At 43.4% G+C, this 70,426-nt stretch overlaps 4 protein-coding genes across 4 annotated transcripts; 2 read left to right on the top strand and 2 right to left on the bottom strand.

The window, feature by feature from the left end:
• The first annotated feature begins 2,932 nt into the window (after positions 1-2,932).
• CCT2 (chaperonin containing TCP1 subunit 2) lies at positions 2,933-16,423 on the top strand. The gene is made up of 16 exons (XM_050896770.1): positions 2,933-2,985; positions 4,285-4,359; positions 4,830-4,895; positions 4,994-5,105; positions 6,008-6,084; positions 7,102-7,214; positions 7,767-7,969; positions 8,171-8,271; positions 8,358-8,485; positions 10,538-10,641; positions 12,447-12,566; positions 13,149-13,277; positions 13,365-13,468; positions 14,534-14,633; positions 15,301-15,442; positions 16,109-16,423. Exons 1-16 carry the CDS (start codon positions 2,983-2,985, stop codon positions 16,137-16,139), a joined length of 1,608 nt encoding a protein of 535 aa, XP_050752727.1. The 5' UTR covers positions 2,933-2,982; the 3' UTR covers positions 16,140-16,423.
• A 2,665-nt stretch (positions 16,424-19,088) lies between these two features.
• Positions 19,089-19,925, bottom strand: LRRC10 (leucine rich repeat containing 10). Its single transcript, XM_050915168.1, has one exon. The coding sequence runs from the start codon at positions 19,923-19,925 to the stop codon at positions 19,089-19,091; it is 837 nt and encodes a 278-aa protein (XP_050771125.1).
• A 4,719-nt stretch (positions 19,926-24,644) lies between these two features.
• Positions 24,645-33,224, top strand: LOC127026790 (cathepsin E-A-like). The gene is made up of 9 exons (XM_050912099.1): positions 24,645-24,700; positions 24,876-25,053; positions 27,247-27,364; positions 27,862-27,980; positions 28,428-28,627; positions 29,306-29,428; positions 30,106-30,250; positions 32,847-32,945; positions 33,045-33,224. Exons 1-9 carry the CDS (start codon positions 24,645-24,647, stop codon positions 33,222-33,224), a joined length of 1,218 nt encoding a protein of 405 aa, XP_050768056.1.
• Positions 33,225-39,067: 5,843 nt separating this feature from the next.
• On the bottom strand, positions 39,068-56,970 carry BEST3 (bestrophin 3). The gene is made up of 9 exons (XM_050910512.1): positions 56,819-56,970; positions 55,001-55,095; positions 54,215-54,448; positions 48,707-48,861; positions 47,935-48,012; positions 47,350-47,502; positions 43,864-43,944; positions 42,361-42,512; positions 39,068-39,974 (listed from the first exon to the last, which is right to left on the bottom strand). Exons 1-9 carry the CDS (start codon positions 56,968-56,970, stop codon positions 39,068-39,070), a joined length of 2,007 nt encoding a protein of 668 aa, XP_050766469.1.
• Positions 56,971-70,426: the final 13,456 nt, after the last annotated feature.

Raw genomic sequence — 70,426 nt, 5'->3', positions numbered from 1 at the left:
CTGGAGTCTGTAAATTTTTCTCCAAGCTTTTGTTTCATTTCTGCTAGTGTTCTGTCACATCTTTCTCATGTAGGTAAACTTAGAATTTTTTTTGTTGTGGTAGTACTGCTGCTATCAACTACTGGCTAGTTAATCACATGCCAGCAATTTGAATGTGCTCCTTTCCTAGTTATTAAATGACTAAGATTTCACAAAACCCAAATGGACTTCATTAGCATAGTACTGATAAATTCAGAAAGAAAGTAATAAGAAAATATAAGGTTGAAGTCCTGTCCAGATGGCCTTTTCGCTTTCTTTTGGAGACTATAAAATCTGGTGGTGGTTTGTCAAAATTCAGTATTTCCTCTTCTCTCCCTCCCAAGCCACCGTTTTAAGGAGATGCTTTGTTTTCAGAAACTCTTAAGAAACAACATTAAGTGGTCCTTGCATTATGTTGGTTAGATAATTTATATGTCTGAAAACTCAGTTCTCAAGAAGCTTTTCATATCCCTGGCCAACAGCTTTGCAGCTTTCCTAACAGGAATGGCTGCTTGGCAGTCCATCATGCTTCATGTTTCCATACTACCACGATACAGAGTTCCGTAGAAACTTTGGTTCTTTGTACCTTCATTTCAAATAGAAGGCTTTCCAGTAATGTTTGTCAAAATGCTTGAGTGCACCTGTTCTGATGTGACAGTAGTTAAAATATATGCAGTTAATTAATTGCTAGCAATATTATAACTAAAACATCATGCAACTGATACAAGTGATTCCAATTAAAATACGCATATGCCTTGCATTCTTGACATCATGATGCTTTGTTCTGAAATAAAATTTTGAAGCTGGATCCAAGTAGGTGGCATTAAACAACCAAGCATTAAAGAGCCGACCTTGAAGCCATATATACCTGGTACTAGCATTTCCAGTAATTATATAAACTGACCTTGGCAAAATCCCTGTATATAAATCACAATAATACATCCGTTAGTCTTCAGTTGGGAGCACCTGAAGGGTTGGATTTTGTGAAGAGTCTTCCTTCCTTCCTCAAATTCCTACCTGCTTAGAGGCTTAAGTGACTGGTTTGACTGAAGTTAAGCCTCAAACTAGATACTGTGATTGGTGCCTGAATTATTTGTCCTGGAGAAACCAGGGAACAGTTGCTGCTCTATTACTCCTACATCATTAATAGCTCAGCTGTAAACAGAAGGTCTCGATCTGAATTAAAGCACCGTCAGTAGGTACAGAGACATGTAGAGGTCTCATTGAGAATTCATCCCTGAGCAACCAAGCCTGTGCTTTGCTCTGAGCTGTCTGACTTGTCAGATGGTCTTTGGGACTGAAGCATGCTCAAGAGACGAGGTGAATTACAAAGCATATGCATTTATGAAAATATTTAAATGAGGCACTTTTTCTTTTTTCCTTCACTTACTCACAATGTGACCTTACAAACTGCCGTCGGCACAACAGAGGCGAGGACACCGCACAGCTGGAAGCGAGAGGCAGGAACCCAGAACTAGTGCTGGGCTCTTCCTATTCGGGTGTCACTACTTTTACACATTATAAATCATAGCTTAGCAGTAGTCAAAAGCCCCTTAAACCAAACTTACAAATTCTCTGTAGTAAGTTTTTCTATGAGCATTTGATCTTCCAAAGGCCATAACTCCCCTAATTGTCCGAGGCACTTCAAAATCTTTTTTTCCCCCAGCTCACACCACAGTAGCAGCAAATGTGAATTAATGCTTTAATTCTGAGATAAAAATAGTTAACATTGTTTTAGTTGGGTTATTAGCCCTAGCCAAAAATTAAGACACTTTTCTACATAACTATGAGGAAAACTGAAGATGTTAAAATTCAGTTAGTACTCCAGTTTTCAGAACATAGGGGGAAAAACATATCTAACGCTCTGAAGAAAACACAGCAAAAAGCCCAAAGAACTCAAGAAAAATACTAACCAGGTATCGACACACTTAAAACCAGAGATAGATGTGAAAGTTGGCAGAGTTTTAGTCATGTTCTTTTTTGCTGTCTCAATTGGGATAGATACCGGTCTTTGGCCAGTTTGAATCTAGAACAAACAGCTTTGCATATGTCCCAAGAGATTTGTATCTGGCAACAAGAAGAGGAATACCAGCTGGAATTAATCCTTGAAGAACAAGTCATACAAACCAATTCACTCTTTTTTAATATGACCAGGTAACTGACAGGCTTTTTGCGTGGAGGAGAAACAGCAACAGAACAAAGCTTGGATGTGGTCTCACACATCTGCAGAGCTGCCAAGAGAATAGTTACCAATTTTTTAATATTGAAATGAAGAGTGTATTGAGCGGGATTGTGCCAGAATATCTCCTGTTCACTGCTTTTAATTGGTGACGTGGATGATGTAATAGCAGATACCTGCGATGGTCTGGCAAGCGCACTGGAGGCCAGGAGTGGTAATATAGAATAGTTTTGACCGGTTTGAGAACTGACCTCCAGGCATATGATGAAATTAAACTAAGGCAACTGCAAGCTCCTTTGCTGAGGCAGAAGTAACTTTGTAAGTGCCTAGATGGCATCTCTTCGGAGAACAGTTGGTGTGTTGTGGTGTGCTGCGGGGCAAACCCAAGTCAGGTGCTGCCGTACAAGAGGCTGGCGTTACACAGAACGGGGGAAGAGGCATCAGGCCTCCAAATCACATACCTCATTAAAAAAAAAAAGTAAGTTCCTGCACCAGGGCTGTGCCTGCCGCGCACAGCCGGTAAGGGAACCGGGCCCGGGGCAGAGCCGCGCCAGGGCCGCCCGCGGCAAAAGCTGCGCCCCATCTTCTGTTCCGGAGCAGAGCGCCGCCTCCTCCTGAGGGACGGACTACGGCTCCCAGAATGCCGCGCGCCGCCGGAAGCGGTGGCTCCTCTGACGCCAGTTCCGCCAGGAGCTCGTGGGAGACTGCGGAGCCGCGCGCTGGTTCTCTGGGGGGAAGGCGGTTGGTGGGATCCCGGCGGCGGCGGCGGCAGCAGCACCGGCATCATGGTGAGCGGCGGGGCGGCGGCCTGCGGTGCCCGCAGCGTGGCGGCGTTTTGGCCCGGGGGGAGGGTGGGGTGCTGCAGGGCGGGGCGGCGGCCGCGCTCCCCGTAGACACGCGTGCGAGGGCCTGGCGGTCGCGCCCCTCCCCCCGCGCTTTGTCCGGCGGCGGTTGCAGCGCTCGCGTGGGGGCGGCCTCGCGCCCTGCCCCGCGCGCGGCTGGGGGGCGGGGGTGGGGAAGGAGGCGTGTTGGGCCTGGAAGGTTCTAGAGCGCGCGCGAGGAGGGTCTGTCAGGGCGCGGCCGGGCCGGGCCGAGCCGTTGTGTGGGACCGGCCGAGCCTGCAGCGGGGGGGCCCGGGCGGTTCCCGGTCCCGCGGTGGGCTCTCTTCCCGCTCCAACCCCCCGCCTCGCAGGGGAGGCTGTCTCGGCCCGCCCGTGCCGGGCTCCCGCGGTATGGCTGACGTGCTGGAGGCGGGCGGGAGGCCGGTTCTTCCCTCCCCTCGTCTCCAAGAAGATCTGGAGAGGCAGCGCCGAGTCCCCGAGCGTGAGAGGCCGCTCTCGATGACCTACTGAGAGCTGCCCTGGCGCTGTGTGGCGTCTCCTACTGCACCCTTTTGATTTTTCTTGTCAAAGCGATGATGGAATGGACACGAAACTGGTAGAAAAACTGTGTGGTGATCACGCGGCAAAGTAAAAAGTCACGGAACTCTCTTAAGAGGGTTGATGCATTTGTTCTTTTGGGATTTGATCCTAATTCATTTAAGGCCTTGAGTTCTTTGGAAGTATTAGTCTTTAACGGCATGTTTTCATTACTGATATAATTAATAATGCAAAAAAAAAAATTAGAGTTCAACACAAGTATCAAAATATTAAAGCCTCAGCGTGCTCAGTAACTGGATTTTTTAGGTTCTGCTGGTTGTACCTATCTTTGAGTTGTCTGAATCTGATGGTTAGCCACGCAGACCAGTAACACAGACCAGCAACACAGACGTTGCCATAAAGTAAGGTACTGGTAACGGCCTTTCAGGCTCATAGGTCTTATCAGAGGATATGGTGTGCAGTCTCCTGGAGTACATTGCAGTCTATCTTGTAATCTCTTCACGTGATGAAGAGATTGCAAGATAGATTTTTTAAGAAAGAATCAAGGTGAATTTATTTTGAAAGTACTTATCAAAACCAAATGGGGTATACGAAGAGATAATTTTAATAATAAAAACATTGTTTAGGTTGTTAGTGTCAGGGATTTGTTTTTAAAATGCATTGTTTTATTAAAGCTAAGGGAATATGCTTATGTTAACTCTGTTTTAGGCATCCATTTCCCTTGCTCCTGTGAACATTTTCAAGGCAGGTGCAGATGAAGAAAAGGCTGAAACAGCTCGGTTGGTAAGTTTAATTCTCTAAGAAACTGGTAATACTTGGGGTAATTAAACTTTGTCTTTTCTACTGTTAAATGTACTTCCAGTTTATGGTGATGTGGAACTTCATCTGTCTCATTGGTTTTTCTTGTTGCATGTCTGTGAACAGAAGGTAGGAGGAGTGTTGTTTATACTAACAGTTAGAGAAACTCCTCGTAAGTATTCAGAAACTTAAGTACCTTAGCTCAGAAGATTGATGTTCGTTGGAAGGCGTTTCTTCTGGCTGTGAGACAGGCTTTTATGGCTTCTGTGAGAATTAAGTATATTTGATCTGGTTATCAAAATGTAGCAGTTAAGAAATTTGGACCCAGACTCTGCTGAAAGGAGTGTGGCTGTGGAAGGGTTGGATTAAGATGTCGGAAGTTATGGACTAGAATCTACTTCTTGTGTTAAAGTAGAAATAAATCCATTTCTAAGGTATATTTGCTTTCATTTCAGTCATCCTTTGTTGGTGCCATTGCTATCGGTGACCTGGTCAAGAGTACTCTGGGGCCTAAAGGCATGGTAAGACAGCTGCAAGTTCTCAGTGGTCATACCTGTTAATTTAGTTTTAATAGTTACAGTATGTTTTCAAGCAGTATTCTAAATCTTGTATCTTGTAGGACAAGATTCTTTTAAGTACTGGAAGAGATAGCACGGTAACAGTTACCAATGATGGTGCAACCATCCTGAAAGCTATTGGAGTTGACAACCCAGCTGCCAAGGTCTTGGTTGGTGAGTTTTTAACAGCTTGTCATTGGAGTACTTGGCATTTCTTCATTTGTAACTTTATTATGTAGTTTTTATTTGTTCTTAGAAAAGTAGGCTTCAAATAATGTGAAAAATTGAAGGGAGGGGGAGCAGAATTCCTGAAGGAGGCCATGGTGTTGCAGGAGTTGTGGAGCTCTGCAAAAATAAAATTGAGGTATATGCTGCTCTTGCAAAACTGTTCTGGTGTCTCCTCATTTTCTCTCAACCCTGGTTTGTCCCAGGAATCAAAAAGGGCACATAGCTGTCTTTTGACCCTCTTTTTTTCACTGGGAATATTTGGAACAGAAGTCTACTGGGTTACAGAGGTTCTCTCTGATTCTCCCTGACTTAAACCTCTTTTTATCACTTAGGCAACATTGTACTCTGGACAGAGTTTACCTTTGTGATCAACTTTCTTAGTGTGCAAATGGTCCAGTTCTAGTGACAAGCAGGACCCTGAACAATTTGGTGTCAAGTTTCTTGATGATTGGTGTTTGCTGGGTCCTTGTTTATCAACAGTTCATGGGGCGTACTTGGTTATTATATTCTGTGATCCTGTGTATAGAGCTTAGAGCTTCTGTCCGGCCCCACTTCCTTTTGATGACCATCGTTAGGAATGAGGGGAGAGAGGAGTAGCTCTTGACTGTTGCCAGACTGGAACTGGTGTCTAGGTTGCAAATGAAGAGCAGGAATTTGAAGGATGTTGAATTTGATTTGCATCTCAGGTTTTTCTGTGACTTAAAGAGTGACCTCTTTAAACTATTGAGGAGTAGGATTCTTTTTTCTTCTCCAAACTAATGTGAGATAAAAATATTTGTATGTGAAGCTGGTATGGGTGAGCATGGTGTTTTGAATCAAAACATTAACGCAGCAGCTTCTTTCTTTAGATATGTCAAAGGTTCAAGATGATGAAGTTGGTGATGGAACTACGTCTGTCACAGTGTTGGCAGCTGAATTACTGAGGGTGACGTATTACAGTTTTTCAGATGTGTTTTTATTTGGCAATGTACTCCTGTGATATCAATAGGGGATGTGTTATTTGATGTTCATGAAGAGGGCTCCCAAAGTATAGGGATACCTTTCTCCGTTGCTGTTGAAATTGATAGGAAAAAAACCCCCTTAGATATTGTCATTGATTTTTTTTTTTTTTTTTTTTAAATTTTAAGCTTATTTTATTATTTATAAATTCACAAGTATTTTAATTTGGTACATTTTAGAAAATTATTTTCTCTTATTTCATTGTGCAAGTGAAACAGAGAAGTATCACTCTGTCACAGGTCACTTCCTGGATGTTGCACTGGGCAGCGTGCAGCACTGCTTAGTTGTGAGGTTTGGTCCTCTGAAATCCTTTTCATAACATTAATGAGAAAAAAAGCAAGGCATGTTAAATTCTGTTCTTATGTTCACAAGACCTGAATTCAAACTGTTCCTTTAAATTCTGCATACAGAGTTTACACTGCCAAACTCTAGATCTGAAATTACTATGAAAGAGACTTCAGAAGTGAGGAACCCTTGTTAGCAGAGCTGTATCAGTAAGTCTGATCATCTCAGATGCAGGAACTGTGATCAAGAGCATCTGAGAAATGATCCATCAGCTTGCCAAGTTCCTCGCAAAAAGGGAGTTTGGAGATTTTTTTTTTTTTCCAACTACACTTTAATTTGCAGCTCTAAGTGAACAGGAAACTGATCTCAAACATGAATTGAAGGATTGCTATTTTGAAGTATATGTCTGGTTGCTATTCATGTTAGAGTTAGGATTTTTTTTTGTTAATTAAACAAAATTTCTTGACGATATTCCAAGGGCAAATCATATTTGCCTAGATCGGAGAAAAAAGCTGCCAGTAGGGTGACTTTAATTTCATTGTTATGGCTCTCTGGCTTTTACTGCCATTCAGAATTTTCTGATTACTTGGAAGTGTCTTTCCTAGTTAGTGTAAATGTACCTTGGGGAAAAAACTAATAATTAATTTCATTTAAATAGGAGGCAGAATTACTGATTTCAAAGAAGATTCATCCTCAGACCATCATTGCAGGCTGGAGAGCAGCCACAAAAGCTTCAAGAGAGGCACTTTTGAAAGCAGCTGTGGATCATGGGTTAGTAATGTACATTTGCTGTAACTTTTTATAAACCTGTCAAGATTAAAACATCAGTGAGAATTATATACCATTGGGAAATTCTTCGCTGTCTTTTAAGTAGTGTAAAGGCTGAATTTATGAATTTTAACAGTTAAGAAAAAAAAGACTGCATTTTCTTTAGATGAACTACAGAAGCTTTATGAAATTATTTAAAATTACTTATGATGTGCAGAAACAAAATATGAGCAATAAATTGCTCCCTAGAACAAAAATCTGAGCTGTTATTTCAGATTTCATACTCTGTTTTTAAATGTGGCTATTTTCTTTACCCAACATCTTGAGAGCATAGGCTTTCTAAAGCTGAATGCAAAGGTTCTCCTAATTGAACTTGTATTTCAAATAGAAGGTTGTATTCTGGGATGCTGGAGGGATTCTGTGTAGCATTCCTCAAAATGGAACATGGTACACATAGATACAGGCTAGAAGAAGTGGGGAGAGACTCACAGTGGTAGGTTAATGATAGTTAAAGCTTTCAGACTTTCTGCTTTAACTGTACTGACTTTATTTTAGTGATGATGAAGTGAAGTTCCGTGAAGACTTGATGAACATTGCGGGAACGACTCTTTCATCAAAATTACTTACTCATCATAAAGATCACTTTGTCAAACTAGCTGTAGAAGCTGTTCTTAGGTTGAAAGGTTCTGGTAATTTGGAGGCTATCCATGTCATTAAGAAACTTGGTGGAAGTTTGGCTGATTCCTACTTAGATGAAGGTAAGTCTTTGTATGTCGGCTTTAAGTGCGCTTGAGAAATGAAGCTGTTAAAAGTTACACATCTCTATACAAATTTGTTCTAGGAAACTTTGCTATGTTATTATTAAATTGAATAATAAATATAGGGGGTTTTGTAATAATGTAAATGGGTTGTTCTCCTTTTTTAATACGAAGTCTTACAACACCTTTCTGTTACTACAGGCTTTTTACTTGACAAGAAGATTGGTGTAAATCAGCCAAAAAGAATTGAAAATGCAAAGATTCTTATTGCAAATACTGGTATGGATACAGACAAGATAAAGGTATGTGACAGAACTACTGTTGTGAAACGATGTTTTTGTAAATGGAATTCCTTTTTAGACTGAACTCTTTGTTTTCTTTGATTTAGATTTTTGGCTCTCGCGTTAGAGTGGACTCTACAGCAAAAGTAGCAGAAATAGAACAGGCAGAAAAAGAAAAAATGAAGGAGAAGGTAGAGCGTATTCTTAAGCATGGAATAAACTGCTTTATTAACAGGTATGTATTTTCTGGGAAAAGGGGTAGAGTTTATAATGCAGTTAGAAAGTAGCAAGATTTTAATGTTGTGAGTGTGAAGAACGTTATGCTTGTATCTGTAAAATTAGATGATCCTACCTAGTGTTTAATTTATTCGCTTCAGTGAGGCCAGTGTTTTTTTTCTGTGCTTCCCCTTGTGCACCATACCCCCCTCGCCCCCTCTTTTTTTTATTTTAAAGAGGAAGAAGTGATGTTACTTAATGAGGGATCCATATTTCAGTCCAATTGAAGCAATGTCACTGTGCTTTTATACTGACAGATTTATTTAGTTATGAATACCAGCAGCATTGTCCATATCCATATTCCCCCTTTTGGGGGAAATCGGTGCTGAAAGAGTCTGTGCTGCTGAGTGCATTTAGTTCGGATTGAACCAGCTATGCTTTTTCCTGCATTAAAATGCTGGTGCTGGAGTACTGCTCCAGATTCAAGAGTGTTTGAAAGGCCTCTGTGTCATGAGCCTTTTATACACGTCTTTGAAGGTATGAAAGAACCATTTTCATTTAAGAGATGTCACAATCTAGGTTACTTATTTTTGTTAGCAGTGCGCTTCTATCTTAAACTATCACAGTGCAGAAAAAGCATTCCGTTTTTTAATGATGAAAAATGCTTCTGCCTTTCAGTAATTCTCATTTGAGTGAAACTGCCGTATGTATGAGCAGCTTGACACCTGATGGTTCAGCGCATCACACAGTCTGCTAGGAAGCTGATTAGCTAGTACTACACCAAAGGATAGGAGTTGTAAGAGTGGCACTGTTTTCCACAGTAGCAAAGATTTACTCTTTCAGGACATAGTGCATCTTATAACTCACCTTCAAAGTTTGTGTTAAACATCTGTGAGAACCACTGACAGACTGATGAATCTCATAGTCCCTCCATCTATGTCGTGTTTCACATACGTTCTAGTGTAGGCAAAATGAGTACTCTGTCCAGTGGACGTGGTACAGAGTCCTAGAGTCAGGAGTCCCGTTGGCAAATTGATGGAAGAATCCTTTGAAGTACGCAAAAAAAAAAAATCCTTCTCCATTGCTGCTATCCAGTATGCTTGTAATGCAGGTTGTTGCCCTAAGGAAGTTCAGGTAGCAGTCAGTCACTGTAACCAGGCTAGTGGTGTTCCAGTTAGATTGACTCTTGACTTTCAGATTTATTCCCTGATAAAATTGACTTCTGCTTACAGGCATACTGTAGATCCACTTCACATCTGATACTGTGTTACCCAGTGAAATACCACTGAGGAGATGCTTGACAGGGGTCAAGGCTATACGGATCCAGAGTAGGAAGAATCTTCTCTGCACATACCCAGCAGCGCCAATTGTCTCTTTTCAAGATAGATTAGAAACGTCTTTTTTGACAGAGGTGGCATCTCCCAGCTCCTGCTGAATCTCTACAACACTCAATCTCTTAATTTGGAAGGGAAAAATAATTTGGCCTAGCACTCCTGAATAGTCATTGACCATTCAGCTTTAGATGACCACTTCATTCTAGAGAGAGTGGGATACGTATTAATAAGGGAGCACATATTCTTCTCTGTGGTCTGCTATTTGTATACATTACAAGACTGGCCATTTATTGTTCCTATAGAGTTGTCTATTGTTTGGATTTTGTATTGGTGAAGGAATTAAGGATGTTACTTCACACGTTGTTCTAGTGCACTCTGCTAGAATAGGCAGTTAAGTGCCCCGCAGGCACTTAGGATCAAAGGACTTGGAATTTAAAGCATATGGGTCCCTGTGCATTGATAGTGAGTCTTCAGGGGAAGGGTGTTTGAAAGAGCTATAATAGTTTGAATTTTTTACTTTTTTTTTTTAGCTTTGTGTGTTTTCTTGTCACTGCATTTGCTTCTGTGTTGTGTAACATTCTGTGTGGCAGGTGCCTCACATATTGACTGCTTTTGTTGCTTTCAGAAATCTTGTCACATGTCCGTGCTACTGAGAATCAGGTGTCCTTTGTTACTCTGGTATTTTAAAAGGTTTGTTCTGTGTGTAATGGGAAGATGTGCCTGTGTTTTAATTGTAGACAGTTGATCTACAACTACCCGGAACAGCTCTTTGGAGCTGCTGGTGTCATGGCTATTGAACATGCAGACTTTGCTGGTGTAGAACGTCTGGCTCTTGTTACAGGTACGTAGAGTACCTTGTCATATGAAACTCGAAGGGTCACGTTGTTTGATCTTCAGTAAATGTTAATGCTTGATCACCTAGTTTGTACTTCTTACTGTTAAGCAAATCTGTGAGTGTGAAAAGTACTCCAAATAAGCTTTATTTTACAGTACTTAAACACAAGCATATATGGAGGACCCTATGAAATTGGGGGTCCCATAAGAAACTTTGAAATTACTTTGTTGATTCATCAACTGCTATATAACTGTCAGTATTTTTTCAGAAGCAGGTAACTCAGTTTATATCTTCAGTATGTTATACTTCACATGTAAAATGTCTGTTTTGATTCTGAATCCTCCCTGCATAATGACTTAAACATACTTTTTTTTTTCTGTAGCAACTGTGAATAAAGGATCACAATGCTAACTGTGGAATATAATTTAGCCAGTTAGTGCCAGTTAGTAATTTTCTTTCATATTTCAAAAATATTTTCAGTTAAGTCCATGCTTGATAAACTTTTGAAATGTTTGTTTTCTAGGGAAAGGATGAAACTTAGCAATAGGAAGAATAAGGTGATGAATCAAGAAGTTAATACTATCTTGTTAGAAATGGCTGTTGTTTGATTGTAATAATAGGATGACTCTTTAGTCTTCTCTCTGTTAAAAATGTGGGCCTGAGTCATTGACTTGAGGTGGACCTCAAATAACGTGAACAACCTGGATATTTTTAGTAGTGGTCAGTGTAAATGTGACTCTAGTAACTAATGAAAACAAAACAACTGGAATGCTACAGATGGTTCTTGTTTCTGAAGTTAGAGATAGTTAACTGCAACATCATAAAAAGTTTGATTGTGAAAGTGATCAGGAGAGTGGAGAATGTGCTTTGCAGGGAGAAAGGAAAAGATACTGACTTGTTTAGCTTAGCAAAACTGAAGTAGCAATTCTGTATAACTGTCTGTAGGCAGATTGACACAGGCAAACGCTTGATTGAGGAGCATTGCTTATGTTCAAAGCAAATTTTGTAGGCAGAGCAAGCAGATCATATCAGACCACACTGGATCAAACAGTATAGCTGAAAAAAATAGACAAGCTTTTAGTAAGCACAAACTCTCTACTACAGATCTTGTCTTTCCTTGTACCACTACAACTACAGCAGTGCTGCAAGCTAATGTGGAATAATTGAGCATACATTGGGAGTGAATACATGTAAATGGTTTTCTAATGGGAAGAGCAAAGTACTAGAACAATATTCCGTTCAGAGATGTTTTGGTCTTTGTACTATCTGTTTTGTTTACAATATGGGAGTTTACACGTAGTGCACAATATTGCTGCTACAACATGGCATGAGACTCATGATTCAGGAGAGTGGTGGCCAGTGGTTTCTCAGCCATCATCAGGCAGGCAAAATGAATACTGGCACAAGCTCAAGTTTAAAAACATAACAGCCTTCATTTAATATTTTATAAATACTTCATCAGTAAATACTATTAAAACTTTAAACAGATTGGTATTTTAATACTGGCAAAGATCAACATTTAGTCTCCAGACAGCTGTAATGCTTTTGAGTTCTATTGTAGTTCTTGTGATGGGAAACAAAATATTGGTGTTTTAAGGACTTGTCAACATCAGTGGAAGGTTTCTGGTGCCATGTGCTGACATTGGAAAAATTTGGCTTATCAGTATTGTTAATTTAAATTTATTTTTGGGCAATTATGAAGATGATTTTTTTTTCATCTCCCCTTCCCCCCACCCCCCTTGGTTAGACCTTGCCTGAATGGATGCTTTCATTGTGAGCTCTTTGACTTTTGCATGGTCTGTTGTTTGTAGGTGGTGAAATTGCATCAACCTTTGATCACCCTGAGCTAGTAAAACTAGGAAGCTGCAAGCTTATTGAAGAAGTCATGATTGGAGAAGATAAACTCATTCATTTCTCTGGAGTGGCAATGGGTAAGTGTTTTACCACTGATGGCATGTTGTAACATTTGTGTTAACCCTCTGCTAACACTCTTCAGTTACCAGGATGGCATAGGAATTTTGTAATGATTCATGTTACCGTTTTTATTAAAGCCTTGCTCTTCAGTAAAAATCCTGCAAAGGTGTATGTTCATGGTTGAAATTGTGTATGTTTAATGTTATGTAAATGAACATAAACATTTGTAAGGATGGGAATCAGCATTTCTGCTTTGGGAGATTAAATTGACAAGAAAAGTAGCAACATGTCATAAGTCAAGAACTTGAGAGCTTGTTATTGTAAATGCCAACACTGTAAGTTTCCAAGGGGTTGTTTTGATATAACATTCATTTTCTATTAAATTAGGTGTTGTGGAACAGTTCATTGGTAAAAGCAAGAGCGTAGTGTACATCATTTCATTCTACCTGTGAAATGTCATCATGCTTTCTTTTTCCCTAAAATTAATCTATGTAAAACTTGACTGCAGTGATAGCAAAACCGTTACAAATGCTTTGCGATAGCCTCTTTTTGTGTCTTTGGTTTGGTTTTTTTAATGTTTTTGCATTTGCGCTTTTTAGGTGAAGCTTGCACCATAGTTTTGCGTGGAGCAACACAGCAGATTCTAGATGAAGCAGAGAGATCTTTGCATGATGCTCTCTGTGTTCTTGCCCAGACCGTGAAGGACACTAGAACCGTGTACGGTGGAGGTGAGTATTAGATTCTTTGTACATGATACACATTTTGTATTACTGTTCAAGTCAGATATAAAATGTCTGTGTGTCTTCAATGAATAGGTTGTTCAGAGATGCTCATGGCTAATGCTGTTGCAGAACTTGCCATCAGAACACCTGGCAAAGAGTCTGTTGCAATGGAGTCCTTTGCTAAGGCTTTACGAATGGTAAGTTTGTTTAATCAGATTGCTGGATTAATAGACATAAAGTTTCACTAAGTTTACTAGCTTCTGACATCAGACAGTTACTTCTCTTTCAAAGTTTTGGTTTGCTAAAAGTAAAAAAGTGAAATTTAGCAACACATCTTGGATGACCAAAGAGAGAAAAGTTCCTGGTTTGTCTCTTAGGAAAAAAGTATTGGCGTGTTAATAATTCTGCATGTTACAGAATTCTGAATGTTCATATGCTAGCCCTCTTCTAATTGGTTCTTGCTCCTCTTACCTGCAAGGTTAGAAGTGCAGCAGAAATAGCACATAAAAATCTTGGCTTACTCAGTTGGCAGCTGATTTAGAAAAGAGCAACCCTTCTGTTCCATTGATGCTCTAGTGCTATTTGATTGTATTCATGCTCTAGTACTATCTAGAAGTTTCTAGACTTGCATTGGAGATTGCATCTTAGTGGGAAATAAGAGTATCACAAGAAACGTTTATAGAATGTTATTGTGCTAACAGACTGTCAGTTTGAGAAAAATTCCCTTCCTGTAATTTAAATTAGGGAAAACTTTTCTTAGGAAACGAAAGACCATAGGAAAACATTTCTCCCAAGAAAATTAAAGAGCATGATAAGACTTGGCATTACCTCTTCAGTCAGCACGTGCAATTTGCACTGCTGTCACTTAAACAGTGAACAGAATGATCTAGTGGTTAATGGTTACCAGCAAGCTTATCTTCTTAAAATGAAACCATTTCTCCAGCTGTAGTCTGAAATGATAGAGACAGATTTCTTTGTGTCCCTGTGAAATGAACTGGCAAATCTGCTAACACACTTCTGTCCTCTCAGCTACTCTCTTATAAGGGTCTTAAACAAAATCCTTAGACAGGTAGTTTGATTTTTTGGGGTTTTTTAATTTCTTTTTCCCTGTCTTCTGATCACTGTAACAGGTAATCTGCCATGTTTTTGAAACTTCCTCTTCTTGAAACTGAATAGTAAACTAGTAATATCAAAGTATGTTTCATGTTTACTAGGGATCAATCCCTGCATTAATTAAAAACAACCTGTGTTTATCCCCTTAGATCCCAACAATAATAGCTGATAATGCTGGCTATGACAGTGCAGATTTGGTTGCTCAGCTCAGAGCTGCTCACAGTGAAGGGAAGACTACTTACGGACTTGGTAAGGGGCTTGATATTACTTCTGTTATTGGATTGCTGTTTGGGAGGGCGATTAGGTTTATTAAACTTGGTCACATCTGTTTATCACTGATATATTCAGCTGGAAGAACTGAGTACGTTGATTTCTGTTTGCTTTGCATAGAATGTAGACATACAATGTTACATTCCTTTATCATTCTACCAGGCTTTTCACAATAGAGTGAAAAGCTTTGTTTCTGAAGGGGATGGTTTCCACCTGTAAAAACCACTTTCCTTACTTATGTTGAGTCTAGTTCTATGAAGCTTAAAAAGAAAGGCATTGATTTAAAAACAAACAAAGAAAAACCCAACACAACCAAACACCTCCTGGCCCCCGAAAAAACCATAAAGTTGTGGGGAAGAACTCTGAAGTTGATATACCTAAGGAAATAGCGCTGAGAGTCCTGTTGGGATCTTGTCTCCTCTTCCCAGTGTATAAAGTTGTCATCATTAATTTTTTGTATGTAATTGCAACGTGTTAGGCTTAAATCAGGAGCCTTGAAGCGAAAGACTTTATTTGATACTTCCCTTACTATCGGTATGGTTCATTTGAGCTGCTAAGTTACCATACTGTCAGCTTCTTGTAATTCCCTTAAAAAAACCCCCCAAGTTAAAAAAAACAACCAACCTCTTGTTGTCTCTTCTTCCAGATATGAAAGAGGGTATCATTGGAGACATGGCAGTCTTGGGAGTAACAGAAAGTTTCCAAGTCAAGAGACAAGTTTTGCTGAGTGCAGCTGAAGCAGCAGAAATGATTCTTCGTGTAGATGACATTATTAAAGCAGCACCAAGGTATGATATGAGTATCTGTGTGGTCAGTTACAGTGGTATAGAGTAACCTCCTCCTGTGGAAGAGTAACTGCAGAAGAGTCTTGTTCTAAAAATATTTTATTTGAAATGAAGACTGACATCTGACATGCTGATGTTCATGTTACATGATTTTTTTGCATTAGCAGTATGAACAGGCCTTTAGAGCCATCAGTGCGCTTAAATTAGTGTGCCTGAGCAATGCCTAGTTAATCTTAGGTCACCAGCTACTCATGTGCCGTATATAGTACTAAAACATCTGCAAAAGTGGCTGACCAAAATGTAAGGGATCGTGCTGCTTTTTTTTCTTTTGGCAAGAATTGTAGTGGAACGCCCAGCTGCTTCTGAAGTAGAATCTGCAGCTAAAACAAAAACATGTTTGTTAAAAAGTTTGGGAAGAAATGCCACTTGTAGGCAGGTTATCCCACGCGTGCCCGCTACCAGGTAGTTTGCGCTGTTTTGCGAATCACAGTTGTTTTACTGTGGTCAAAGGTGGTGTATCAGCTTTGAGATGATACTGCCTTTTGTGCTGTGAGATGAAGCTAGCACTGAACACAAAATACCAACTAAAAACTAAAAATAAGGGTGGGTGGGGAGGCTGGTGGACATCAGCGTGGGGGGCAATTTTCTGATTTTTCTTTTTCTCCCCAGAAAACGCGTACCAGACCATCGCCCATGTTAAATTTTCTTCAGTACCTGAGGATGTGTGGACCAGATCTCACCTAGTAATTTTTTCTAATGATCTAGTTTTCGTGAGGCTGTGGAACAGAAGCTTGAGATGAGCAGATCTCCATCAATGGCATGAAATAACTGGCTTCAGTTGGTTTTAACTTATTTCAGTTTATATGTGTTGTGGGGAAGAATTCACTTTCAAGTAAAACGGGGGTTTTATACAACCCTATTCCTTCTGTTCCTCTCCAGGTTCCACTTAAAATACACAGAAATAAAAAAGAAAATAAACTCAGATTCATCAAAGTTGTATTTGTCTTTGTGTAGAACCAAGAAGGGCAGTGTCAGTGGAAAAGCTGCGGTGCACATCCTCAGTCCTCGGTTGCTTCAGGCGGTGACCAGGCAGGCAGCGCCAAGGATAACCTCTCAAGTGCGAAGGATAACCTCTCAAGCCTTTGTAGCTTGCTGGTTCGGGTTGACCTGATGCGTTTAGTGTGAGTGGTTTATTCCAGTCCTGGCTGTGTAGGTTTTGAGTTGGGATCCTAGAAATAGGCTCTGAAGTTAGATGTTACCCTTTTCTAGTGATACTGGACTATTACTCATTTTTTTGACGGCGAAAGGAAGAGAAAAAGCTGAAGAGGAACCTCAGTCAATGCCCAGAACTACAACTTAAGGGATTTTACAGCTTTTTACGCCACGAATTTTATGTAGATAGGAGTTCTGCTGAAGGGAGTCAAGAGGAAGATGCAGCTGGAGAGAGAGACCAACATCCTGGACCAAACAGTCTGTGTGTTTGACTATAAAGTCCTGGACTCGGGCCAACTTCACGAGCACTTACGATAGAGGGCAGTTAGTGGAAAATGTGCCGGGCTGCATCGCATTCCCTTTTTTTTTCTTTTTTCCTCCCCTTTCATGTCTTTCGTAGCCTATCTTTATATTCTCTTTCCTATTCCAGTAGCTGCTGCAAAGGCAACGTGTTTCTTAATTGGACTAGTTTGTTTATGCTCGGGTCGTAAAGAAGTCCGTGATGCCTGCAGCAGTCTTCACGCAGATTCTTGACGACTGTAAGCAGAGACAAGTGGAGGTGGTGTCCGCGTGGGAGCCCGAAGAGAGGCACCAGCTGGGCGTTGTGACCCTTCTGGCCCTTGCAAGTATAATGCAGCACCTTGGCAAACACCGGGGGAAGGCTGCCAAAGCAGGAAGATTAATCTGAAATCAAGAAAGTGTCGGTGCAAACGTTTTTCTCCCTTAGGTTTCCTGAAATGAAGAGAATCTGCTTACAGAAAGCTCCTCCAAACTCAGACTCTCTTCAGATCTCCACAAGTGACAATACTGTGTAGAGAGTGCTGTGTTAAATACAAGCCGTTGACAAGCAGGTGAAAGCACCTCCTTCCCCACCCCCTCAGTTAAATAAAGTACCAGGTCTGTTCCACAGGAAATAAAACGTTGAACTTGGATGTTAAAAAAGCCCCAAATTCTTGTCCTGCTGAATAATTTTGTAGGAAGAAACAGTTCGTTGGAACAAGGTTAGATAAAGAATGTGGAAAGAGAGGATTCAGTTAATTCCAAAGAAGGATGGTTTAACTCAGCAAGATGCTAGTACACTTTATTTAATTTAATGACCAGTAAGCACACTACATGGGTGCCAGCCAGATCCAAATTCAGACTTCATTTAACAAGACAGCAAGTGCTAGCAGAGTCTATATATTTCCAGATAATTTTTTCAAGCATGTAAATGACATTAAGCAGTCACGAACTGGCATTGAATCAAACCTTTTCTGGGAAGTCAACTGCCGCTTCTGCAGGCTGCGCTGGTGCGACGGTTCCACTTGACGAGTGAGGCAGAGGGAAGGGGCTGTTCTGTGCCACCAAGGGCTCCCCACCCTTTTTAAAAAAGCTGTCTTTTACCAAAGTCAATGATCTGTGCTATGGAATCAAAAGCTAAAAATGTCATTTTCAGCCAAGTTTCTTTTCCGTGTTAAAGCAGAACATACTTTTAAAAAAAAGCTCGGTGCGTTTTGAAGGGGATCTGAACTGGTCCAGGTTGCAAGCTGGAGAAATACCCAGCTGAAGTCAACTGAGTAAAGTTTGCCTCGGCTTCAAATTCTGTGCAAGCCTGTAGCAGCAGGCTCCCAGCCCTGGGTTTTATGCATGCGAGTTTACCTTTGCAGCTCTCGTGGCTTTTCCGTTTTAGTCGGGCTTTGATTTTCTTGTTTGCTACTGCATGAAAACCTGGCGTGTACAGCTGCCCTTACAGGCAGCAGTGTCGGTAACATGAAAACTAGCAGCAAAGCCTCTAGCTTTCCTCACCATCATTTAAAATGCTGCTTGGCAATAACAAAACAAGAGCGGTCGCAAATTTTCCAGGAAGGCGGCGGCAGCGGTAAGAGGAGAGCTCGCTGGTACGTACGCGCTGTTTCCTTGATAGCGCTGCCAGAGCTGCGCTACCGCTTCCCACGCGGCAGGCAGGGAAACCTTCAAGCTGTTGCTGCGTTTCGGATAAGTCATTTGAGACAAATGCTGTGGGTTACTTCAGAGCTGTGACTCTCAGCAGTGATCACCTTGAACAGTGGCTTCCAGCTGAGCTTGGACACCTCAGCAAGGTGGAAGGGAGAAGAGCGAGCCCATGGGTGAAGAGCAGTGAGTCTGTACGTGCTCTGTACAATCCACCCATGGAAAACATCTAAACCATGTCTTCATCTCTACTGCGAGCTCTGAGTGGTCCCCGCGTGGGAGGAGGGGGAAAGGGAGGAAGTCTTTGCTCTAGAGAGAGTGCTGGGTGCTGCACAAAAGGGGGTGTCTGTACAAGAGAGTTTTGCTGTCGCCTAGCTCTAAGCTGGTGCACCTACTCCTGAAGACTAGCCAGGCAGCATGGTGCTCCCTGGACGCCAGCAAGCAAGGGAGAAGTAGAGGTTGGGTGGTGGAGTGCGCTGCCACCTTAGCCAGAGTGGGCAGCTGAGCATCAGCAGGGCTCGGCTTCTGGCTCGGGCTTGGTGGCAGGAGGTGGCGAGGGTTTCTCATCAAGCGTGATTTCTATCACCGCCCCGGACCGCTTGCGGGGTTCAGGGGTCTCCTCTGACCATCTCCCCACCCTGCGCACCCCTTTGGCCACTTTGGGTGCGTTCCTGCAGGGGTTGTGGTCGTAGATCACCAGCTTCAGGCCAGGGAGGTGAGCCAGGCTGGGGAAGAACCGGATGGAGTTGCGATCCACATCGATGACCTCCAGAAAAGGCATGTCCAGGAGCACGGGGGGGAACTCGGACAGCAGGTTGCCCGACAGCCAGATGGTGCGCAGCTCCTGCAGGCACTGCAGCTGGGTGGGGAGCGTGCGCAGCGCGTTGGAGCCGGCGTGCAGGGTCTTGAGCAGGCTGAGCTCGCACACCACCTCGGGCAGGCACTGCAGGCAGTTGGACTCGATCCAGAGGGTCTTGAGGTTCTGCAGGAGCCGGAGCTCGAGGGGCAGGCTGCAGAGCTTGTTGTTGCCCAGGTAGAGGATGCACAGCTGCTTCAGCGTGCACACGACTAGGGGCAGCGCTTTGAAGTTGTTGAAGTCCAGCGCCAGGATCTGCAGGTTTTGCAGCTGCTCCAGCTCGGGGGGCAGATGGTTCAGGTTGTTGTCGCTCAGGTACAGCTTGACCAGTTCCCTAAAAGAGCAAATGTGCAGAGGCAGCCGCCTCAGTTGCCTGCTGCTCAGATCCACCATTTTATCCACTGGCATCTCTTCTAGGTCTTCCAGGAGGTACTTCTGGCACTCTTTGGAGGGCACAAAAGCAACTATGGCTTTCAGACTGTTGCCCATCCCGGGACTTTCTTTGTTTGGGGATCGCCGGGACTGCAAGGGACAAGGGCCTGCCTTGGTCTTCTCCTGCTGTGCACTGGCCTGCCGGTAACTCCGTCTTCCCAATATAAGGCTCTGTTTACATGGCACCAGGCATTAATCTCAAGGGCTCTGAAATGTTTCTGATAACCAAGTGAGTGTTTGGTGACGGGGATTACGGACAGGACGACTCAGAGCGCAGGTCTCTCTCTCTTGCCCACGCTCCCACTCGCCTCTCCCTGGAAACATTCCTTCTTGCCTCTTCCTGCACACTGTAAAGAGTCGCTGATTTTGCCCCAAACCGTCGCCCCGATGCCCCAGCCCCTCACCTCTCGCTCTGGCTGTGCTGTCTGTGCAGCCGGTGCTGGCTGCGGGGATTGGCTCGGGAAAGTAAACACCACAGAAGACCAAATTTTTAAACTCAGATGTTTAGCTTTCATGAAACTTTCAGCGGAAATGTCGGATGTAATCGAATTGTTGTTTAAAATACCTGTCAAGACTTGACTGACTTTCCAGATGAGTGGCACTTTTAGGGATTTACTTTGCAAGGTGCCAAATACATAATTTCAGAGTGTAACTTGCCACCCAGTACTTATCTTAAAGCTTTAACACAAATACTTGGCAAACTGCTATCTTGAGCTGTTCTACTATTTATGTTCCTAATTTAACGGTGTTTACTATAGCCTCTGGCACTCTTGACTGCGTAGGGCCTTTCTCATTACATTATGTTTTGCTTCTTGTCTGAATCCCCGTTTAATACGCTCACTATCACAACCTGCCAAGGCTGTTCTCCGGCTGCCTTCCGACCGTGCTACTGCAGTTCTTGTGTCTGTACCAAAACCTGCCAAGAAACTGCTATGGATTTAATTCCATCAAGATTCTCACTTGTTATGAGCGAGATAAATACAACGTTAAAAATTATGACTATTTAGATGTGACAGTGTAAACTGTTCCCCTCCTTCTCTCATCAAGACCCGTTGCTATTCAGGCCAGGAGCACCTCTGATTTCAAGGAGGAGCCTTCCTATGTGTCGGCACCTCTGCGTACTTTGACTTCTTGAGCTGCTGCTGTTTTAAGCTTTCTTGGGGATTGTCCTAGCTGTGTGTTGGCCATGGCTCTACCATGATCTTTGGGTGTGAAAGCTGGCAGAGTGTTTTAAGATGAAATAGCCTTTCTGGCAGCTGGCTCTCTACTTTGATATCTACAGCTCATTGCTCTCATTTTCCACACTTACCGTAATTTAGGGAGGATACTTCCTTCAGATAATCTGCAGTTGGCTTCTGGGCATTAGGTGCTACACAACCAAAATACGTGATTGCTGAGAGCCACGTATTCTTGGAAAAACAAAAGGCAGAGCAAACAGAAGATTGAGAAAAAGGCAGTATCAAACAGTTAAGGTGGCCTCTGGATCTCCAGTTAAATCTGGTAATAGAGAGCTCTCTACTACCACTTGCTTTTAAATGTAAAGCAGCTCTTAGTTCTCAATTGAGTATAGGCTATAGGATGTTTACTGGTCTTTTCCTGCAAGATGAGTGGCTGTGCCATGCAGCAGTGATGCTATGAAATGTATGGAGGGTTTCCTGGGGGAGGAGAACAACAGAGAGGGCATCTGGGAACCAGTATTGCAGCAGGACGGAGAACAGCGAGTGCTGCGACCTGAGTGCCATAAAATAGGTTTTGGATGGAGAAGCCGGGCAGAGTATCAAGCCTGGAGAACAAAGATACGTCGCAGTCATCTGTGGCCTGGCTGTGGAAGAGAGGCGCTGAAAATACTCTCTCTCATGACAGAAGGCGGGATGTGCTGGGCATGGCATCCCAGCAGCAAGAGCCAGTTCACACTGAATGAGCATCTCAGAGTAGCCGCTTCTTTACTTGCTTTAACACTACGCGCCCTGTCAGAGGACCACTGTGGGCAACGTGTCATTCCTGGATTTCGCAGGGCGTCCTTGTCCAAGCAGTTACCCTGGAATGTGACCTGACTTTTAAGAAAATATTCCCATGGCCCTCAGCAGGTTTTTGTATTTGTTTCCATTTCTAAGCAGCTGTGGCACCTTGTAAAGGCAAGGCTCCCCACCCCATTAAGGCACTGTAGGCTACAGATGTGGAAAAACAAATGCATTTGGCATAAATAATAATGAATTTACATCCATGGCAAAGACACGTCCCTTAGACAAATCTCTTCAGATATCTGGCTGATCAGAACAACATAAAAGCCTAGGTAAGAGTGTATTAATAATATAGTTTAGGCATATTTTTCTTAATAGTCCATATGTAGAGAAATAACTTTGCAATATACCTTACGTCTATAGACACAGATATGTATATATTTTTTCTGCTTGAATTATTTCTACTTAATGAAACTTTTAAGCTGCAGACAACTGTTTCTTAGGGATCCTCTGCATTGTAGTTTAATCATTATTCCAGCTTATCAAAAAAAGTCACGATGACCTTTTGTTGCTGCATTTTGTACCTCTGTTGGCTAAATGAATGTCTGCTTGGGACACACTGTGAGATCAGAGTATTTGGGAAAAAATAACCTTCGTGTGGTGGGATAATAAAGGGCTACATTTGCAATAAAATGAACCATCTTGATCTTTCTGAGAATCAGCGATGCAGTGGAGGCTCCAAGGCAAAGGCAGTCCTCTCAGTAGACCCAGGGCAGTGTTTTGAAAGCCACTTCATGTCTTCAAAGTTATCCCAGTGCCCTCCAACGTGAACATTAATGACTTCCCAAAAGCATTTGTGGCATTTGAGGAAAAGTTCAAGCGATAAAGGCGCTCAGCACAGACATCGTCTTGCTCTTGTCAAAGCGACAATGCCCTACCAGAGGGCATGACATCTGCTCTGCTGCATGTCAGGTGGCGCGTGTAGGCTCCTTGAGGAATGCCTTTGCTTTCTGAAAGTTCACAAATGACCACATCTATTGCTCACTGTTCTCATTTCCAGCACCCAGCTCCTGCAGCTCCACGGCTGGGATGGCTGCAGGACAGAAAACGTGGTTGCTTGCTGAGAACTTGTGTAAAACCTCTGAGTCCAGAAGAAACGGGGAACACTGCTCAGAGCTAGACAATTTTTAAAAAATCACAATTAAATGGACATCAATATAAAAGCTGCATTTTTGAGATTTTATTATTTTTTGAAACAAAATATTAGAATAGAGATGCTGGTGCTTTTTCAGATCCGAAGCTCTGCACACAGCCGTGTGATGACACTAGGCTCAGCCTTTGCTGAGTTTGTGTAGCCCTCACAATTTTGGAGGTAAGTTTGAAAAAGCAAAACATGTATTTCAAAATCCAGGGGACTAATGAATAGAGCTCTAAATTCATTGATTTTAAGGCTCTCATGCCCCTCCTCAATCAGCCTGACATAGCAAGGGAAGAGACTTAAAGGAACAATTTTTAAGAATTTCTTTAGTATATGCTGATAATGATTTGCTTTACATTTATTTAAAGTCTGTGACAGGCATTTATACCCCTTTTTTGCTCACAAATGCTGTGTGTTTGCTTTTTTCTGCTGTTTTTCTTGACTGGAACATTGTCGCTAGAGCGGATGATGACTCCTGCCTCCTCCATGTTCTGGACATTCACTCTTTGCTACGCAGTCACACATCTGCTCTCTTTTGAGGAGGTTACTTAGTTCCAGTTCACCTTCATGTGGTGAGCAGTTTATTTTAAATAAGTGGTGTATTGCAGGGGAAAAATTGTCATTGCTCTTTTCCCAGCATCCTTTGTCTTTTGAACAAAAATGGCTGATTATTCAAATTGAGCTTTAATGTATGCTAGGCTGCAGTATGTAATTGCTCACCACACTTTCTCATGCAGAGGAAAGATTCAAAAAGTCTCATAAGTAAATTGCAGGCTCAGTGCTGAGCTTCCTCCCAGGCAGCTAATGGGTTTGGGGTTGCGCTCTGTCAGATCAGAGTCTCTTTTTGACACCATTATTTTTCTGCCAGCTTGACTTGAACCTAAGTGTCAGGCAGGGGTGGGAACCGCTAACCTCGGAAAACTCGCAGGAAAATAAATCCAAGCGAGCGCTTCCAAATGTCTTGCTGAAATGTGTACAAAACCACTGGCTGTTTATTACTGTATGTTGCAGCCTGTCATGTTTTTTACTTTTAAGACCGATTTTTTTGGGGTGGCAATCACATTAATATTTAGACTGGAGCTCTCCCATAAATAGGGAATTAAACTTCGATTGTTAGGGGATGACTCGTCACAACCTTATCAAAGGTCCGTCTGCTCAGCCCTGCTGAAATGTCTCCATGTAAAAGGGAAATGGCTATATATTATGTCCTCTTTCTCTGCGTTGGACACTTCTGGGCCACTTGTCACTAAAGCGAGCTTGAAAAGCAGCTTACTCGGAGGGAACCGGGCAAGTCCTTGGACTGCCGCCTCTTTCCCGTGCTAACGGGAGCCAAGCTCACCCCATGTATTATATTTATGTAAAAGACATTAAGGATTGTTAGTAAAATGTCTGTTTGGTCTAGACTGTGCCCTGGTTATCTGTGCCTTAGTAGCTCCACTGGGCACCACTATTTGCACAATCCAGCGGTTATGCTGAGAGCAAATTAATGGGTTTTCTGCCAAAGTACTGACCTCCTGTGATTGATTGACCTGGCGAACAGCCCTCTGCTGACAACGGGGTATAAAAAAGGGACTTTTGAGTAAATGAGTGTCATTAGACTCTGAACCGCTTGGAGCCATGAGGGTGATACTGTTGGCTGTAGTTTACATCCCATTCACCGTGGCTGTGGAACGGTAAGAAAACATGTCTAGCATCGCTGGTGCATCTCAGCTGGCTTCCTGGGGTGACCCATGCTTGTTGCTACCTGAGGTCTCAAAAAAAAAGAAACAAATTAAAAAAAAAAAGAGTATATGAGAGTTCTAGAAAGGAGAACCCATTAATCTTTGTATGTTTATTTTATTTGCGTAGAATCCCCCTCGTTCGATTCAAATCTATCAAGAAACAGCTGAAGGAAAAGGGAGAATTAGAGGAATTTTGGAGGAATCACCACCCCGACATTTTTGCCCGGAGGTACCTGCATTGCTTCCCTGCAGATATTGCTTTATCGCTAGGAACCACTTCAGAAAGGCTGTATGATTACATGAATGTAAGTACAGTTTTGGTAATGCAATCATAAGGACTCGTTATTCTCTTGAAGGCAGATTTTTTTCCCAGCATATTTCAAATCTAGTCTCTCAGTGAAATTATAGGGCTTGAGATGGCTCGTTGCTTTATGCTATAAATATTAGATCATAAAAAATTAGTTTACCAGTCTGCAAAATAAAGCATGTATAGATCTAGGCTAGTGTGGGACCCGGGTAGAAAGCTGATGTAGTCTAGCAGTGGTAGACCTGTGACAAGTTTTATTTTTGTATAGATCTGTATTGGACTTGGTTGGGTCTCCAAAGAAATGTGGAAGGTTTGCCTGTATCAGTCTCGGCTCAGGATTGGGTTTTTACTAACAGAATCTGATTACTTCATTTAGATATTGTCCTGGTTTGGGCTGGGATAGAGTGAATTTTCTTCCTAGTAGCTGGTGTAGCTGGTATAACTGGTATAGTAGTGAGCAGCTGTGTGGTGCTTAGTTGCTGGCTGGTGTTAAACCATGACAGATGTATTCTATTTATCAGAAACTTGGATGTTTGCATGTTACAAAAAAAACCCCAAATCTCATTTATTTGATCACGTGGAGTCATAAATCAGTGATAACAAAGACCCAAGTAGAGTTCTTATTTTTCTGCTTCTATCTGCTGAGCTTAATGTGTATTAAATATTGGAGACTGACCTGGGTCTCACACTAACCTGGCTGAATTTACCATCTAAACTGAAAAAGAAAAAACATGACTTTCATTGGATCTCAGAAGGAAAGTCAGCAGGTCAACCATGTAAACTGTCCTTACTGGGTTTAGCATGTTGTCCATTTGGATGGTCTCTGTTTTCTGTTTTAATCGGTTCTTCTGTTATGCTTATCTAAAGGAAAGCTAAGTTGCAGAAATGTTGTGGAGGCTGCATCTGAACAGGGAAGGGAAGGGAAAGCCAAATTAATTCAGTAAGAACTTCCTGACACTTGAGGGCCATAAGGAAATATGTCAAGATGAGCTAGAGCTGTGTGTGAAAAAGAACAAAGGAGACTGAAACGTTTCAGCCTGCTTTAAAGCTTATCAAAGACGGATAAATCTCAAAAGGACAAAACAAACCCACTTCCCCACCATATCCAGCTAGCACCAGGAACAGTTTTGTGGAGGTTTCAGTGCAGTGTGTTTGTGTTTTTTCTGGGGTTTTGTTTTTTGGACAAACATGTCTTACAGCTGCCTCACCTTACAGATTAATCGATAAAGGTTTGTTTAATACAGGAAGGAATAAAATCCTGCTGTATAGCTGGATATTCTCTTAAATGGCGCACTTGCTTGCCTTTTCATGATTATCTCATTCAGACCGTAAACTCCGGGGTCAGAAACTATATTCAGTGTATTAATTAACAAGTATGCACTTGAAGATACATATTCAAATATTTGTATTGCTACAAAAGACTTGGCACTGGCTATTGCTTTTCTATCTGCGTTTGAATTCCAGAAATGCCTCTTCCTAAAAATAGGTCTCTTAATGCTGAAGTGCTCTTCCAGGGCCAGATAGGGGCACTTAGACACTTGCATTCGGGATGTGGATAAGCTCTTCACTCCAGCATTCACGTGTTCACAGATTATTTCTAGCCTCAGTTGGTATCCAGGGATGGTCAGTGGTTTCTTTATCCACTGAATGAACTTTGTTCAGTACATCAGATACAGTCTCTGCAACAGAATTCATTTTTTGACTTGCTAATAGCTGCTAATTACGAAAGAAAAAGCCCAGACACATGTGACAGCGTTTGTGCCACCGGTCGGAGCCCTCTGATGCCGGCGGAGGCGGGTCGTGCTGTCTTTGCATCACTGATTTCTTACTGACATAAGTAGGGAGCTGCCTGAAAGCCTGTGTGGTCGTGTGAGAGCTTTGTCTTGGGATTGACCTTGCCACCACTGAAGTCGGTGCAAGAGGGCTTGTTGACTTCATGGGCAACCCAAGTGAATGTTTGCTTAAAAGGCTTTAAAAATGCTGCACTGTTATGCCTGCAGCTGGAGTGAAATCTGCTGCCCGCAGCCGCTCATGGAGCCAGACACACTTCCCTGTGGCGTGCATTTACGTTTAAATGAAATTGCACCGAACCCCCTGAGAAGGCATTGCGTGATGCTACCAAGTCTGCCTTTTCTTCAGGAATAGCTCACCGGGAGGCAGCCCGAGGCTGACCGGGTTGTTCCTCCCCCAGGCGCAGTACTACGGTGTTGTGAGCGTCGGCACACCACCCCAGAGGTTCACCGTCGTGTTTGACACCGGCTCCTCCAATTTTTGGGTCCCTTCCGCTTATTGCATCAGCGAAGCATGCAGTAAGAAACATTACCCTCCCTTACACTCCTCGTGTCTCGGGTACCTTGGCCACTTCTCCTTTCCCAAGGAGCTTGCCTGCAGCAGGGATTTGGGAGGGGAGGATTTGGAGTACCCCCGAGGGCCGCTCTCCCCTCCCCGGCTTGCTCCTCCGTCTCTGCCCCTCCATGCCACCCTGCAGGCAGGGCGGGTGCTGCCTGCAGCTGCCAAGCATCCCTCCGCACCACGAGGTGCCTGATGTAAAAGGCATGAAAATAAGAGAGCTACAAATAGCTGTGGAAATGCCCATTTTTGTTTTCATTTGTCTTTAAAACCCAAAATAACCTCCAAGGTACAGAAAAACTGGGGTGCCTGCGGGGGAACGGGCACCTCCATCAACACCTTCCTTGTAAGACAAGCAAAAATCTGTCTCGCCTGCATCTCAGCCAGTTGTGCATCGAGGAGCGGGTGCATTGCTGAGACCTCCCCTGGGTGCACAGGTGTCATTTGTTTTGTGTAGGGGTGCACCAGAAATTTAAGTCCTTTCTGTCGGATTCATATGAGCACGGAGGGGAAGCCTTCTCCTTGCAGTACGGCACGGGACAGCTTCTGGGCGTTGCTGGCAAAGACACGCTGCAGGTGAGCATCCACCTAAAATGGGTGTCAGCCTCCAGGTCAGCCAGGTTTTCAGGGCAGTTCAGATACTGGCCTTGCCCTGGAAAACCTTGCCTGGTTTAGGCAAGGGCAGGGCGAGGTCTCACCAAGCTGGGTCCTGAGACGTGTGGGTGCTGCTCCGGCTTTGGGCTACCCAGACAAATCCCTAAGATTTTATTTGGCATTTCTGCTTCTCTCCTTGGGTCTTGTCCTGGGTTTATGAAGAAACACCCACAGAATTAAGGTATTAAAAGGAGCTGGTGCAGCTTACCCACCAAATGGGCACCTGCTATGTTGATGCAAGTCACACAAGGATATCCAGGCTTTATAAATGGAATGAATCCATTGATATGGATCTGAAATGTGGCTAATTTCTTGTAATTGATGGTGTCTTTGCTTTCAATTGGTTTTTTTTTTTTTTGTACCAAACAGATAAGTAACATCTCCATCAAGGCACAGGACTTTGGTGAGTCGGTGTTTGAGCCAGGAACAACCTTTGCCCTTGCCCACTTTGATGGCGTGCTGGGCTTGGGCTACCCCTCCTTAGCAGTGGGCAATGCTCTGCCCGTGTTTGACAGCATCATGAACCAGCAGCTGGTAGAGGAGCCGGTCTTCTCTTTCTATCTGAAAAGGTCAGTCTTTAAAGTGACACTGCCAAAAAAGAAGTAAATCTATTTTAATTGTTGATAGAGACAACCGTGCATCTGTATAAAGCTTTAACTCTAGAAAGTAATTTCCCCCATTTTTTGGTTTTTGGTGTGGGTTTTTTTTTTTCAATTTGACACTGAAAAATATGGAGTGAAAAGGAAAAATGTTATGGGGAGGACCATGAATTTTTGGACAGGAAGTTATTCTTGTTAGAGCTGGTCATAAACAAAAGAAAAGCTCCCAGCTCAGACTCACCATGTCTGAGTTGCCAGAGGTTTCCTTCTGGCCCATGGAGACAAGCAGACATGCCGTGCTACACCCAAGTAGCCATGTTTCAGAAAAGAAAACTTGTTCCCTAATCTAGACCTAGCTGTAACTCCACCAATTTATCTAGTGTTTATTCTGAGGTGAGAGTAGCAAACTGGCTCAGCCTGCTCCTGATGCTTATCTTAGCCCTTGGCAGCCTACAGTAAGTCTTCTCAGAGGTTGTTTGGAGGCTCTGAGTTGGGACATATGCAGTTATAATTTAGAAATAATCCCTTTCAGCCATGCATATCTGAATTTAGAAAGGGCTGTGGTTTGTCTTTTGCTTTTTGAGTGTAATCTCATCGGTGCATGCTGTCACACTCCCATGTCTGTGTTAACCTGCCTTCTGCTTTCAGAGGAGATGACACCGAGAATGGTGGTGAGTTGATTCTGGGGGGGATAGACCATTCTCTCTACAAAGGTTCAATCCACTGGGTCCCAGTCACTGAGAAAACCTACTGGCAAATCCACCTGAACAAGTATGTATGTATGAAATACCTGGTGGAATTCACCTCCCCAGGTAAAACCCACAGAGACAGAAACACCTAGTGATACAGATGCAGTAGGGCTCAGCTGCAGTGTTTTACCCTTGTGCCGCTCAAAGAGGGGGTTCGCCAGGATGAGACACGGGTTTATTAGCTCTCTAAATCTGCTGTGACATGGGTAGCTGGTTTCTGGGAGAGCATGTTAATATGTTTTAATATGATACACCAGTGGTCAAGTTGACTCTTGGTGGACTATTCAGTTAAGAGGTTAAAGCACCCAGGAGCTGAATCCAGCTCTGGGTCCTGCTCTCATCTTTCCTGTTAATCTTGGTCGAAGTAGTCAGTGTCCCTTCGTTCCTCCTCCTGCTGCGTTAATCGATGAGGACACATACCTGTGGGTGGGGACAAATTCATCAGCAGGCGGCAAATGATTAGGGCTGTAGGAGTCCCGAGAGAGAAAAGTGGGTCCACAGACAAGACATCTTCCTCATGCAGTTTCCTTTTATTACTTTCTTGTCTTCTAAAGACATTCTTGTCTTTTAAGACTGGCAAAGCTTGGCAGCTAGTTTTAACTTCAGTCCCTACTCTGGTACTTTAGCTAGCAATAATATGCTGCTTCAGTCACAGTGTATACACCATTTGCTTAAAGATGCTTTGTTTTTCACTTGCAGCATAAAGATCCAGGGACGGGTGGCATTTTGCTCCCACGGCTGCGAAGCCATCGTTGACTCAGGCACTTCTCTTATCACCGGCCCCTCTTCACAAATCAGACGGTTACAGGAGTATATTGGGGCAAGTCCATCGCATATGGGAGAGGTAAAAACTACACAGCCAGAAAACAGCCAGAGAGGAAGAGAAACTGGTATTTGGTGCAAAGAGCTTATAGGGTGGGAAAATAACTGAAATAACTGTTCAGAAACATCTCAGGGAAAGCCTTGTTTCCAGGACAGCACTGAACTCAGAGCCATGCTGGTTTTGACCCATCTGCCTTGCTGCCCCAGCCCTCCTCCCAGATGTCCACCTCCTCTCCTGTACTCATCAGCACTGGTGTGTAAGGAAGTAAAGGGTGTGTGAGTTCGAGGAATCGATCCGTACTCTACATCAGAGATAATTTTCTTTTGGAAAATCAGAGGAGCACTTCCTTTCAAAGTCCCTGGCTACACCCATCAGCTTGCTCGAGCCAGGAGGGGTTCAGTGCTGATGGCCAGCCCCATCAGCATCAAACGGAAAGGGAAAGGTATCGTGATTACAGCCCGACAATGGCTTCACTGACAGGACCTCTCACTGTCAGCTTGCAGGGGAGCAGGCGGTGTTGGGCTGGGGCTCCTGGGAGGGATGCGCAGCTGTGATGCTCACAACGCTGGTTCCTGGCAGATGAGCCACGGGGTGCGGGACAGACTTTGCTGTCTCTTATTCTTCCTTCTCTTCTGCATCCCCTTTGCTGATGTTCCCCACCGCTCTTCCTCATCCCTGCCTGCCCTCTGAGGGCCACATCCACCTCCTCCAGCAGGCCAAAACGGCCTTGATGTATCACTTCATGGTCTCTCTGGCCCCACACCTGCAGTCCCCAGCTCCCCACGCCTCACTGGGGGGCTTGTGTGAGCCGAGGTTGCTCGAGGTAGGTTAGGCTTTCACACCACCTTGCCCATGGGACAGGCTGGGATGTCTCTCTGCCGCCCTTCACATCTTCCCGCTGGCAATTTTCAGATGGCATAACTGAACCTTTCTAACGTCTAAAGCGCTGAGATAACAAGCCTGAGATGGCTAAACTCACCCGCCTCCAGGGAAAGAGCAGCTTATTTTTACCGTGCCTTATTGCTGGCCCTTGGCTGACTCCCATGGGTAATTAGTACATCGCCGCAGCTCCAGTGCCCCAAGTAAAGATTCCGCGTATGGTTTCTGTTAACTTCACGGTTGTCTTGATCCTGACACAAAACTGCACTTGGAAGAAAATTAAGTGTTACGGTTGCCCAGTGCACTGGGCAAAGATCAAAGACAAAGTGGACCTTTAATCTGCCGCCTTTTGTAAGAGGAGGACCTGGAGTGGCATCTGTGTGACTCCTGAGGCTTCTGATTCTTTCTCAATTAAACCTTAAATTTTGTTTTCATTCAAATTTTCAGATACATGTCAAACAGTATGCTTTAATAACAAGTTGGTTTTATAATGGTACATACTAATGGATATAGAGAAAATATTTATTTCTAATGCACTTATATTAGTGTAATATAAACAAGAAACAGATCATTGCAGTATATGTTTATATACTCCAGTGCTGACATAAGAGCACTCAGACAGCATGTCAGATTCTGCAAAAAAGCATCCTGAAAATAAGACTTTCTATGACTGTTTTTGTAGAAACCACAGACAGGCTGAGTATATTGGCTCAAATTTATCCCGGTATAAGTGGGTACACCCATCAGTGATTTTACCAGAACTGTTATCTCTTTCCAGCAAGGATTAATTTGTTCTGGGCATACTAGCTATGTAAATGAATTATGTCTTGCTTCTCGTATCCTACAAACCATTATGCTGGCTTTTTTACCCTTGTCCTCTGTATCCCATGGTTTATTTTTTTCTAATGGTACGACACCTGGTAAGTATACACAAGATTTAGGGCTATGTTTTCATAAAGCAGATTTAACAACAACAAAAAGTAGATTCTTCCCTCTAGAAAGCCTCTGAAACAATGACTTTAAACACTACGGTTTACAGCAAAGATCCCTCTGGGGCTTGGAGCATTCTGCGGTGCCATTTAACATGCCAGTTGTTTCATGAAATAACTAGAAAGGCCAGGAAATGATCTTCTGTGTTACTGTAAGTGAATGTATTATTTATGAAAATTAATGACCATGCCAGAGTTTAGTCCTTCTTCTGCTCTTTAAATCCCACTCCAGGGCAGAGTATAGGTATAAAGTGCTGTATTCCTCACTGGCTTTTTTTTCCCTAAACCGATGATGTTACAGGAGGGAGTGGGGTGAGCTGCAGCCATAGGGCACTCCCTGCGTAGGCTGGAGGCAGCTCCCTCCACCCAGTCCAGGCCAGAGCATCGGAGGACTTTTGCTCAGCAGACCTTGCTAATATGGGTTCGCTGGGGCTCACACACTCAGTTTTGCTTCCGAGTTGTACAGGGGGGACGTCAGAGTCCCCCTTCACCTTGTTCTTTTTGGGGCTCGCAAGGATTTTCATCAGCCTTGGGTCCCTAGGGGCTTTGGTGCAGTGGTCTGGGCTGCTAGGCTGGTTTGACCCAGTGCAGGAGCTGGAAAGCCGGAGGGCAGTGTTGGGCCATAACTCAGCCTAATGGTGTTTCTCTGTAGTAAATTCACTACTACCTGCCACGAAAGTCTTGAATTCAGAGGGCAATACTTAAAAAAATGCAAACCGATCCCGTCTCAATCAGTGCATCGCATACAGTTTCTTGTAGACTGCAGAAGACTGTCCAGCTTGCCTCACATCAGCTTCACGATCGGACACCACGAGTACAAGCTGACAGCAGAGCAATACGTTGTAAAGGTACGTATCCGTGGCCTCCCCGCTCCCCGTTCCCTGCTCCTTGCTCCCTGAGCTGGGGCTGGAGCAGGCGGCCGCAAGGGCACGTGTTTTCCCTTCCAGGAGTCTATTGAAGACCAAACCTTCTGCATGAGCGGCTTTCAGTCTCTTGACATCACCACTCGCACCGGCCCGCTCTGGATTTTAGGAGATGTCTTTATGTCTGCTTTTTACTGCATTTTTGACCGTGGGAATGACAGAGTGGGATTTGCAAAAGCTGTTCATAGGAAGGATTACTACTGAGTTGTAATAACATTTATTCTGCCTTAACCCAAATGTTAATGTAATGATCTTCAACACATGTGTGAAGAAGGGCTTTAACTGAAACTCTGGACCTAAATGCAGTCGTGTTGTCCCCCTCCGGGTTTTAAGGGCTTTGGGGTGATCCTTGTCCCAAATTACATAGTTTGGTTCAATCTGTGTATGTTTACAACTAAGAAACAATTTTTCCTGGACAACTGATGGACACCACAGCTCTCAGGATGAAGTGAAAACAGCTCAGCACTCGGATTTGCGAAAGAGCAGGAAGGATAAAAATGCTGATCAGTGCCAGGCTGACAAGATAGCAGTTACAAGTGGGGGAAACTAATCCCCGTCTGGTCTGGTCTAGGTATCCTTTTTTCTTCTTGTGTGCTAGTTTCCACCTCATTTCCTACTAACTTCCTTTTCCTCATTATTTTCCATGGTCAGGGTTTTGTCCAACCTTGTTTCTTCAGTGCCACGTAAATTCTCTTTATATGGGCTTGCTCCAACCAGTTTATATAAAGAGGCATTCGACTGATGCCTGTGTGACCACTACGCTTTCCACTACTGTTCCTTGCACACAATTTCCTGCTCCTTACACCATCTCTCAAACCTGCTTTTTCCCTTGGGCTCATTCTCGCCTGACACTTTTTTCCTCTTTTGGGTCTCGGTGTTTAATGTCCGCGTCTTAGGTCAGATGCTGCTTTTAGCGTCTGACACCTCTGCCCCTTGGCAGCGCGGGCAGCGGGGAGCAACATCTATTCGCATTACAAAACCCAGACCGCCACCCTTGCAAAGGGAGATGCAAAGGGATACCGCAGCGTCCCTCCACCTCAGATGAGTTACGAGACCAACACACCGGCACTAAACATCTACTGCCCCTTGCTCAGCCACTTCTTGTCAGCAGCGGCAGCAGCTTCAGCGCCGGCAGAGGTGTGGAAGAGCCACGGGTGGCGGCGCTGATTTGGCAAAAGAGGATTCACCTAAATTATACCCATTGGAGTATTTGTTTGGATTGCTAAAGCTGACACTGCCCCCGTACACGTGAATAAAACTTAACCAAGGAAAATCTGCTTTGGACTTAGCACTGTTTCAGTTTCATTTTCTGTTTTCTTACAGCAGTTTCTGTGCGGTGAGGCCGGAGAGGGGGGGGAGGAGAGGGTGCGACAGCAATTGAAAATCCAGGTTGCTCTGCAGCCTGGAGGGGAGAGATGGGATGCGTTGGGGTTTTGGGGCTGCTTGCGTCTCCCTAAAGCTGAAAAATGTCTGCAGCCCCAGCCCTGGGCACCGGGCACCTCCCAGGCAGGGCAGGGCCGTGGGGAGCTGGAGACCGGCCCCACTGTGGCATCGCTGGGGCAGGGGCTGGTGGCGCCGGGGGACTTGGTGCTGCCGCCTGTCTGGATGTGCTTAACACAGACCAAACACAACATCCGTTAGTGGCCTTGGCAGCGTTACGATCATGGCCCTTTAGATTTTAAGGCTTCAGTTGTAAGACTCAATAAGTATTACTAAAGTGAGATGGTTTGCGTGTAGGTATCTCTGAAATACTGATCTTGCCTTCCAGTATGAAACACTCCCTCACTCCAGTGCATGTTTTAATGACTCTCTATTTGCAGCCACATTGTGTTACACATTTGGCATCCAGGCTATCAACCTCTAGCAACGGGGACTCTGCTGCCAGTTGTCTCTTTTTGCAGACAAGATTGAGCTGTACGAAGTTACCATGTATTTCAGGCCAGTCTTGACTTGTTTCCCCTTTGTCCATATCACTCTTAAAGAACAGAGTGACCATGAGCTAACTTACTTGTCTAGACAATGTCATTTGGTTGGTTGTAAACCAAGACAAACAAACATCTATAAAGCCCTATCACTCATTTGACAGCATTTTCCTCTACTATGCAGCGGACTTAACACTCTGGTACATTTCCATTATTTCTAAAATACGTATATATTCCTCAAACATGAGCTTGCAGTCAGAGTTAGAGATCTGTTATTTATGATGGAGGATTTTAAGGGTGGTGGGATGTGTCCCTACACCCTGTCAGTCTCTACACCGATATCTCGGCTCTATAAATTCCAGCGCAGGGCGTGAACACATCCTCGAAACAGGTGGAAAGTCAGGCAGTGCATGCAGAGACCAGCCCTCTCTTTGTTCTGATATATCTCATCCTGCTCAAGATTAACACCATTTGATGGGAGCAAGCTGCTGCTCTCACCTATTTGTCCATCCTGGCCCTATTCTCTCCTCAGTCTTTTCCAGCTTTGCCAACTTCTGTAGGTCTGCCTCGCTGTTCGTGGTAGACATCAAGTTGACTTGCGTGGTAGGTTGAACCTTTGCCAGAAGTGCTTCTTGACAGTTCAATACAGTCAAGACAACTGTGTTTCTCAAAGTGCCTTTATTCATGCAATAATTCAACATTGTTTATACCAGTGAACATGAATTGTAAATTGTTGGGTTTGCTAAAATAGTCCATTTACCATGCTAATAGTTTACCGAGAGAAGTGCCTAAGAGAGCACATAATCCCAAAAGATAATTTAATACAAATCAGAGCCCACAGATGTTTGCAAAAGTGAGATAACAGACTAAATGACGAGAGGAAATTTTTCTGATAACTCACCCCAGCTTCTTTACAAGCAGCGAACAGAATATTATAGCTAACCTGGAGCTGGCCCACTATTGCAGATTACATTGTGGGACTTCAGAGCTGTCATTCCTAATTTAACATGCGTCTACAAGTCTAACAGACACCTCCGTGGGACTTAACTGAAGCTTTTATCTACCTCATGGCTACTGTGTGGCCACCCTTAGCCTCCATCGAAGAATGAACACAGTTGCTGGGCAGAGTGAGTGGGAGAGGCAGCAAAATCATTGCTCGTGAGATGCATAATGTCCTGGTGGAAAGCAGCGATGTGCGTCCTAGGTAGCGACCAGGCTGAGAAGAAGATGATGGAAGATGAGCAGAGCTGGATGATGAGAAGCTGGGAAGGCTTCTTCAGGCTTAGCAGTGCTGGGATGAAACGTGCTGATGTCTGGGTTGGGGAGGATGAGCACTTTGCTCCAACACCTTAAGCTCTGGTGGAAGCTGTGTGAAGGAGGAGAGCGAGGAGGTATGGTGGGACTGGGACCTCTGCAGATTTGTAGTGGGCACTTTACAGTCACCTCTGCTTTCTGACTTAAATTCCCTTACAGAGAGAAGCACGGTTCCTCAAGCTTATGTACTATGAGGAGAGAGCTAGATAATAGGCCAGACTTTCTCCACAGCTTCTGAAAGCCCTTCCTATACATGCATGGCTGGGAGGAGTATGGCCAAACTCCCCCAAAACCTGTATTGCTCTCCTGACTTTAACAAAGTGCTATAGAGGGGTGTTTCAGGCTCCCAAGGAGAGCAGCAGTTACTTTAACTTTGTGTCTAGCTGCGTGACTGGAGCTGTCTGGGTATCCTTAAAATGTATCATTTATACTTAAAATTTAGCATTTGTTAAAGTTGAGCTTGTTGGTAAACGGAGTTCCTTGACAGTGGCAGATGCAATTAAATTGAGAAAATATTGACTTGAAAGGTGTGGCTTCAGCTAAAAGAAGAAATAGGGAATAGGGAAGAAAGAGGGAATGCTGGAGGAAAATCTTTTTTTTCTCTGCTGATGTAGGGAAGGGAAAACTATGCGTTTCCACCATTGTCACAGGCCAATAGAGTCCTCTTCCCCAGGGAGAGTCAGCAGTGTGGGGCTCTGATGACTGAAAAGCTAGAGAATGCTGCCAGAAGCTGGGCATTGCCTAGTAAGGGCCATCCAGAAAATAGGACTGCTAGGCTAAGGTGCTGTTTATTTCAATATAATTTCACTCTGTTGAGGTTCTGATTTTGTTGGTCAAACCTGAACATAGCAACTTGATTTGCCTGAGGACTTGCTGAGTGGCAAGAGTGAGGTTGCACCAGAACGCCTTACTCCAAAACTGTGATCAAACCTTACTACTCAGCTGCTGTCAGACACCAGTGTCACCTCATCTCATGGTGTGAAGAAGTGCCTCCGTAGGTGCCTGGGAAATCTGTGCTTGGCTTTTCTGCATACCTGAAATTCCCATAATATGAGTTTAAACAGCTCTTCCTTGGGCTAAGTGTCCTCTGCTTCCTAAACTGATGGGGATACATGTGCTTTTGTCTAGTGTCTTTGAAGGATTTGAAAGGGTGGCACTGCTCAGACCATGTCTAATGCTCAGACCAACAGGAGCTGGTTCCCAGACTGAAACAAAGCTGGAAGAAGGAGAAGTGGGGAAGGCGGTTGATTTTTTTTCAAAGCCTACCCAGATGAGATAGTAGAGTTCTGCTGTATGTGATAGCCTACTGGAAGGGCTCCTCACCTAAGCTGTTGGCCAGAGGAGCAGGAGTAGGCAGGTCCGTTCATTCCCTTCACAGCTTCAGGGGGTCCTGAAGACTCCCAGGAGCCACTGGTTCTACCAGTTACCCTGGTAGAGATGCTGATTTGTTGTCTGAAGTGCAACCTTCTGAGCAAGAGAGCTGGGTGGACTTGCTGGCTGCTGCAGCCCCATAATTTTCTGCATCTCCCCCTCTCTCTGTTCTTCCCAGCCCCTGAGCTACGTCGTCTCTCCCTTGTCTAGAGAGACCGTCTACTTGGATACTCACCTGTGGGGGAATGCTGGCGTCACGCTCTGGACTGCGTTCGTGTAGATGTGGGTGAGAGCTAAAATCAAAGAGCTGCCGCTGCTTTCAGGGCCTGCTTTGAGACTTCTTGCAGGAGCAGCAGCTGAAAGGCCAGCTTGCTACCAGGAGGTTTAGGGAGGTGGCTTGGCCACCCCTGGAGCAGCAGGACCATCTAATGCTGGCTCGATTTCGGGTTAATGGAGAACGTGTGTGGTACGTCTGGGCAGCATGGGAACAGGGAAGGGGGGAAGGAAGCGGAGAACAATTTTTGCTAGCAGTCCTGGGCCATTTGGTTGTCTCCCTGGGATGACCGCAGCCTGTGCGCTTCCAGCTGAAGATCTCTGCAAGAGTGGAGCCCTAAGCTCAGTGCCCCTGCAGCTCCATCACCTCTTGAGAGAGTGCCACAGCCCTGTCATCACTAGGGAGGCCACCTGGGAACGGCGTTTTACAATAAACAGCCACTAGGTATGCAACATACATGCTCCAAGGAGCAGAGACCAAGGCTCAGACCTCCCACGCCCAGCTCATCAGCAGTTTTGCCTCTTCCATTTTTCTTAATGAAGTTAAACATTTAATCCTTTTATTTTTCCACTCTGTAGTGGCATAGCTTCAGCAGGAGCGGGGCAGGCTCTTGCCTCACCCAAGCGAGGAGCCTGATTTTTCAAGCGTTCCTCCAGGCAGTGAGAGATGGTGGGCTGAATCTCTCCAGTCTGAGGAGGGAATTGAGTCCACACCTCCCATTTGAGCCACTTGAGTAGAAACCAAAACTGTTGGTGGGTCTTACAAGGATGTCATGGACCTTAATCTGAAGGAGCGGCCAAAAGTAGCACTGTTCGGGTGGATCCGAAGTGGACAGAGCCACCTCCACTCTGATAACCTTAGTGTTTCCTCTAGGTGAGGCTACACAGCTTGCTGCCATGTGCACTGGCTGGTTTGCATCCACTCCTGAGGCTCCCAGTTCTCCCTATAGATGTTTCCCCCATAGGGTCACAGATTTCAAGCCAGCGACCAAGTGGCTTAAAGCATGTCACTACAATGCCTCCTATTTAGGTGCCCAAATCCTCTGTTGGATCTTGCTCAGGACTTGTCTGAGCATCGTGTCTGCCCTTCTGCACTTTCAGCAAATCTGTGCGAGAACCACTTTCAAGAGAATATGAGAAGTTCAGTCAAACCCAGGGGAAGCACGTTCAAAGTTTTCTTTCACTTTTCTCATTAGAAAATTCTACTATGGCCGTTTCTTTACTATCCAGGTTTTCCCATAAGTGCTGCATCTCAAACATCTCTGGAGCAGCAGCAGAAGTAACATTTTTTCCGTCTCTGAAGGTCCTTTGTTGTGAAGTTGTCCCAGAATCTGTTAAAGGCAGTGCAGTGTCAGCACTTGACACTGTACTATCACTATGGAAGCTTGGTAAACTCCATCGCTGAAGGTTTCTCTCATGATCTGTTATGAAACCAGCTATGCTACTACCATGGGGTTCATGTTTGTGCTCCCCTATCACAGTAGGAAGTGACTGATGCACCTCAGAGCCTGGGAGGTATGTAGTCATTTCTGGGGGGAAAAGAGGATGGTCTAGAAGAGTCACATTTGCCTCAGTTAGGCTCCTTTGGAGCTCCTCTTCTGGCATGCTTGCGGTGCGCCCTGTTTGCAGATCTGGTTTGCCCAGCACATCAGGTGCTTTCTCCTCAGCTTCAGAGATGACGACCTCAGGAACTGGCTTGTTTGTCTCGGATGAGGTGTCACTGTCGCCGAACTGTGCCTCGTTCCTTGAGGTTTCTGTTATGGGTCCTAGATCTCTGCTACTATGAAGTCTGTTACTTCTGTCAACTCCTTCATATTTCTTCTTGAAGCTCGAGGTAGAGTGTCTCCCTCTTGTGTGCATTTCCTGCAACCGTCTGATGTGCCCCTTTTCATCTGCTGGGAAAAACACCGAATTCTCACTTGTCTGCCGACTGTAGCGCCGGTGGGCCGGGGATGAAGGGCCCTCATGGACGCTGAGAAATCTCTTGACTCTTCTCAGCACTGAACGTTGCCTTCGGTGTTTCTCCTCTTCCCAGGGCCACTCTTCCCCATAGAGGAATTCAGTATCAGCCAGCCTGCCAAATAAAGCCAGGTAGTAGGTGTCACTTATGTATAGGAAGCATGTGGTCTGCATGCACATATATCCCGCTGTCTCAGCAGGAAGACATAGGAACCAAGGCCCTAGTGTGTCCCCAGGTAAGGGCATGGAAAGGGTGAAAAAGGGGTGAGGGTGCCAGGAAATAGTGCCTGTGCCTTTGGACCAGAACACACAGAAAGCTCTCCACATCCAGGTGTCTCTTCTGCTGAGGACCAGGCTGGGAGAGCATCCAGCCAGGCATCTGGCACCGTTTCATATTTGGGCTGCAGCCCTCTGTGGCAGCTCCACATGGTTAGGCTTGTGCTTAGGGTGAGGGAAAGGGGAGAAAGAAACCCTGCTCGGCTGTAGATACTTTTTCAGGAGAATCCTTCGGGCAAAACTAACAACAGTGAAAAAGCTACTCCTGGAAGCAGAGTGTGACGGTTTCAAAAAATGTTGGAATTACTCAGATGGCCAAATCTCAGTTACTTCTGGGGCACGACAGTGTGTCTGAAAGTCCAACCTGTACCTGGTACTCTTCTCCTGCCCAGCCTCGGTGGTTCATGAGAACAACCATTGCTGTGTCTGCCAGGCGATTCAGTACACATTACTGACTCAGTGCACCTCAGAAGACAAGGCAAACTGGCCCAGTTACCTGTCCTAAGGGCAAGGATGGCAAAGGGGCTCAGGCCAAATCTGAGGCGAGGAGCACAGGGAGGCAACACTAACCCAGAGAGACAAAGGAACTTCATCCAGCGTTTGTGAAGACCATAGAATCATAGAATAGTTTGGATTGGAAGGGACCTTTAAAGGTCATCTAGTCCAACCCGCCCTGCAATGAGCAGGGACATCTTCAACTAGATCAGGTTGCTCAGAGCCCTGTCCAGCCTGACCTTGAATGTTTCCAGGGATGGGGCATCTACCACCTCTCTGGGTAACCTCTTCCGGATGCTGGCTTGAGGGGACAGGAGAAGACTTTGGATTTGGGCTCAAGTTTTATATATTTGCTTTGGACTTGGATGAGTCTTTAGACCTTGTTTTTGAAGTCTGCATAAGAACTACCCAGTTTTTTGAGAGAGATGAACAGAGAAACAGTTCAGAGGAGAAAATAATTAATAAAAAAGTCAACACATCAGAGCTGTTTGCATTGCACAGGGGCTAACATGGAGCTATTTTTCATTCACCCCCCCTTCATTTTTTGTGTGAAGTGCTTCTTATTAAAAAATTGTTTGCAGACTTAATAGTGTTTCTTCTTTGCCACTTTTTTCCCCTAGCAATTGCAGTAAAATAAATTATATTCTATGAGGTTTTCTTCTTTACTTTTTTACTTTCTTCTTTTCTTTTGGCCATTTTATGGTTTTTCCAGAAGGAAATAAATTCTGAAAAGGCTGTGTGTGATAAAAGGAACTCATATAAACCATTTTTCTTTGTAGTAGAATGCATGCAAAAAATGGAAAAATAAGAGGAATAAAAATGAGAAAACATCAATTTCCAGGCCAAATGAAGCAAAAACTTAAGCACATTTTATTTTGATAAAGGCTGGAAAATTTTGGAAAAATTGAAAACTTCTTGAGATAAGTTTTCAAGTTAAAAAAATGGCTACTATAAAGTTTTAAAAAAGATTTTCAGATAAAAACGTCTACTTGCCCTGGTTTTTGTTCAGGCATGGTGGTATTTACACTTACTGACCTGTTCTATATTACAGCATGTCACAAATATTTAAACTCAACAGCTTCTAAGCTAACTGGCCTACCACTGATTTGTCATACAGATCCTGACAGCAGGGGGTAATCCTATATCCTCTATATGTTTCTTTATAATGATGGTTCTTGTGTTGATCTATGCAAATAACTCCTCTTCATCCCTTCACAAAATCTAACTGCTTCAACTTCCATGCCTAGATTATTAGTCAATGAAAAGTCATACAATGTTTAAGATAATTTCTTGTTTATCTTCACAAAAATCTGGACTGATTTTAGCCATCATCTGCTAACTAAACAAAAAGGAATAGCTATTTTGCTAATTGGGGGATGTATGAAGAAGCTGTAGTAAATAAAGGATTATTAAGAAAAGTCAATCCCTGTCTTCAGGTGCCATCCTGTGCTCAGAGACTATCAACAAACCCTCCCTGCAAACATACTCTATTTATTAATTACATAATTTAAGCTACGGGTGCACAATTTGTATGAGTACATGGACCACTGGAGACATCATCCCACCAACATCAGCCTGTCCACTCCCTCCTAACATCATTTCCCATTTCCATCTTCCCCGCTCACAGTATCGTCACAGCCCACAGCCCTGTGCTGACTGTCTGTCAGTCAACGTGGGCTGTAAGGGTGGTGATCTTTCTGATGGCATTAAGGACCTTTAGTGCCACTCACCCCATTTCAATAGTCGATCCAAGAAATGAAGGAATACAGTAATCAGCAGCTGCTTTTGTGTAGGGCGGCCGGGCAGAGGAATCGTTCCAGTAAATATCTTTCTCCATCCTTGGTAAGTTCATGTGCATCTCGTCCACCGCCAGAAGTGAGACCTTAGATTTTTTTGGTATAAATCACGTCACTTTCAACATAGTACAGTATACAAAATAATCTGCTTTGTACTCCCTGGGTCAACATTTCTTTCAGAAACCCTTTAAAGTAAGCTGTGTATGCTGGCCTGGGCATTGGGAAGAGACTCAGTATTATAAAATATACCGCCTATACCCTCCTATACTCATGAAACCATAAATTTTATTGTAACTTGAGTCTTCTATGCTGCAAAGATATTTGCGTCAGATTGAAGTCCTTTCCTCACGCATGATGTAGTTAAATAGACATGTGATCCTCCACGTGCTATGGGAAGTCTGTGTAGAGTATTAGTTGTGCTCCTTAAAATGTCCAGAGGTCGAGAAGCTTTCTGATAGGCTTCATGCACAGTTTAAGACATTCAGAACCAAGTATGTGACCATCCTGTTCTAGGGCCTTCCAATATATTTTATACAAAGGGCTCTGAGGCACCGTAGCACAAGTAGCCTGAAGTGGTGTTAAGCCAGAGAGCATCTTTGGCAGCGTGAAGGCCTTTCCCACTCCTGCGCGTACCTGCATTGCTTGCTTTGCTCAAGATGCTGGTTTGCTTGCCCTGCCCTTGCTCCCTCTAACACCTGGGCTCTGCTTTGCAGTCTCAGTGGTCCCCAGCAGACGTGGGGTCCGACAGCAGCTCACCCCTATGCTTGGCTCTACCTGCAAGGAGAGCAGCGGGTGCCATGGGACCTCTTCATGTCTTTGGTCTCCTTCATGGCACAACAGACAGGGGCTGTTTGGGAATCGGAGATAACTGCAATAAATCTGTACCCTGGCAATCTCACATCTCCTGCCACTGAGGACACTGGCTCCTGTGCCGACCACAGATGCTGCCGTGGGCGGCAGCATCACAACATGAATCATGGTATGGGCCCCGCTTATTACTTCAGGGCCCTGCTTGGTCTTTTTGGTATCTTCACTGCCATTTTTTTTTTTTTTTAAAGGAAGGTTCATATACAGTATTGTAATCTTTAGACATTCAGATTAGCAAAATGTGTTCTTATCTATGTGGGAATAGATGGGTTTTGGATTTTGCAGGATTGACCTACATTACGTGTTTTTCCAGGCATAAAGTGAGCTTACAGTTTGAGGTCAGCTGTTTGCATGTTTAGTCAGGCATCATAAATGCCAAATACCAAAATCAAGACGCATTAGCTTGTAAAAAAAAAATCTGGGGATCACAGCCATAGGTACTCCTTCAGGGAAAGAATTTGTTTTGCTGACACTTGTTGCCCTTAATTTGTACCTCAATATAAGAAATGGATTAAATGTAATGATAACCTATGGTACAGTAAAGCTGGAAGTAGAAATAACAACAGCAACCTGTAAATTTCTATCGATGCACCAGTTAGTTTCAAAATCGTCATCATCTTCTCCAAATGGATTAATAAGTTGTTCAGCGACCTGAAAGGAAAATGAGACAGTGAATAGAGGTTAGCATGCCATGTCAGGACTGCTGCCGCAGAGAAAATAGGATTGGATTTTTCTCTCTCTCCCTGCCTGTCACTTGCAATCATAGCTTGAGCTCCCATATGATGCTTTTGCCAGCCTAGCGAAGGAACAGCTTGCTTTCCCTATAGATTCATACCTCTGTGCCTCATTGGTGCTGTCAATCATGATTGTCAGCGCTGGCCTACTGGGAATCGAGACATGTCTGGGCCATGGTAATTGTCACATAAAATAGTCATTACCTTTCCTTATTGTTGTCTTTGGCTGATTTAAATGAATGGTTTAGCAGCTAGAGGCTCTGTTATTGCATTATGGTCTACGATACTCCACCAGCCCATTGGGTCAGTATTCCCAAGCCCTGCAGCTGGAGTCTGCCGGAGGGAGTACAGCTCGTGTCTCCAGCTCAGCCCTCAGCCCCTGCTTCTTTATCGAGGGTGATGCTGATGGCATCCCTCTGAAGCTTTTCAGGACAAGCAGCCCACCAAAAGACTTGACTCAAGTGGATGCCATGCATCATGCTAGCCATCTGAGTTTGTTCTTTAATTCAGCCTGCTGTTTTGGGTTTCTGTACATGAAGTGATTAAAACTGCAGGGGAGAAGCCCATCCTGTGGAGGAGACAACCAAACAGTGAGCTCAGGCACCTTTGTGGTGAGGCACCGTAGTCTGGGAACTAGGCTGGGGAAGGAAACTTCTCTGGCTGCCCATAGCCTTATCCAGTCCTGCCCCTCCGCAAAGGAATAAATAAACGGAAAAACATCCAGAGACCGCCCCCCTATCCCCATGATCACCAAAGTACATTGTGGGGAGAAAACTCTTAGCTGCTGGGGGAGAAAAAAAAGATGAAAGAGGAAAATTAAAAAAAAAAGTTTTAGGAAATCCAGATTGCTTCTCTATTTCTCAGTTCCTTGGTACACTGAGGTTAAATATCTTCTCCCCTTCATGCTTTTCTCCTTCTGTTTGTCTTTTTAAGCCCTGGTTTTGAAGCCGATCACATTCTTGCTGACCCTCCCAAGCCTTCCTGGTGGTCACCATGGCCATGCACAGGAGCAGTGGCCAGGTCCTCGGTTTAACATGAATATGGGTGAAGCAACTGTATGATTAAACAGCCCTGCTCATGAACCTCGCTATGGACAGCTATGATCTGAATAACTTATAATAGTAAGGCAGTCACTCCCTGGCTATTTATTGCTATGTGCCTCTAGGTTGTACCAGTGGGTAAGCACTTGCTGACTCTCCTAGGCCACCACTTCCCAGGCCAGCGGTGGAAGACAACAAATGAACTGCTGAGCAGACTAACATGACAAAAACACCCGTAAGGCAGCAGGAACGAAAAGGAGACAGGGGATACCTCTGCTCACACTCATTGGCCTGGCCCATGGCATTAAATTTTGGGTATAGCTATGGAAGTGCTGCAATAGGAATGAGCCAGAACGCAGACTGCGTTGTGGCTTTCCAGGGAAGACTCTGGATCATCTCGGTGTAAACCGGGGGATCACTGCCCAAAAATCCACTGCAAAACTTGTCACATGAGCTAAAAAAAGTGAGCAGGGCTAGGACAGAGGGAACAGCGGTGATGGCCTTTTGCTTGGCTGACCTGGTCCTGGCATGTGAGACATGACTTTATTCTCCGGAAAGGAATGTAGTGCTGAGTAGAAACTAAGCCCTGTATTTGGATGGTCCGTCTACCCCCGTAATGAAAATGGGGATTTAGAAGTGTCTCACGTGATGGGAAACTTTGCTCCTGTATTGTACGTATAACAAACCAGGCCTGAGGCCAAGGAATGAGCTCAGTTTAGCCATTATGTCTGAGGAATTGCCAAGTTACTGGAAGTCAATATCTCAGGGCCCTTTCTGCAGCCTGGCAGCCAAAACCCAACACACTCAGCAGGAAACCGGCTGTAACCTTCAAGACAGAAATATCCTGACTTGGGGGCACTGCAGGTTTGGACAAACCTCCGGTCTGAGGGAGCACTGCTGATATTAAATTAGCTTTTAGAACTGCTTCTCCTCCCTTTCATTTCCTTATGCGGAAGATTTTTCAGTTACAATGGCATCTCGTACCTGCTGTAGCCAGGAGTTGGCTGGAAGCCCTGAGCCTAACTGGAAGAGGTGCTACTGACAGCTTTGGGTGCTGATGAAGGGAAACCATTCCCCGCTTCAGGAGCACCAGCAGCGTGGTCAAGAGGAACAGCTTACAGTTTTGCAACCCGCTAGTAAAACCCTGGAAGACATTGCCTAGAGACAAAGCCTCACATTTCTGCAGGAGCAACATGCTGCCCCTGCCGCACCAGCCTCCCTTCCTCTCTCTCCCGCTCACCCCCAGGCTGGTCCCTATGCGGCAAACCCCTTGTCCCCCCCGATTTCCTAGGACACAGGACTAGAGGAGCTTGCCCTGCAGGCACTTTACTTTCCCCCGCAATCCGCCAGCTCGGTGTGCTGCCTTCTTTACTGTGCCCTTTGGAGTTGGCTGTGGGAAGGGGGCTCTAAAACTGGCCAATTTTGTGCAATTTATGTTCTAACAGGAAAGTTAGCTCTATGTTTCCAGCCGTGATTAATAATCCCAAAAGGACATCTTAATGCATATAGACCCTAATGTACCAATTTGCTTTTTATTTGAAACTTTTTTCCAGTTAGTCTACATGGATACTCACTGCAGAGGAGAGAATCACCGTGAGGTACGTGGCTTAATTACTCAACTATCAGATCGATGGCGATATGTTAACTGAGCAGGCATCAATGGGCTGATGGGTAGCATCCAATTCCTTCTATAACTCTTCTTTTTAATAAATGTTTTTATGCTGTGGGGTTGTAGCCAATATTGGCTGTCACTGTTTGATGGCCCTCTGGAACTAGAGACCTTTAATTGCCTGCATCTGATTAAGTTAACAGCAGATACTAAAGGCTGGCTTTGATCATAAGAAGAAAGTATGATTCAGTCCCTTTCAGCCCATGCCAGGTCTGCAGCAGTATTTCCCCATCGCACAGTGGAGTGGGAGAAAGGGCGTTTTTTTAATCTTTCATCTGTCATTTTATAGACCAAGTCCTGGGACCAGATTTTGCTTGCATAATACTTCCTTGGGGGGTTGTGGCTGCACTGGTCCTACTAAATTGAGCTCTTTCAGGTTCCCAACCGTTTCTCACTGTAGGATCTGTCAGGTGGAATTAAAAAGGTATTGCATGATGTTTCTTTATGACCACAGGACACTTTGGGCTGAATTCAGCTTTGGTGTAACTAACTCCATTAATCTTCGGTGATTTTACAGTGTGCCACAAATCTGACACTTTGACTTCAGCTCTGACACCTTCCTCAGCTCCCCTAGGGAGGGTTCCCCCATGACCTTTCCAGAAAGCTAGTTTACCTTGAGCCATCCTGCGTAGAAGAAGAACTGTAACAGTGTGAAGATTGGAATGTAAAGATCTAAGTCATGTCCCTGATACCCTTGGTCAGTATCCAAAAATTGGCGCCCTATCAGGCAGGCAAAGAAAAAAGTATAGACTGCGAGAGTAACAACCTGCAAAGAACAAATCTTCATTGAAATCATGCAATAATACAATCTTATGCATAAGGCAACACATACCCAAAAGCCTCTGACTGCCTTTTGCCATATCATTTACAAATCTGTAGGGAGGTATTACAAATAGAGAGGCCACAGGAATAATTATAGCCAGGAAGAAGATCCAGGAAACATAAAAACATTTCAGTGCTTCCCTCCCTTCTCCCAGATTATGCAAGGCCTCCAAAACATCTCCGCATTATGTCATTATTAATGACTATTTAAGTCATTAATATGACTTAAATAGTTGGCCAGGCATCCATGATCCCATGGGAGTCAACGAGTGCTCAACAGCTCGGAGACTCTGGTCGAGTCTATGGATGTTTTGCACCAAGCTCTCCTTTTATGGAAACTGTGTTTCGAATTTTGTAAAGGATAATATCTCAGTACCTGGGTATAGACCAGCGGAATTCCAACCCAGTCATAACCAAACAAAAGACTACACCAAGACCGGTACTTATTCATCTCCTAAAAGGAAAAAAAAAAAAAAAGAAAAAACAAACCCCAACAAACTAAAATTGCATGGCGTTCAATTCTAAATTATAAATATTTTGTTACGGTTTGTTTTTGCACATATAAAAGGACAGGGAGATATGAAAGTGTAGTATATATAAATTGATACCATAACTATATCCAGCACCCCATTGTCACATTTGAATATTCACTTAGTTTATGGAGTTGGAATGCTTAGTATATTACATATTTCTTCACAAATTATGTTTTGTTTCTATCTTATCCACAGTCTAGTGATACATGAAAGAGAATATATTATATCATAAAAAGGATGTTTGACCACTTAATGAAATATTCAGGAAGATTGTCTTCCCTGAAACTGATATTAAAATCTTCAAAATGTCAAATTATTCTCACTTTTTTTCCCTGCAGAAATGGAACAAGTATGAATTTACAGTGATGTTACAATAATTTTTTACTCATCAATTTGTTGCTTCAGTTAATACCTTTGTAGTCATATAAATACAAACCCAGCGAACTGTGTGTGCTTGAGTGTACATCGGTACACAGAGAAAAGTGGTACAAATCCTGAGTAAGATCATTTAGATGACACTGGAGAGCTGTGCACCCTCAATCAAATTGTGTGAGTGAAAAGCTACCACATAGCAATTTCAGATTAGTTTTCTGTAGGTTTACTTTTTCTACTTACGTTCATCAGTGTCTGCAGATCTACACTGTCTCGAATTCTTCCCTCTTTTCGTGCCTTTGATGCCAAATTTCCAAACCAGACAAATGGAACCCAGTATTTCAGGTGCGGTGATTTAAGGTCATCAAAAATTTTTCTTTCATATCTTGTCATAAAACCTGTTTACACCCCCCCCCAAAAAAAAAAGACTTCATTTATTCTGTGCTTTCAGTGCTACTGATATTATAGATTTTGAATATGTTTGAATCTGTTTATGTGATATTTGCATAGAACTATGCAAAACACTATTTATAATTCTAACTAGTAGCCTCCTCCTTTTTTCTTTTTTGAGCTTTTTTGCCAGGATAGATCTTGCTTGAAACAACTTCTTTTTGCAATAACTAGCTATGCAAAATCCCTCTTGATCAATATATGCAATAATTTGCTATTACTGTGTTCTCATATCTGACCACTGACATATTGTAGATACATATAATACTAAGAAATGTACAGATTACTCTCTGGTTTCATATTCTACTTTCAGAAAATAAGGAACTGGATATATCAGTCAAGAAACTATCACTTTTCAGCAATGATGGCTTTTATCAGCATCTCAACATATGTTGTAAGGGCAGTTACGTGACCTTCTGATTCTGATAATTTTTTGGTAATCTGCAAAGCAGTGAGCAAGCAACAGAGGATACAAGTGCATGCATGAAACAGAGCTCAACAGAGAGCGTGCCTTCTGCCAGCGAAACACTTCCCTGCCAGATTGTGTTTCATGTTTTCTTTGGGGTTATGAAGGCGTGCAAAGAGATGGAAAAGGAATCGTGCACAGAAATCCCGCTGCTAGCGGGACACCGGGCCAGATGACATGCTGTGGGGCTGCAGGCTGAAGCTGCTCTCTGCCTGGCAATTTGCCTCGCTGGGGTGCTGGGAAGGTATTACATTTCCTGCAAAGTTCCCCTGGCCTTCTGAAGCCCTGCTTCCCCCTGCTGCAAGCAAGTCCAAGGTCAGATAGCAGGGGAGCCAGGGCTGTGTGTGACAAAACCTGCATCAGAGCAGCTCGCTGCCTGGGACTGGCACGGGAGCAGCTGGTTTTTGGAGCAACACCTCTACCCCCTTGGGTAAGAAAGCTCTGCTCTGCTGTCCTCCTTCCACCCAGCCTTTGAGAAAAACAACCTCAGAAAATTCATGAGGGGGAACTTCACATTTTCCTTTGTCCAAATCCTGGATTTTCTGGGACTGGAGCAATCTTCAGGTTTGGAGGATCTTAGTTTTTGCTCAGGTGTGTGTCACCTACCAGGGTGGGTATAAGGCTTCTTTTGTTGTGTTGACTTTAGCTCCAAAACAGGACAAAGTTAGTAACATGGCAGCCCCAAAATAAGTGGCTCAGCCAATCAATTACAAGTTTGAGGGCTGAAAATTCAATGAGGGAATTGAGAGTAGTCAGGATTTTTTTTCTAGTCTCCAACTAGTGACTAAGAATCGGCCCGTTGTTGCTAACATTGCTGAAGATACATGAAGCAGCAAAAAAAAATATACACAAACTCAGTTGTGTTTTGTATAAAAATGTGAATAAGGTAAAAGGAGATTTGCTAAACACAGCGACCTTCTTAAATATTCTGTTGTTGAGGAAAATGCCACTGTTTTACAGTTGCAACAAGTCAAGACAGGAGGTATGAAATACTGCAACTACCGAGAAGGAACACAAGGACAGGACAAAAAATTCTGTGGAAGAGGAAAAGTTCAGCAGCAAGACACAGTACTCCTGCAGGACCCTGGAATTTGAGAACAGAATAAGATAATAGCTTTTAAAAGGTCCCTGGGCAGTTTGCAGCCAGCTCTCATAATCAACTGCACAGAAATAATCAGGCAACCAGACAAACTGACCTGCTAGTCATGACTCCTGACTCCTAAAAGTCAGTCTTTCAGGCTGCCTTTGATTTTTTGGCTGGCCAGCCTGCTCCTTACAGGACAGGAAAAGATGTTTCTATCAGGCTGAAACAGACAGACAGAATATCAGAAAATTGACAGTCTGGAGTAAACACTGGATGCAAGTCACTTGAGAGGCTCTGGGAAGTCATTATCTGGAAGGACACAGCCTGAGGGGGTCACGAAGAACAGCAAAGCTCCAAGGATCAGTTCAGCTCTCCACTGAAACTGGGTACCTTTTTGTTCAGAAAAGCTCAACAAAGCCTTGTTCTTTTAACACTAACATTCAAATTGTCATTATTTTTTAAGTTAAGGTGTTTGTGTTTGTATTAATTAAATATTCTCTTTGATGGATATTAATAATGCCTAGTATTCTTATCACAGAAGATATTAAACAAGTCTGGATTGCTCTTACTGCTGGTGAAGGGTATGGCAACTATATGCAGTTCAGAACTGCTTGCTATTCTTGCAGCGATAAAAGATTTTATATTTTTTATATTTATATTCCACTTTATATTCCATCAAACACAGGGGAGGATATCAAACCTCAGTTATTAAAATTAAATGGTTTCTAAATATGGTCAAACTATTTTTATTCAAGAGTATTCAAAGAATTAACTGAGGAACTCTCTGAACAAGAACGCTGGTTTTGACAAGCACTGGAAGACTGGAGCAGCTCCAGAAAACTGGAAATATTTGACAAATACTGTGCCAAGATCTTGAAAAGGATGATCTAAGAAATGACAGGGCACTGAATCCTTGTGAAAGTATGAGAAGCTTGACGTGGCATGCAATCAATAGAGAATCAAAGGACACTAATGTGAATAGTGTCAGCCAAAGTGATCTTATGGGAAAATTATTGATAAGAACACTGGAAAGTGGAAAAAGCCACTCATGCTCTCCCTCAAGCAATTCGAAGAGTATTCAGTTCTCCCGTCACAACTGAATGGTTTGAGACAAGACTGGTTCAGGGTACCCACATCAAATACTCTGAAGACTAGTGGTTAGAGAAGAAGGAACTGAACAGCGGTCATCTCCTACATCTCCAGAGTGCACTAACAATGATCAAGTAGATGAAAGTTTCACTTTCTGCTTCTGTGTTATGTGGGAAAGAAATAATTTAGGTACTTCATTCCAGTAGAGGGTTTGGGACTGCAAACTTCAGCTGTCCGTAGGTACTCATGTAGTTGGGCTCACACCTCATGTTTCTCTTCAGCATTTCCTATCAGCTGTTTTGGGCTGCTCTCTGCCCAGCTGCTGATTCATTCCTCATGTTTTTTAAGACTCGTGTTCTTGAGCATCCAGCTTCCCTCTTGCACCTTGCAGCCAACAGGATTGGTATGCTCAGGACTGTCGCTAGGCATTTGACACTTACGGCATACATGCCGCAGTACTCAGCACCATAATGTTATGAATCTACATGCATCTACTGCCTACAGCTAAAAATGCTAAAAAATGAAAAAGAGTTCAGAAAAGAGTTAGGAGGAAGATCCAGCACTGAAGACCATCCCTTGTAGGGAGATACTACACAGGGTGAAGCTCCTAAGTTTATTCAAGCCTTTATGCACTCTGCTAACAGGTAGCTATTGAGAGAAAATGGTGTTTTCTTCTAATTAAGAAAAGAATAACCCAAACCCATTACAAAATCCAGTGACTAGAAGATGACTCTGTGCAACTTCAGACTGAGAATGAAATTTCACTTTTCAACAGTGGGTTCACCCTTGTGAATGTCAGTTCACCTAGGATGTGATGTAGTCTCCATTATACCCAGCTGAATTTTAAATCAGGGCTGGTTATATTCCTAGAAGGTATTATAGCTCAGTCAGAAATTGCACCATGATAAAGGATGTTGTGAGTAAGCTTTTATGCCTTGTGTTAGGGATGAGTCAGACTACATTATCATGGTACTGTTCTCAGATTTAAAATCTACAAATTTAAGCAGTTCATTTGCTGAAAACGAAATGTGTAGCAATAGTTACGCTGTGGCAGTTCTCAGTTTGATAGCAAAATGCAAAATCGGCACAAGTTGTTTCAATGATGACTGTGCTGTAAGTATTAGATTCTGCCATTCATGTTCATATTAAATGTTGCACTCCCATGCAGTCTGATATGTAACGCCATAGGGATCTAGGGAGGGGATAATTGCAGGGTACTGTCTTAATCACTGGATGTTAACAGGAGCAAAATATACCCTCAAGTGCTCAGTACTGCATCAACAAAAATTCTGTGGCACAATATGTATTAAAACCTACAGAATAAGTACTGAAATCCACAGAGCTGACTACACTATCAATACTTAGTTATACAGTTTATAGTAGAATGTTTTCCACTGTTAAAAAAACCCAAAAAACCAATACTGGTTTTCCAGTCTACAATTTTTGTACAAGACTGCGACATTTTGTCTCTTTTAGAACAGATTGTCTTTAGCAATAGGGAGGCAGAGCTGGATTAGCCTGCTGGAAACGTTGTAATTTTCCAGTGTGTACTAGAAGCAGATTGCTGGGGAGAGTGACAGAAGCTTCCTTGACCTCTCACAGGCTCAGGTGAACAGTTTTGTTGAACAGCACAAGGAAGAGAACTTCAAAATCCAACTGAATCCAACATAAATGATTTTTTTTAGTAATATCAGTGCATTCTGCCTGGATTTTTTTTTAATACCCAAAGCTGCTCACACATGTTGGAAACGTGTATATGTATATACACACTGCATATTTTAACTTGCTACAACTGTGCTTACTAATCTCTGCCAAAGGAATAATTTTAAGAAATGCAAGACATTCAGTAAAAAATGCATGACTTCTCCTATTTGGAACAGATCCCCATATCTCTGCACTGGTGTCCTGCCCCTGACTCTGACCAAGCCAGTCAGAAGGCACAGCATCACACCTTGCCTTTAAATACTCAGTGGTCAGTCCTTCATAGACAAGCAAAGTCTTACATGATTGAACTCTCTTCCCTGTCATCACACTCACTGTGTTATCAAAACAAACAGAAAATAAAGACACGCTTCATAGTATATTTATCCCTGAAAAACTAAGCTTAAGGTGAGGTTGTAAATTTAAAGAAAATACCCTTGGCCTTGGGGTTTTTTAAGTGTATCACAATAAATCTATGACCTAGGCAATCTACTTACAAATAATTGAGATAAAGCTGTACTTGTGAAGTGCCTGTGGAGACCAGTCTCTGATAGTCAAGACAAGGTTATATTCTAGACATCGAGGCAATGCCATATAACAAACTGCAGCGCAACTACATTACTTTTCATGCTTTGGAGAATGTTGTACCTGCTCCATAAGCCTGTGTGTTCTGGGCAGGCCTATTGCCTCCATGATGTCTGAGAGCAGATCCATGTAAAAGCCTCAAACTCATTTGATTTCTATAGTGTTGCTAGATGAAGACTTTAAGAGCATTAAAGATGCACACTTAAGGGCATGTCATTTAAGCCACTGACAAAAACGTGGTAGCTTTGACATGGGTTAGTATGAAGCACACATGGGACCAAAGAGGAAAGAAAAAATGAGTTTGGCTCCTTCCCTCCCTGTGCCCCCACCTCTGAGGGAAAGGAAAGACATTTTGGGGAGAAGGACTTGGCAGTACCTGCTCCCACCACATGGTCCATGGTGGGAAACCTTTTGTACACGGCTGTGCTCACAGAGCGAAAGATCAGCAGAGACGTTAAATTCACGTAACGCATGAGAGTCCTCCTTAACAAGCGCCCATATTCATCTCTGCCCTGGACACAGCTAGAGATGAGGAACATCAGTCGATCTGGCCACGGCAAGTTCACAAACTGGTTCCACCAGCGATTCACCACCAAAGTAACATAGAAACCTGGGGGTTAGAAAGAAAAAATAAAAGTTCAGTGCCTATCAAGATTTCTGTTAAGGTTACTTTGATTTAGTTTGCAGAGTGTTATTCATATCCCTAAACTTCTATATTTCCCAAAATAAACGCAGTAAGTCACGTCAAAACCCAGGATACAATCAATGTTAATTATTTAATAGACACTGCAACTTAATGGCCCATTCCAGCAGAGTATCTCACACTTATGAACTTCCAAATTTCCTCTTCTGTAGTAAACCTTGAGGGGATTTAGTGCTTTGAAAGATCAGACACAATCTATCAGTGTTAGTGGGCACTATATATATATATAAATACGGAAACTTTACTCTTTTGTTGGTATATTAAGAACATGAGCATAACTGCTGATGTGACAAAAGCAACTCAAATTTAAGGAGACCTGTTGGAAGCTGACGATTTTATTGTGAGCCTCTAACCTCCCATATGCCCCTCAGCTCTGAAATGCTTCCATGTACGGACATTCACAAAATGCCTGAGCAGAGACAGCGTTGGAGAATAAATTCACATGTAACCAGTACTTACCAAGCACGAAAGTGACTGGGATTTGTTCAGCATATTTGTCACAGTAAATTGATAATTTTTCAAAGAACCGTTTCTGGCTACCTGTAAGAAAAAATCTGCAGCAAAAATAAAATATATCTGTCCTTTCATAATATTCTGGCACTAGCTACGAAGTGCAAATACGTATAAATAATCAGGTATGTGCAATCGGGAGCAACCTTGGCTAATGTCTTCAAGCGAATTCTTAAAGGTAAAGTGCTGAACACTTTTGGCATGTAATAAAGAAGCTGGAGGAGCAGACAATATTATTCCCTGGTCTTTGCAGTTTTCTCATGACTAATTTCACTGGCACTACTCATTAGGATCAATACACCTGGAGAATTAGCTTGCTATCTCATACAGACCAATGGTGATAGTAAGGCGTAAGTCTGCAAGTAGAGCTTGCTCTCGTTTTTCAGAGGGCTACTTAATAAAAACGCTCAGGTCGGCTTGAATTGCAAAAGGTTACCAATCTCTAATTGCTCTTATTTGAAAATGCTACATTGTTGCAGCAGTTTTTACTCTTACTCCTACTAAATTTCTCTTTTCCACAAGATTAAAAACACAACTACTGTATTTATTTTGCAGTGAGAAAAGTATTCACCAGATGATAGAAAATGAGTGGAGCATGGCAGCTTCTGCCCATGGAGAAAGATATCTAATTAAATACAAAGAGCTTAAACATAAACAATTATTTTATTTGTATTGATGAGTATTCAGTTATTCTTTGATTTCATATAAAAGGAACACATGACAACTATTTGGTGGGTTTTGCTTACAACTGTGCAATAAAACATGCAGCGTATATAGAAGACTTTCCATGGTGTATTTACCATGGTCTTTAATTGCCTAATATTTTAGTAAAACTAGATTAATTTAAATAAATGTGAGACTCCGGTGTTTCTTTACATATTAATCCTGTAATCTTCTTTCCGAGTTTACAGGTATAGATTACTAAACATGTTGGAAAATTAGTGATTAATCACAGACAAACTGAAGCTCATTTTCTCCTTGCTTCACATAAAAAGCAAACACTGAGGTCTAATTACAGATCAAGGTAAGAGCTGAATCATGATTTTGATACTTAGGTGTAGTGTACTTCATCAATTAAAAGTTTCACTGTACTAATTGATGCATTGCATCTGTCATACGGGTGTTTAATTCACACCTTGGTGGAAGAAGCAACTCTCCTTCTAACGTGACCCTCCCAGGTGGTGGGTGACACACAGGTAATAACCACATCTGGTTTCCATGCAGTTTTGCTTGGCCCTCTGCAAGCTTAAAAATAAAGTTTGCCATGCCGTCCTAGCTTTAAGCAAAACTTTGCTTCTCCTGACTATATAACCTGGCTCACAAATTATTACCTTTCATTGTTGTTAAAGAAATTACCACTGAGCAACTGAAGACACAGTTCTGCAAGCAGAATGAAAGGTCTATACTTATCATGTAAAGCAGAGAGGCACGCTCACTGCCACCAACTCGACGTCAGAACGATAAGAGCTATATAACATGGGCTAGCTATGGGTATTTATTTAGCCTAATTTCAGTAGGATGGTTCCTCAACGCTGGGCTGAAAGTAGAATCAGCTGAATACGATAGATAGTATTTTCTTTATACCCTACATGCTTTCTCTGGAACATTAAAGTAAACGTGGAAAGGAAAGGACATTAGAAAAGGTCCAAGGAAAAGACAATAATTATGTAGTAACCTCCCCCCACAACCATCATTCATCAGCCTAACACTATGAAGTGTGAAACTTCAGTATAACATTTAATAAGATGTGAATTGGAAAGAGTGTACCTGTATAATACACTTATCGCTGTGTAAAGAGTAGCAAAAACAATAAATTCTCTGTACAGCAATTTGTAGATGCTGCCTTTCCACTTTAGGAGTAATCTGTGAAATCCAAAGAAAGTGGCATTTGCTACTTTGCTGGAATAAGTGACTGTCATCTTCTTGGCAGGCTGTGCCTAGAAAGAGTAGAAGAGAAGCAGGAAACCAACAACATTTTAGACAGTGTAGCCTAACCTGAATGCACCCTTGTATAGATAGATATATACACATATATATGCACATACACACATACAATAGTATATGTATACATAAATACATGCTGTGTGTATTTATAGAGAGAGAGAGAGAGAAATTGAAAAATCTTGCAGTAACAAGCCCCGTTGAGACCTGCAGATTGACTGATGCAAGGCTGTATTTGGGCTTTACCTCAAAGACCACCCAAAAGCAACAGCTAGCACCAAATGTGGCCGCCTGCCTGGGTGGCAGTGGCAGGGACACGTTACACCTCTGAAGCCTCTGCTCACTCCCAGTGTGCTCCAGTCCGGTGTGAGCAAAGAAGAGGAAGTAAATTTACTTGAAATTTTTTTCAAAACTTTGTCAGCACTCCAGCAAGAGAAGTAAAGCTAAATTCCACAAATGCACCTTCCTCCCCAGCCAGTATTTTTAGCTGGCTTTGGTAATTATACTCATCTAAAACCAAATGAGATTTGGAGACTGCCTCTTTCATTAACGGTTACGACAGCAGCTGAGATCAGCTGGGGAACCCTGTTATTTCTCGGCTTGGCAGCCAGACATACTCATCAATACTTCAGCATTGCGTGGCCATGCAAAAAAAGCCATAGGGTTGCTCAGGTAGGCAGCGTGCGACACAGTGTAATTAAAGCAGTACTAAAAGTATACAAGTAAATATTTTATGCTGGGTTTGTTACTTGCTTACCTGGTGTAGGGAGATGCTACAGGAACTTTTATGTGCTTACAAAAAAACCCGAACTCCAAATGTGGATGAAAGCAGTTTCGTACAGCATGCAAGAAAAGGAGTAACTAAGACAAGCACAAAGCCTCAAGGTAGTTATTGTGTATCATAAATATGATTCTTGTCTATATTTTCTTGATGCCACTGTAGGTCATCTACTCTCAGAAAAAAACATCTGAACCCCTAGTTAATAGATGGCTTAATAGTATTCTATGCAACTTGGCTGTCTCTCCAATGCAGAGCATGAAGTAAGCCATTAAAATTCAGCTGTAAAAGTGCCACTTTTTCTTTTAGTCACCAAGGGAATCAGCGGGGAAAAGACACCATAAGCCTTCTATTGCTGACAGACTGTCTCTTCTCATCTGCAGAACAGCTGCCCGAGGTTTGCCAGCGTGGGCTCAGAGGGTTTTTTTTTTGTGTTATTGTTTTTTTTAAGATGCATGGGTTTTATTCTTTAGCATCCAAATGATAGTTGTCCTGTTTCTGAGACTTGGCACAGGCCTTTAAATTTTTTGTTGTCGTTGTTGAACTCCAGAAAGTTCAATTCATGAGCCAAACTGGCTGACTGGCATGCAGAAATGCAGTCCTGCCTGCTAAAAAGTCTGCGGTCAGGATGTAATGCTTAAGAAAATGGAAGTAGATATTTCCATTCTCCAGTAGAGATGGGGCTTTATAAAAAATGGGAGAAGTCTGTGGCTGGGCTATAGGGGAGGAATGGGGTAAAAAAATACTCTTAACGATACACTGAGTTTCCTGGGATCGCTGTAGGAGGCTTTAGCCCTTGCTCATTGATGCTGGGGAGCATGTGTGTTCAAGCCATATTGTCAAGAAGTGTGTCTCTATCTCCCCACTAATATTTAATTTGTAATGGAAAGCTCCAGTGGGACTGCCTGCGTGTAGGGACTTAGATCTAGAAAAGATATCTGATAAATGTGAGGGCTTATAGACTGGTGGGAACCCAGACCCCCAGTGTAACACAGTGCAACGATTAGAAGATGAAGTTAGACAAACGCAGTCTGAAGTAAAACATAAATTGCTAACTGTGGGGGCAACCAAATATCGGAACAGGGGACTGGATAGACGCCCTGTGGTTTAGGATCTTTAAGATGAGAGCAGATAGTTGGACAAAAGATGACCTTCAGGAAGAATTCACATAGCTGGGACATACAGGGTTGGGGCTGAGTGGCTCGGCTGGTCTCTCTGGTATCTGGGCATCTGTGAAACTTTCTGTCCAGTCCCTTTTGTCATGGGCCAAGATTGCTTGCAGTACCCTTACAGCATCTGCAGCTCTGCAGGAAGGCAGTGACTAGTGTCAAATCCATGGCTCTCAGTTTCTGCATATGGGGTTCAGGAAGGAGTCGTCCTCCCCGGCATCAGTGACTGGACAGTGCCAGAAACTGGCCAGTAGCTGAGCTGGACAAAATGGGTCCATCTCCTCTACGGAGCTGCAGCAAATCCTGTCTTGCAAGGCCTAGTGGATGGGTTTTGGCCACAATTGCAGAGCTGTAATGATAACAGGATTCAGGATTAAGAATATTTCTCCCCCAGTAGACTGGGAGAGGAGAGTTTTCTCCATGAAGTCCAATTTGCCTGCTTGATTCAAGCAACTATATTTCACTTAACCAGATTCCAGCCATCTCTCTAGCGCTTTACTCGATGCCCTTGACTCCGAGTAGAAACTCTTCCCATTAGCTTGGGAGGCACTGGACGCCTGCAGTTTTTTCTTTCTGCCTCTGAAATGGGGCAAATAAAAGTGGGACTGTTACAGCAATTTCAGGCTTTGGTGTCTTGGCTTCCTTGCCTTGCCTTGCCTGTGATGCACTGTTTTAGCTTCCTGCTAAGCAAATGCTTTATCGAACATTTATCATTGGGTTCATATAGGGACTTCAGGGTAATATAATGTAATGTCCTAAAATACACATTAGGTCAGATTAGCTGATCTAAGAATCCTTTAAACTATATGAAGCTATGAGACAGCTATGTGTCTGTTGGAGTAGATTTCACAACATAGCAAGCACAGATTTAAACCTGCACTTGTGTTTTTTTTTTCTGGGAACAACTACAACCACTTGGGTACAGCCCCCCCCCCCCGCCCCAATGGGAAGTTTTGGCATAAAGTCTTGCACTGAGTCTGCCTCTTGCAGAGTGGTCCCAAGCCCTTGATTCATGGGCAGCATGTTGACTGAGAGTCCTTCCAACATTACTTATGGTCACAGGAAATTAAAAAGCTAAAACTGAGACGGACAGGAAGAGCAAAGCATAACGATGCCCCCCAGCACATTCCTGCCTGAGCGCTGTTTTGGCCAGGGCCACAGAAGGACAGAGAGCATTAGATTAGATACCACAGGCACTGGTGTCGTGAAAGACTTTCCTATTAATCGTGTTGCCCTTAACTTCATTAGCAGATATAGGGCTAGGCTTTCTGCTGGTATGGATTTGCGAGTTTTGAGGACGTAACACAAGTTATGCCCATTTTATGCCTGCAGAGACTTTGGCTCATATCTATGATGCTGCTTTTCCTTTTGTTCAGTGTTTGTTACCTCTCTGAAACTTTCTCAAGCACAGGCTGAAATGTGAGTTATATATTACTCCACTTTTGCTAAGATCATAAGAAGCCTTTAGGCATAAACACTTAAAAATAAAAGATTTTTTTTTTCCCCCTACTAATATTGAGCCCAACTGTAAATGGGATTTTAGTCTGGCTGAGAATTTCAGGATGCATTAGGATTCAGAGAGAAACCACAGTAAAAAATAACAGCCATCAGTGTTTCCTAACTGACCACGAAAGGCACATTACAGAATGTATAAATATAGTGCCTCTGTGCAGACCTACCCCTTGTCATTGTATCACCTTATTTCTTGGTTTATGGCATAGTAGAGAAAGTGAGCGAGAGAGATTCGAGTTAAGCCAACTACAAAAGCATATTAAGCTCATGCTATATCCACTGACCTGCTATTTTGATTCGGCAGTCCAAGCCTGAAGGCAAATCCCGGACCCTTCCTCTTCCTCAGACGTCCCAAGCAAAGTCCCCTTCAGGTCTGTAATAGTCACCTTGCTCTTCCCTTAACCTGAAGCAAGGGGTTGCTGCTGCTGAGCCCCAGGAGGAGTGGACTGACAAGAACAGGGGTTAAAATGTCTTTCCACTTCTGGAAGTCTGTTTTTGCCAAGTACTCTGTCCTGTCAGTTACAGAGGGAACAAACGCAAGCAGCAGCAGCAGCAGCAGCTGCTGATCTTGCTCTTTTCTAGTCTATAATTATAACGCCACTTGCCATCGGAAGGACCCCTTTCATTTGAATGAAGAATCTTGCGATGGTTTGGCTGGCATCTCCAGTTTTCTACGTTTTATTTCCCATCCCCCAAACGGGATGGACAAGAAGGGAGCATTTTTCTCTGAGACTTCTCTTGAAAAGAGTGATCTCTTTGAGCCAGCCCTGAGAAGACACATCAGTGAATATAGCACTGACTACATCTAAACGGGAAGACTGGAGACAACCCCACCAAACTTGGGAATGTGCCCCAGCTGCGCCTTGATCCCACTCTGGAGCACACCTTTGCGGCATTGCTGCATTGGTGATTCAAATTGGGAAATCAGGACTCCGGGGCATGCTGTAGAAATCACCCATCCCTCAAAATAGGCAGAGTTGCTGTTGCCAAAAGACTCAACGAACCTATTCACAATGGTACATTTCAGCATGTGAAAGCTTTTCTGCGACTGGAGGATCTGCACAGGACTTCCTCCCCCTTCTCCTTTGTAAAATGAGATGAACTCTGTCTTTTATGACCGATGGCATTAAGAGGCAGCTGTAAAAGGTGATAGACTGTGAAAGCCCAGGAGATGTCATATAACGTTGCCATAAATCTCTACGGAGAATGAAATAATGCGACTGTGAAGTAAATAAAAAAAATTGCAGAAGGAGAGAGTAAGCAAGATTTATAGATTTAATACATTTTATGATGAAAGGTTTTTTCCCCCTGCCTTAGTCCCATTAAGCTATTTGAGACCACTTATTTAATTAAAACTCTCTCGGAGAGAAAATAAGTTGCTGCCATTGTTTGCCTTTCTTCTCGTTGGCAATGGCAGAAGGAAGACACTTTGATGTCAAAGCAGACGAGACATTAGACTGTGGCATGTGTGTGTCAGGCAGTGGCCTGTGGTGAAAGATGACAAATCATTTTAGCATTCAGTGACTTGGCATGAAGAAACACACTGCCTGATCCTATTACAGTGACTGCCCTCTGCAAGGAAAACTCCTAACAACAGGGATATTTTAAGGTCACTGGTAAAATAATTACTTAGACCGAAAACTTTTTTTTGCTGAGTATAATCGTTCGCTGGTCTCACTGAGCAGTAAATAATAGCACCTCTGTGTGTCAGACAGTGGGTATCAGGTGGTTTTCCTGGCGGGTCTTCGGTCTTCCTGCAGGTTGGAGTCGCCGAGATTGCTCCACTGGCTCTGAGCCGTTTTGCAGACGACACGAGATTTAGAGCTCCTATGTGTTCAGAGGCAGAAATAAATACAGGTTTCCAGCTGTGTAGCTCCATTGTGACCAGTTCTGTAGGAAATACTCCTCTTTTTATCACTAAGGTGCCCCCAAGTCCTTGCTGGATATTTCCCAAAGACAGGGGATGTTTTTATCTCTCCTTCTCCACTTCCCCCCTCCCCAAGAGAAGCATACTTGATTGGTGTAGAGTCCTTGCTAACAGAGGCTGCTGTGTGGCTTTACTGCACCCTCTGACTTGGCTGGGCACATCCTTTCCCAGCTAATGGTGCTCCCATTTTAGGTGAGATTTGGGGGTCCAGTCCCCATAGGTTGCCTGGGTCCATCTGAGCGTGGGAGGAAGCAGGGAGGGAGTGACAGCTTGTAACTGCGATTGCCAAGTTCCCAGTTAATGAACTTACTGCCTTTTCTAGCTGATGCTAATATCTGTGTTAGCATGAGTGAGCGGAGACCTTTACTGTAACTTTTAAGGCAGTCTTACATTTTGATTCAGCTCTTCAGTTTAACTTTATATTGATCTTTTGAATCCACAACATTAACAACACGTTGGTGGTGGGCTCCAAAAGCTCATTTACTACAGGAGGGCTGTGAAAGCCACCACAATAATTTCTTTGGTTCAGCAAGGACTAGCTACAGAGCTCTGCAAAAATCCTTTTTTTCAAGACAGTAGAAGGTGCCTTCTGCTTTAGAGGCAGACGATAAAGACGGGGACTTGGGAGGAAGGAAATAGCAGTGAATGCTTTTTCCACTCTCTGACAAAAGTGTCAGCTAAGGCTAAGGACTGAGAAAATATTGGTTAATGACAGTCACACTCCTTTGCTTCTGGGTGATGTTGACATGGCCGTGACAATCCTGCTGTATAAGAAATGCCTGCTGGAGCTTTGAGAGGGCTGCTAGCAAGGAAGCCATGTGCAGGACTGCTGCAGTGAGCACACAGCTAAGCAGAGCTGTAGGGAGGCATCGGGGCAAAGGGAGGCCTGTGGCATCCGTTCCTCTGCCCCTCCACTGTTGGGCTGCAGTCTCACAAGGATGTGACAGCACTGGGGATGGAGAGACACTGGGCACAACTGTCCCACGTCCTCCTCCTCCCCCCCATTACTGTCCACCACATGCCAGTGGCCAGAGACAGCAAGGCTGCGGTGGCAGTGGAAGCACAATGCCCGACAGCCTCTTTAGGGAGAAGAGATGGAGCTGGCAGACAGAGGGACGAAGGGAGCGACTTCATGGACCCTGCTGATCTCCTGGCCTCCTCCCGGGTAGCAGCAGTGACCAGTCGAGGTTGGGTGGGGTTGCTCCCTTATGGCAAATCGCCCTCCTGAGCAGGGCTCTTTCATGCAGCCTCCCTCCAACTTGCCTGGCAATAAATCCCCATTGCTGCATGCTACTCATCGCTGATGAGCTTTCCACAAGGTTGGGATAGATACAGTGTGTTGGGCCAGTAGGCATTACCTGGGCAAGGCAGCCTTGGGCAATTTGACAGGAAAGGGGACACAGGTTTTCTGCACCATTATCTGCCTGGAGTTATCAAGGAACGAGCCTGGACTAGTTCCCAGAGATTCAAGAGAAAGAATTTTTAAAAATAAATCTAATGATTTCTTCCAAGCTGGTACGGTAAAGACTACTCCATCAAACACTGAGCTTGGGAACAGGCTCTGAAGAACAGAGAGACCTGCAGTCTGTGACCTGCTGTTAGGAACTGGAACTCATCTCTCTTATTTTCTCATAACCCTGTCTTTCTGCCGAATTTGTTGAATGAGTACATCTATGCTACAAAGAGCCACTTGGGCAATTTGAGTGATCTCCTAGCACTTTAATACATTATTTAGTGAAGAAGCACATTCAAATAGGGTGCCAACTGATTAACTGGCTAATAGGCAGCTGATGCATACAACATATAGAGGAAATATATATATATTTAAAGGAAAAAAGAAAAAAAACTTCCATAAGGATTCATATTTTTATTGTCTCTCCTCTGCTATGTGACTGTTTCCACCATAAGATGTATGGGTGGTCATGACCATTTATTAGTCCACTGAGTCCACTGCAGCAAATGAAGTTTTATAGCAAATTCTTAAAATCCCATGATAACGAGCAGGGACTTGCAAACTGTTGCTATAATTCCAGTGCTCTTTATACTATAAACCACTAATTTTTTTCACCTTCGTATTTAAGAAATGATTTTGCAGATCTTGGAAACCATTTAAAATCCATATAGAGTCTTATTACGGACTATTAATCCAAATGAAGCTATCTTCAAGCCATGATAAGTAAGTAATACTTTGTTAAGATATTCACACCTTTGCTATCACATGCAATTATCTTTAACAGGTGTCATATTGCAGACAGCATGCAGAAATTCTGTTTGTATACACTATGCTCCTAAAAGGTTACCAAAAAAGGATGGATTTGTGAAGTGCGTAAAATAGTATTTCACATTTGCAATGAATAGTTTAATTTTATCACTTCTTGTCCTTTTTCTGACCTTTCCTGATGGACATCCTTAGCAAATGTTGTTGCATTATCATGAAACAGGAGCAAAAGAGGTTCTTTTGTTTTACAAGTGTATATGGTAGACAAGCATTTGAGAGGTCTCTTCCACAAAAATAGTTTTCAGAAGTCCCCCTGTATATGCATCTCTACTAATGATCACTGCTAATGGTGTATTATGCATTCATGTTCTCTTGATGTGGTTTGGACATATAAATCACACAAGGACAAAAACATTTTAGCGCTGTCTAACTAGACAGGTTTCTGCTAATATCATCCACGCTTGTTTAACAAGACAGCGCAGTGCAACAGATGGTAGAAATCCATCAAATACAAGTTATTTCATTTATTTGTGCTTCCTGCTCCTCTTTCCTCCTGATTTTTGTGCCCATTTATACTGGAAGATTTCTGGAAGAGATACTAATTCATACTGTGTGTTAGTGAAGCTTCAAGCAAACATGTCAGTATCTGTAATGACAACGCATAACACCAATATCAACAGAAATGCCATAATAACTAGGCTAAAATGTGGTCTGAACAACATGAAAGAATTTTCTTATTGAAAAGAAGTGAATAATTAAAGTCTTGGGAAGAGGGCAGTATTAAAGAAGCTGCTGTCAGATTTTCTCAGATGAGAACATATTGAGTTTTGCTTTATTTTTCTACTTACTGTCACTTGCTGCTGGAATTCCTGTCTTAAACAAACGAGTAAATTAACATAAAATGTCCTCTGCCTGTAGAATGAACGTGTAGAGAGCTGCTGTGATATCATACAGTCTCTTTCATGAGAGAAATTGCAATAATTAAAAGTTAATCTAGTGGGAGAGATACCACCGTACTTAGCATCACTCAGTGTGGGTTGTGGAAATATACTTTAAAGGAGGCTCTTTTATCTCTGGAAGTCACATGGTAGAATACTTCAGAGGATTACAAATGAATTTGTCTGCAGGATAAAGCCTGCTGCCCTGACAGATTAATTCTCTGAGTACTGTAAAACCGTATTCACAAACACTTTGCTTTGCAACTTCCTTGTAATGAAATAAACATCATTTGTTATGTGGTACTGCTGAGTTTGGCATTAGAAATATTATTATTACTGTGACTGTTATCAGCCCCAACCATCCTTTTACTGCTGGAAGGCACAGACACACAAAAGCAAACTGATGTCACAATGTGGGACCTGTCAGATGGAAGATGGGATCAACAAAGCAACAAGGAATAGGGTGTCCAGGAACTGGGCTCAAAAGCCAACACCTGGATTGACTGGGAGAGCTTTCTCTTAACTTAAGACCTACCTCTCCAAAGTGCTACTTTTCTTGTTCATCTGAAATGGGCCGGGTGGGTTAGTTAATATATGCTAATGTAGCTTCAGCTTAAGTGAAAGCTAAATGGTCAAAAGGGCAATCACAGAAGGAGAGGTGCTTGATTTTGCTCTATGGACTGGCTCTTCTGAAGTCAGTGTCATTCTGCTTCGCAAGATGACCAGGATTTCAAAACTTCTTGCACAATGTCAAGCATTCGATATTAGATAATTTCCTTGCTTGCTTAAAAATGCAGCTGATTGCACAGCCATTTGCATAATCATTCTTTTGTACATGCAGGATGCTGCAAAACTGTAATTTCTTTTCTTTTTTAATGAAGAAGTTATGTTAACAGAATTTTGTGTTAGTGTGGACATTGAAGAATATTATGGTTGATAAATAGTCTATGCTTTATAATGTATATTAATGTCTCCTGCACTTCTTGGAGAGTTAGATTTGAGAAAGAGGGATCTTTTCTCACATCGGAATGTTTCTTTTATAAGAATACCAAAAGTGTTTATTTGTATTAGAATTAGTAATGCATCTTTGTTTGTACAACAGGCATGTTTGTGCTCTCAGTCAAGATATTTGAGCTATCACTGAAAGCATCATAAACTCGTTCTTTATGGCTTAAGGGGCCAGGTTTTCAGTGAGTGGTGTTACATCTCTGAGAGTAGCAAATGATAACTCTTGTTTGCTGCATGGAAATACAATAATAATAACAATAACAACAACAACAACAACAGATAACAATGGATAATACACGTAACAGTACAACTGAACGGTTCTGTTTCTCCCATTTAATAATTAACAAGCACAGCTTTGCTTATTCTTTGAAGAAATTCTCTATACGAATGTATTTTGATTTGTGTATATGAAAAACCACCTGTAAGAATGGTGATCCAGATTAGTGCACAACTGTAAGAGAAAAACACTGTGCAGTAAGGACTGATGCCAAGCTGTGGTGCAATTTAGCATATACAACACTGTTATAGGTGTGATTAAACCATGCTGCAACTGATGGGAGAAACTATACCCTTCATTATCTGCATTCACATTAAAGAGGGCCTCAAACCAAAATGTAGAGCCATGTTACCACCGAATGCAACTGGGACTGTAAGGATGGGGGATTTTCTTGAGTTGTGTCTTGGGCAGAGAGATTTGTGGGAGTATCTGCTTGTATGAGAGAGTGTATTGGGTTTGTGTGGCAAGGTTGTTGTAGCAGGGGGGCTACAGAGGTTGCTTCTGTGAGAAGCTGCTAGAAGCTTCCCCTGTGTCCGACAGAGGCAACGCCAGCCAGCTCCAAGATGGAACCGCCACTGGCCAAGGCCGAGCCCACCAGCGACGGTGGTAGCGCCTCTGGGATAACATATTTAAGAAGGGGGAAAAGTTACTGCGCAGCAGCAATTGCAGCTGGAGAGAGGAGTGAGAAGATGTGAGAGGAACAACTCTGCAGACACCAAGGTCAGTGAAGAAGGAGGAGGAGGAGGTGCTCCAGGCACCAGAGGAGAGATTCCCCTGCAGCCCGTGGTGAAGACCATGGTGAGGCAGGCTGTCCCCCTGCAGCCCATGGAGGTGAACGGTGGAGCAGATATCCACCTGCAGCCTGTGGAGGACCCCATGCCTGAGCAGGTGGATGCCCGAAGGAGGCTGTGACCCTGTGGGAAGCCCACACTGGAGCAGGCTCCTGGCAGGACCTGTGGACCTGTGGAGAGAGGAGCCCACGCTGAAGCAGGTTTGCTGGCAGGACTTGTGACCCCGCGGGGGACCCACACTGGAGCAGTCTGTTCCTGAAGGACTGCACCCCATGGAAGGGACCCACGCTGGAGCAGTTCATGAAGAACTGCAGCCTGTGGGAAAGACTCACATTGGAGAAGTTCGTGGAGGACTGTCTCCTGTGGGAAGGACCCCACGCTGGAGCAGGGGAAGAGTGTGAGGAGTCCTCCCCCTGAGGAGGAAGGAGCAGCAGAGACAACGTGTGATGAACTGACCCAAACCTCCATTCCTGTCCCCCTGTGCTGCTCGGGGGGAGGAGGTAGAGAAAATCAGGAGTAAAGTTAAGCCCGGGAAGAAGGGAGGGGTGGGGGAAGGTGTTTTTAAGATTTGGTTTTACTTCTCATTATCCTACTCTGATTTGACTGGTAATAAATTAATTTCCCCCCCCCCCCAAGTTGAGTCTGTTTTTGCCCGTGACGGTAATTGCTGAGTGATCTCTCCTTGTCCTTATCTCGACCCACAAGCCTTTTGTTATATTTTCTCTCCCCTGTCCAGCTGAGGAGGGGAGTGATAGAGCGGCTTTGGTGGGCACCTGGCATCCAGCCAGGGTCAACCCACCACAGAGAGAAAGGGAAAGATGAGACAGAAGAGATTCAAAGAACAAGATGGAGACTAGGAACAGACAGAAAAGCATTTGCAGGGACAAGTGTTTAGAAAAGGCAAGTTCTTTTGAGTTAGGTATTGTCTGGAAAGGACTTGGAACAGTAGTTGCTTTATTTGTGAGAATAGGATTTTTGGTATTTGTGCATAAAAAAGGATTACATTGGGATGGCTGACCACCATCAATTTCTTTTTGTAAAGGGAACAACTCACATGAGTTCTTTTTCTTATTTAGCTAGTTTTAGTTCAAAAAACCCTAATAATACTCACTGCTGTTAAAAATGCTACTTGATACATGTGTCAAAAGGATAAAACTGAGGACTTTACTCCGTGACCCAGGTGGTCCTGCCGGTCCTGTATTAAAGCTAGCTCTGGCTTTCCTCCCTTGCATACTTCAATGCTAAACATTTCCCTCAGAACTTCATTTGTTCACTTTGCAGATATTGATTAAGAGGGAAAAAAAAAGAGTATAAAAAGAGAAAATGCCTAAACAGCCTGGGTAGCTTTTGCAAAAATACGCACTATGCTGTGTTTTTTTACCTTGGTTCAAAATCAAAAGTCTCATTGCTCCCCCAGACACGAGGTTTAGTCTGTGAGCCAAGAGCGGATGAAACAAACCCTACGCTCGTTGTGTTGCTGCTGAGGCAGTACATGGCCCAGAACACACACGGGCATCAAATGGTGCCAGCAGGGGAATTTATTCTTCACACTCCTCTGGGTAAATCCACGCTTTGACTGTTTTAGTGAGGTGATGGAAAACTTTTTCTGCCACGGTGAGTGTAGGCACATTTCCAACCAAGGTAACGCAGATGTAAATGCTAGTGGAGACAAGACTCCTGGGGGGCCTGGCACTTTTAAGATCACTTTGGGAGGTGTAACAGAGTAATCCCTCTCTTTTGTGGAACTGGAACTGCTCTGGTTTCAATGCTACTTCAGCATTTTTTACCATCTATGCAACTGAGTAAAGGATTCGGATTACTTTTCAGAAATTCCTCTCTGCTGTGCTGAACTTGCAGAGCGTTGCCACCATGAGTGTGCCAAGCTGGAGAAGACAGGAGACAAGGAGAAGAAAAGGCCACTCTAAACTGGGAGGCATTCCTATGCCCAGTGGAGTGATGTCCATACCAACTAGGTAATGCTGGACAGAAGATGAATAAAACAGTATTTCTATCACATACGGAAATGGCTGGTACCTGCAAAAACTTTCCCATAAGACCAGCTTCACCTCACAGAGCAGAACATAGCAATAACTGGCATCCTTGATTGAAGTCTGGTTTTGAATCTCTGTGTCATCAAGCAAAAATAAAGAAATATCGGCCCATTAAAGCCACATCTTCCATTTTTATAGCAACTTCGCTCTGAAAGAATGAAGACCTTTCAAAAATCCATTATGTAAACTTTATCACATGACCACATGTTATGGGGAAGGAGGAAGAAGTCTCATGAATTTCAGCTTAGCGATGGATAAATTAAGGCACAGAGAGGGTACCCAGGTCCAAAGCAGAACTGTAAATAAAACATAGGATTCCTGAAACATCATCCTATTCTTTTCACTGTTATTATTTGGAGTATTTGGTGGAGCTATTTTTGGAGTCTCATCAGATAAAAGGATTCTTGAGTTTTAACTACAGGTTTGTCAGGGCTACAAAGTTTGTTTGGCTTTTGGGGGGTTAATTTTCAGATGAAAATGTATTTTGTATTTTTATTTTCTGATTTCTAAGTTCAGGTTTGGCATCTCTGCTGTCTTCCAACTTGGGATGAACATGTTGTACTATTTTTAATCACACTCTGGATCCGTCCCTGGCTTGCTTCTAAAGATAAACGAAACCACATGTCAGTCCTTACATAAGTTGGTAAGGACATTTCAGGTTTTTTGTTTCTTCCGCTTAGTATTAAGTTACATTTATAAGCACCTTCAAAAAACCTAGAAGCATTATTTATTTTATATGCAACAGCAGAATCTGCCTAGTTGGGC

This window comes from Gymnogyps californianus, chromosome 1, assembly GCF_018139145.2.
Source record: "Gymnogyps californianus isolate 813 chromosome 1, ASM1813914v2, whole genome shotgun sequence".
Taxonomy (NCBI): Eukaryota; Metazoa; Chordata; class Aves; order Accipitriformes; family Cathartidae; genus Gymnogyps; species Gymnogyps californianus.
The sequence above is the reverse complement of the archived record's forward strand: the minus strand, read 5'-3'. Positions and strand labels throughout refer to the sequence as shown.

Bases quoted from the DNA above. Each gene is read 5' to 3' on its own strand.
- BEST3 (XM_050910512.1), bottom strand. From the start codon at position 56,970: ATGACAGTCACTTATTCCAGCAAAGTAGCAAATGCCACTTTCTTTGGA. The intron at 55,096-56,818 runs GTACACTCTTTC...TTTTTGCTGCAG, and splicing joins GCGATAAGTGTATTATACAG to ATTTTTTCTTACAGGTAGCC. The intron at 48,862-54,214 runs GTACTGCCAAGT...GGGTGTAAACAG, and splicing joins GGACCATGTGGTGGGAGCAG to GTTTTATGACAAGATATGAA.
- LRRC10 (XM_050915168.1), bottom strand. From the start codon at position 19,925: ATGGGCAACAGTCTGAAAGCCATAGTTGCTTTTGTGCCCTCCAAAGAG.
- LOC127026790 (XM_050912099.1), top strand. From the start codon at position 24,645: ATGAGGGTGATACTGTTGGCTGTAGTTTACATCCCATTCACCGTGGCT. The intron at 25,054-27,246 runs GTAAGTACAGTT...TTCCTCCCCCAG, and splicing joins GGCTGTATGATTACATGAAT to GCGCAGTACTACGGTGTTGT. The intron at 27,365-27,861 runs GTAAGAAACATT...TGTTTTGTGTAG, and splicing joins TTGCATCAGCGAAGCATGCA to GGGTGCACCAGAAATTTAAG.
- CCT2 (XM_050896770.1), top strand. The intron at 5,106-6,007 runs GTGAGTTTTTAA...TTCTTTCTTTAG, and splicing joins AGCTGCCAAGGTCTTGGTTG to ATATGTCAAAGGTTCAAGAT. The intron at 14,634-15,300 runs GTAAGGGGCTTG...CTCTTCTTCCAG, and splicing joins GAAGACTACTTACGGACTTG to ATATGAAAGAGGGTATCATT.